Raw genomic sequence first — 72,089 nt, 5'->3', positions numbered from 1 at the left:
CCTTCTTCAGGCGCCTTCCCTTTATCTTCTTTGGGACCCAACCGATCCCTCAGATCCTTAACATACTGGTTCAAATCACCAGCCTTGACCATCCTTTCTATTAACTTCTTCAGGTGGTAGCATTCATCGGTATTATGCCCGTTGTCCCGATGATAGTCGCAATACTTATCTGAGTTTTTCTTGTAATCTGGGATTTTCATCTTCGGTGGCCGAACGAATCCTGGTTTCCCCTTAATCTCGTTCAGAATCTTGGAGACAGATGTATTTAGAGGAGTGAACACAGTGCTGTCTCTATCTCTCCTTCGTTCGGCCCCTCTATCCAGCTTCTCATCCCTTTCATCTCTTCTGCCTCGGTAGCCATCATTTCTTTTTCCCTTGCCATCCGAACGGGAACTGTACCGATCATCTTTCCGGTCGCTCTTGTGGACTCCATCTTCCTTCTGATGCTTTCTCCCTGCAAATAGATGTCATTCAGCGACTTGGGGGGTATATCGTACAAAGATGATCGGAGCTTCTTACCCTTCACCGGATCCAGACCAGCCGTCAGGAACCCTGCAGCCTTCACCTTATCCAGGTTAGTGACCATCCCAGCTTCTTCCTTGAACCTAGCCAAGTAATCGCCTAACTCCTCATTAGGTCTCTGTCGGCAATGAATAAGGGCTTCTGTATCCTTCTCTCTTCGGCACAAGTGGGAGTAGTGCCTCAAAAACTTGCGTTTCAACTGGTCATAAGAACTGACCGACCTTGGCCGCAGGGATCGGTACCACAGCGTAGCGGATCCCTTTAGGTAGGTCTTGAACATCTTGCATAGCATGATGTCGCAATGCCCCATTCCGGTCATCAAGGACTCGTACTTGTCGCAATGATCGATCGGGTCGCCCTTCCCATTAAATTCATTCATCTTCGGGAACTGTGTCCCTGGGGGCGGCCGATATTGCTCGATCTCTTCGACTATCACTGGCTCATGGGTCAACGTCTTGTCCCCAAACATGGCCTTCTCCATTCGGCGGAGTCGGTCCCTAACGTGGGGGCCTTCTTCCCCTTCGGAACCTGAGGGTGTGACATGCCTGTGACGAGGCCCTCGGGAGTGCGACTCGGAGTCCGAAGACCCGTCTTGGTCTTCCCGACCCCTCTTCTTCTTTCCTTCGCCTTCTGGCGCTCGGTCTCCTTCGGCCTCCAGGGCCTCTCGGAGGGCTCTCTCCTGGAGCTCAATTTCCTCCCTTTGTAGCTGGAGGGCCTTCAGCCGCAGTTCATCGGCTTCCCTCTTCTTGGCTAATCGGGCAGCTTCTTGCTCTTTGGTCTTGGAAGATTGGGCTTTAGCAGCCTGCTCTTCTCGCCATTTTAACAGCATCTGCTGTTGCTCTTCGGGGGTGGGCAACAGCCCTTCGGGACTGTTGCCAAAGTCAAAACCGGGGTTTGGGTTGGAGGTGTTTCCAGTGGTTTGTTCGGTTGTGTTTGTCATGGTGTTGTTTTACAAGAGATTCTACTTGCAGTTCCCACAGACGGCGCCAATGTTGGAGCCAAAGTTCTGCCGGATGCAAAAGCCTGAATACGACCTGAAACAGAGAAGAATGCGAGGGATTGTCCCCCCGATTCACCTCCGGCGTGAGAATAAGTTAGAGGCTCAAGAAGGGTTTAGAGAACTGCAAGCGTGTATGTAAAAGTGTATGTATGAATGTGAATATATTTTACCCTTGATTTACCTCCTTTATATAGGGGGGGGGGGGGAATGAACCTGAGCTTTGTAACGTTCCCGTCCGATGCGGGAGGGAGGTAATGGTGTGTTAATGAGGCGGGATCTCCGCCCTTCGACCGTTGCAGACTAGGAGCGTGGATGGAATTCAAATAGTGGGCCGGACCTGCTTTGGGCCTTAGTAAATTGGGCCAAGAGGTTTATAACCCAACAGAAGTCAAGTGATTTAAGTCTATACGATATCCGAATTACTAGTATAACATACGAATTGTATATCATACTCATCTTTTCCAACAATATCTATATATTCTTAAAATATATGTGGCACATTCTTATTATTTTCACTCATTTATTTTTAAAACAGAAAATTGTTTCTTCAAGTCTCATTACCAAAATATTAAACTCAAACATCTAATTATTATTTTATAATATTCACTCTATTACATTTTAATATAAATTATTTTAATATCAACATTTCTCAATATATATACTTATTCCGTCGTCACTCTAAACAATCCTAAATTTTTAAAAAGTCAGTACCAAAAATCTTCGGTAGAGAATTTTATATACCAGCTGGGTTGGACTCGGAGACACGCACTGGACGCATCCAATGATTAAAAGCCAGCCTAGCCTAATCTTTATGTTTCGCTTTCTTTTTTCTTCTTTAAATTTCCGTTCAACAACTCCATATAAAACTACATATATTGCCGACACATCCACAAACATTGGTCTCCCACTTCTCGTGTTCCAGACCACCTTTATTCTAAACCTTCTTTTTATTTGATCAATCTCGAAAATGAAAAAATTCCGCAGCTTCTTCACCAGGTCCTCCAAGCCTTTGCCTGTAGAGACCATCTTCAAACTCCCTCATCCACTTCCCACTTGGCCTCCAGGTAATCTTTTTCTCTAAATCTTACTGTTTTTTCATTTATTTATGTCAATTATGATGTTATGTATCGAATGTATCATTTTTAAGGCTTGATCATTGGATTGTTTTTAAAATGAAATACCAGTGTACCTTTGTTCAGTGGCCTAACCAGAATTTACTATTGCAAGACTAGTTATCATAATTCTGGAGACTAAAGGATCATGATTTGTATGCGATCATGTGTTGACCTTGAATTTTGTAAATGTTTGTATAGGTGATGGTTTTGCGAGTGGGATTATTGATCTAGGGGGATTACAAGTGTGTCAAGTTACGAGTTTTAATAAGATTTGGTGTACATTAGAAGGTGGCCCAGATGATCTTGGTGCCACATTTTATGAACCATCTTCAATCCCAGAAGGGTTTTTTATGCTTACAAGTTATAGTCAATCTAACAACAAGCCACTGTTTGGATGGGTTCTTGTAGCTAAAGATGTCAGTAGTGATGAATCTGAAAGTAGTACTAAGATTTTGGAGAAGCCAGTTGATTATACACTTGTATGGACTAGTGAGACTAAAAAGAATAAGCTAGGTGATAATGGGTATATATGGCTTCCAATGCCACCCGAGGGGTATAGATCAGTTGGCCATGTTGTTACCACTTCATCGGAGAAGCCATCTGTTGATAAAATCCGGTGTGTGAGGGCTGATTTTACGGAGGAGAGTGAGATTGACTCGTGGATTTGGGGTTTAGAGAAGGAGGTTGATCCTGATGGATTGAATTTATATGGTTCAAAACCGGCTCATAGGGGTCCTCAAGCTGTAGGTGTGCCAATAGGTTCATTTTTAGTCCAGAATAGTGGGGAAGCGAAGTTGTTGAATTGTTTGAAAAATGTTCAACCTATTTTATCAGCCATGCCTAATCTAGACCAGATTCATGCCCTGATAAAATGTTACTCTCCATTGGTGTATTTCCATCCTGATGAAGAGTACCTTCCCTCTTCACTTTGTTGGTTCTTCGAGAATGGGGCATTATTGTATACAAAGGGTGAAGAAACGACCTCATGTCGTGTTGAGCATCCCCATGGCTCGAATCTTCCTCAAGGAGGTACGAATGATGGAGTTCACTGGTTATGCCAACCAGAAGATGAAAATTTCAAGAAAGGAAATCTGGCTAGTGCTGAGTCATATGTGAATGTCAAGCCTATGTTAGGAGGAACCTTCACTGATATAGCATTGTGGATTTTTTACCCTTTCAATGGACCAGCAAGGCTTAAAATCGGGGCTCTCAACGTTTCCTTGGGTAAAATAGGACAACACGAAGGCGACTGGGAACATGTGACATTGCGGATAAGTAATTTTACTGGTGAGCTGAGAAGTGTCTACTTATCAACACATGCTAAAGGAATGTGGGTTAGTGCTTCCGAACTTGAGTATGAAAATGGCAATAAGCCCGTAGTCTATTCTTCATTGCACGGTCATGCCCTATATCCTAAGCCAGGAGTTGTTTTACAAGGGACTGGAGCAATAGGAATAAGAAACGACACTGGAAAAAGTTCCAATGTAATGGACACTGGAGAGAAATTTGTGATTGTTTCAGGTGAGCACTTGTCAATCGTCGAGCCCCCATGGCTGAACTACTGTAGAGAATGGGGTGCAAGAATCAGCTATGACTTTGCAGCTGAGGTTGAAAAAGTGAAGAAAAAGTTGCCACAGAGGCTGAGGGGATCATTTGAGAGTGTTGTTAAGAGTTTGCCTAATGAAATGCTGGGTGAAGTTGGACCAACTGGACCTAAAATGAAGGTTAGTTGGAATGGAGATGAGAGGGTTTGATAACAATGTGGTATAGATTTGTATTCTGGTTTTGCACTTGTGTGATTTATTTATTTTTATGGATTGTGCTTTCGGTTTGCAGTTCTATATCTGTGCTTCTATATTATATTATTCAGGTATGATATTTCTACCTGCAATGTATATTCCTATGCAGTTCTTGTATATACAAGTTGATTAAAATATATTTTTCTAATCATTTGGCATTGATGAAAGTTTAATATAAAGATTAAAATGTACAAGAACAACTCAACTGGCCTACTAAATAAGAAAAAGAGAGAGGCTAATTTAAAGTTTTGAAGTTGTTAAGAATGCCAAGCTTGAGCATAGAACAATGTTTCAATTATGTGACCTGGGGCTCAGGAAAAAACCAAACCGAAAGCGAACCATATAAGATCGAACCGAAGGTGAAAAACAAGAAAATAATATCAGAAAGAAATTGTAGACAAATAAGCCATATAAATGAGAAAAAGAAGGTAGAGACTTGATTTAATATTCAAGAGATAAATTAGAGTGCAAAACCTGCAAGAGCACAATGTCATTGAGGAGATGATGATCTCAAAGACAGGTGTTCCCTGCTACAACTAGTAGCTAACTGCGTTTTACATTATTAGTTCTACAGTTGTTGATGCACATCTAAAGAACTGAAACCATTTCAGTGAAATCCTCGACCTCACCTCTTCATCAGTTGTGGTGCTGTCCCCAAAATTCAAGATTTAAACCGATGGGGAAGATACGAGCATAAGCTTTATGAAGCGAAGTTCAGGCCTTGAACCAATCACCCTGTCTATGTCCAGAATCATGTCCTTGATTGGCATTTGCGAACACTTCTCAACTAATTTCACAGAGTCCTCTCTCTGTGCCCCCAAGTTCAAATCATCCCTGCTACTTCATTTAGGATCCTACATACAAGGTTATATAAGAGAGTATTCAGTAATTTCTAAGCTTTAACAAACATATAGTTGATGCAAAAATATAGTATAGCAATAAAGAGGTGTATTTATGCAATCAAATTACACTTCTCAACTAATTTCACAGTGATTCACAGTCTGTCGACCTTTTCAAACGAAACCACTGTCGAACCCAAGGTACTTTCTGCTGGTATGATGCTATCCTGATTATCTTAGGCTCAGTGTCTTCATCTAAATAATAGTATTAGACAGTAATGTAAATTGAAGAAATAAAAAAAGAATAAAAACAGAGATAACTTAATGAAGTTGGTCTGTTACAGATAAATCTAATGCCCACAAGCTAAAATATAAGGAAAGCTTATAAACTCCACTACTTAGCAGTATAGAAAAGTTTTCACTTCACCTTGAGGAAAATCATCAACAAGCAGATTACTCGTTCTAGGCATAATGCCAGCAAACTTCTCTAAATTGGCGATTTTCTCTCTGGGGTTGGTCACTCCTTTCAACGTGAGACTAACGAGATGCTCCTTTTGGGCGCATTCAAACAATTTCCAATCGATTTCTCCACTTTCAATCATCAATTTACTAAGATTGCTATGATTTTGAAAATATGCATCCCAAATGTTTGATCCCAATGCAAAGCTGCATAAACAATTGTTCGAGTTTAGGCCCCGATAATATGTCAGCAGTAATTATGACATCCATAGGCCTAAAAATTTTTAGATCGGAGAAGCCTCCAAATTTTAGAGGTGGTTTCAGAATGCAGTAAGCGAGAGAGTCAAATCATTTAACTCCCCACAGGAAAACAAATAAGTGGACATTCTGTAGAGAATGTTTTGAGTACTTAAAAGTCCGAATTCCCTAAACATTTAGCTGAAAAATTAAATGACCATAAAAGGAAATAGAATTGAATAATAAAGTAAACATCCTGTGCAATTTGTCTGAGAGAGATGATTTAGAAAGGCAAGTAACTAATTTGACTATTGCATTATTAATTTTACAGTTGTTGATGCGCATCTATTGTACTGGAGCAACTCTCGTGAAATCCGAGACCTCGCCTCTTCTTTGCAATCATCACTGTACCAAAGCCTCATGGTTTGAAGGGACGGGGAAGATACAAGCAAAAGCTTTATGAAGCGAAGCTCGGCCCTCGAACCAACAAAATCTCTTATGCCCACAGTTTCAAGTTTGTCCAGAATCATGTCCTTAATGGGCAAGTGCAAATACTTTTCAACTGATTTCACAGAGTCCTTGCTAACTGCCCCCAAGTCCAAACCATCCTTTCTTTTATCTGTTGGATCCTACATACAAGGTTATATAAGAGTATAAGCACTCATAAACATCAAAATTCTAAATAATTTTGTTGGTGCACAATGTATTGCAGCAATACAAAGGTATATCTACGCAATCAGAGTGCCAAGTAAAATACTGTAGATATTTATAGCGAAACAGCTGCCTATCAAACAAATATCTATGTGATGTAGTGCAAGCAATTTAAGCGGTCCAGTTGGTTTAATCATCTACGAATATGACTTGTGTTGAAACAATAAATTAGAATATATACAGTCAAACAGGAATGTACAACTCCTCCTGGTAATCATATTTAATTAAGCTACAGCTACTACTAGTACTGGTGCCAAATCAAGAACATATAAACTGCCAACATGGGTCATAAATATATAACATGCGTCACGTTTCTCATAATGTGGCATCTATAATTGACTTGACACGCCCCCTCCCAAAAAAAAACTATTTATTTACATAGTCCACGGTGCTGATCTTGCATATCATAAAACACAAATTTAGTATATTTTTTCTATTGATGCAATAATACCAAATGGTAACATTAAATAACGTAGTCACGCAAATCATGCAATCTACAACATACAACAAGTTCAATGATTCATGTATCCTTCCAATGAAGCAAATATAGATCTGTCGACAAACTAGTAGTACAGTGTTATTGAAATGATGCATTTTAATGTGCATTATAAGGTAGGTAGACGATACATTTTTTATGATTTATATTAATCTATTTATATACAGGAAAATGATCAAATACAAACCAATATAAGCCTAAAAACTAAAAACAATCATTAATTATTTGAATATAATCCCTAATTAATTAAAACTATTTTACCCCCTCAGCCCACGCTACCAGCACAATCCACACCCTCACTCCTCGCTGCAACCAGCTACCCACCCATACCACGTTGCAACCATCACTACTGCCACCTCGATGTCATGCTGCAACCACAACTGCGCCACACTCCAGCCCCAGCCTCCTTCCTTTCCATCACCTTCCCTTTCTTCGATCTTATCCGGCGAGTTTCTTCAAGGTCATATCTATGACAACCTCATCACTCTCCAATCATCTTCTCCGCAATTCTCTCTTCCCCACCTCTCTCTATCTATATATTTATAATATTTATTTTAACATATCAATTTATGCCCCACTATTTGCAGTATATCAGCAGCAATTGGAAGTCGAAATTAATAGTGGTAATCGGAGATGATGGCAGTGATCAAAGGAAACAGAGGGCGGGAGTTGGGGCTGAGGCTGGGATAAAACTGAATAATCACTAAATATAACTGTTACGATCATTGGTTTCTAGTTTCTAGTTCAAGTGATTTTGTAAGGGAGTAAGCCCATATATATATATATATATATATATATATATATATATATATATATATATATATATATATATATAGTCTTCTCTCTGGCCTGCATAACCCAGGTCTGAGTCTAGGTCGGGTTCGAGTCTTGTCAAAATATTCATATTTGAATTTAATTATTGAAAAACCCAATCCGATCCAACCTGTTGCCATCCCTAATTATTTAGCAGGTTTTATCGTGGATTAAACTAGGACCGGGTATGATCTAAAAAAACAACACAAGAAAATTCAGATATAATGTGAGCATTAGAGAGAAATTATATAGTAAATACTGTGAGTATAGATTAAAAGAGAATGAAGTGGAGGAAAATACCTTTAACAAAAGTCAAAATAAGACTATAAGCAGTTTAAAATAATAGATAAGAGGGAATACCAACCGTAAGGAATAGAATGTACTCCTTTGCAATAAAAATATGTACTCCTTTACTTGCAATAAAAATATCTGGAGCGCAAGTAACTCGATATTTATAGGAGCATATTATATACAATTTCAGATTCTTAGTACAAGTGAACAAAATATAAGGGTAACAAATAGAGTCACAATTAGAGTGTGCATGTATAGCTTAACGTTTTATGTTAGGGGTGATCGCGGTGCGGGCGGTGCGGTTTTTGGCTAAAACCGCAAACCAAACCGCGTGTACGGTTTTGTCAATTTCTCAAACCGCACCGCAAAGAGTTAAAACCACGTAAACCGCACCATAAAAATGCGGTGCGGTTGCGGTGCGGTTTATGCGGTTTATACATTCAAATAGTTTTTTAAAATTTATTAATAATCAAATATTTTTTGGAGAAAATGAAATATAAAAGTTAAAAATTAAAATTAAATCATGAATTAACATAATTTGAACTACTGCATATAAGCAAATTTGTAGACACCGAATAAGTACACAATCATACCAGAGGCACCAGACAACAGATCAGAGGCACTGGCCTTCTGCTTGAATGTATTGTACAATATAAACATGGTTAACAAAATGTAAAATGTCTTGGCAGAGGTAGGGTTGAGTAATGTGCGTCTGATTTAGACATGAGCTTGATAGGTAGTGTCTAGTTGAGAAATTAATACATATGTCTATAATATAAATAATTAGTATATATTTTTTTTATATAATATATTAAATGTGGTGCGGTGCATTTTAACCGCATTTTGTAAAATCAAAACCGCAATCCGCACCGCACCTTACGGTTTGAAAAAATTTTAAACCGCAATCGCACCACAAAATTTAAAAACCACGTCTCGCGGTGTGGTTTGGTGCGGTGCGGGCGGTTTTTGCGATTTTTGCGGTTTGATGATCAGCCCTATTTTATGTAAATTTACTTTATCTGTTGAGAACTATCAAAAGATAGAAGTATGGATTGAGATGTCTACTATCATATATTCTTCCAAAACAAAAAATTTATCAAGATTATTTAAAGATGGCATCATGAAAATGTTGATGAAATGACTTTTCGCATAGTTGAATTTCTGAGCTGCATAAAAAGTAAGAAAAGTAATATCTCAAATAATTCCATGCTACAATATTATAGCACAAGGCAGTCCATTTATTAAATTGTCATTTAATTAACACTGTTAGCTCTTACATGCAGGGGACTAGGGGAGTCATAGGCAGACATAGTAAGGGACACTCATCTTCTTTCCATGTAATTTCATGCGACTATTAGTCTGCACTTCCAAATTTTAGTTGCTTGCAGTAATACTTGAGTTTCAAACTTGAGTTTCAACAGTAGTCTTTCTGTAGCATAGGGCAAAAATTCAATTCCGCTTTAAGTTTCACCAATTTCGTATTGTTTTTTATGAATTACTTTTTTCTATCATAAATCAGTTCACTTGGTCTGTCATGTATTACTGCAATAATATTCTATGAACTTTTCAAAATGTTGCTAGGTCTATGTCATTAAATATATGTATATATATATATATATTCATAAATATCACAGTAGCATTTATATTCAGACAGCTTGAACTTCAGTTCTTACCGGTCCTAATAAAAGATGTTGCAGGTTGGGCGAACTTCTGATTAAGCAAAGAACATACTTAATCTGGACCAAATCATGAAATCCAACACCAGAAAAGCACAGACGTTTTATGTTCTCCATTGTTGTTGTAAGCATCTTTGGTATAGCTACACCTGGCTCCAAAGACTGTACATATACATATATGATGGATAAAAAATAAATTAAAATATGAAACACAATGGACAGGATGATATGTACTGCTGACCAAATTTGTGAATGGCAATACTAATCAAACAAAGTTGCAACTTGCAAGATTTCACTTTACCTTGAGGAAACAATCATCAACAACCAGCTTATTTATTCTAGGCATACTGGCAACAAACTTCTCTAAGTTGACAATTTTCTCTATGGGATTTGTCACTCTTTTTAACATGAGAGAGACAAGATATGACTTTTGGGTGCTTTCAAACAATTTCCAATCAATGTCTCCCCTCTCAATGATCAATCTACTAAGATTGCTATGATTTTCAAATAGGCTTCCTAGATGTTTAATCCCAATGCAACTTTCCAAGACCAATTGTTCAAGTTTAGGACCGAATGAAATATCAGCAGTAATTATGACATCCATGAGCCTAACACTTTCTAGATTGGAGAAGCCTCCAAATCTAGGAGGTGGTTCCAGAATGCAGGATGCGAGAGTCAAATGATTCAACTCAAAACAGGAAAACAAATAAGAGGGCATTGTGTAGGGAATATCTTGAGTATTACAAAGTCCGAATTCCCTAACCCCGTTATTTGATATGTTTTTAATCCAAAAATCTGTATCTAGCCATTCATGAAGAGGCAGATCTGGAGGAATTATGAGATAGAACGTCAAAATCGGGCCACCGTGCAGTAGAAGAATTTGATTAACAACTCGTACAGCTTTAAATAGTGGAGCTTCTTTATCTTCCTTGGAAACCAATTTTGAGAAAAACTTGTCATCAAAAATCAGCTTTGGGTACGTTCCCCATATATTCCTCCAATTTCTCGAAAGGATACTTGTTCTTGCTACATCGTGAACCGGCAAGTGTCTTAAAATAGCCTCTATTAAGTTTCTTGGCAAGCTGCTGATTCTGTCGGCTCCGCAATCAAGTCGCCTTATTTTAGAATCCGTAGCCATGTTTCTAGAGATGAGGGTTTAAATAAAAAGTATATCATTAACCCAGACCAAAAAAAAAGTATATTATTAACAAAAAGTATTCAGCATCATTTGTTAGCAATTATATTGCTCACATAGCACATAGTTTGAACAACACAATCAAAATGCTAGAAAACATTTAGCAACAAAAAAAAAATGCTAGAAAACCTAAGATTTTGCTACAACATCTGATTAAAGACACAACTATTACTTGCACAGTTTTAGGTTAATGTCTTCCAAACCAAATATAGTCAGAGTAACCGCTCTTAGGGAAGGGCATGGGGAGACCGGGAGATGATAACATTTATGCTAAATACAAGATAATTGAAAAATTATCACTGCAATAGCAGGCAAAAGAATCCGCAACTGGAGAAAAAAACAGTCAGTAGTCGATTGACTTAAAAGTATCAAATTTGAGACCCCAAATTTGTCGGCAAAGACTTTGCTAGTTATATAGCGGGAAACTTCAAACTACTCCTCGAAAACTATTTTTCCAAAAAATAATTTCTGAGAAAATGTTTTCTTGGACAACAACTATATAACCCCATTTGACTATCCTTAAAAAAAAATTGTAAACAAAGGTGAGGAAATGTTCAGAATTTGGACAATGTTTTCATGTCATTATAACAGGGAAGTCATTTGAGCTAAAGATCATAACATTTTTCATTTTCCTCGTCTGAAGCACACACTCCCCTAAATTAAAGTACCACAATAACAGCAAGGAAATAAAATCAAAAAGCCGGTCCGCTGAAGAAGAACAAAATTAGGAATGTAAACAAAACCCCGAAATATCATTAAAACATTTTCCCAGAAACAAAGCGAGCCTGTCAACAAGAGTAATCTTTACAAAACTAACTAACTAAGCATAGTAGGCGTATCAGCTAATCTTAATCAACAAGCACATAAACTAATCAAAATTTTAATTTTTGTAACACCCATGCACAGTAAAGATTTAGATAAGATTTTAAGATGAAATCTTGAAACAAAGCAAATATCAAAATTAATGTTGCAGATTATGTATGTATGTAAATGTATTTCATACCTGCGTTGCGATGGTTGCAGTTGTAGGTATGATTGAGTAGTGATTGAGGAGGGAATGTATTTTATGAATTGGGGCTTTAGCCTTTAGAGCTCAAGGAGAGAATTCATTTATCGAAATTCGAGAGTAAAAAAACAGGCATGAGGAACTTGCTTTAAAGCTTATGGCTTGTGCGGAAGTCATAGCCCACACAGGCTGTAAATCTGTTCGGTCTTGTATAATTTTTCATAATATGATCCTACCCGAATAACTGAATATGATCCACGGTTCATATTCGATTCAAACTCATATATATATATTATATTATAACACCATCATATTTGCAAGTAAATAGTCATCATTTTATAAAATTTTAATATCTTATTTAAGTTTATATCTCTTTAAAATATGATTTATTTAATGTGATCATGCTTATTATCTTCATATATATTTAATAAATGAAATATACCAACATATAACTATAAGTTTTAATTTAAAATTATTATACTTTATAATATTATTATGTTTACTTAGACTAAATGATAATTATTTGATCAACTAAAATAATAATGATATTTAATGTAAGTGGATCATATCTGGCTCATATTCAATGGATCATAAACTACCCAGTTAAAAAATAGAAAATACGATACTGGATCATATCCGGTTCAGATCAGAATCTCAAATACCCGGGATCGATTTATATACGAATAAAACGATCCCGAACCCAAATTTGGACAAACTAAAAATAATATAATCTAGTACTTGAGGAGAGTGGTATCCGGGGATCACCCGACAGCCCTACCCACATAGTTGGCCAAAACTTAAGAGTCCACCCAAGATTATTGATGAATTATCTGTCTCATATTTTGTACGTATCAAATTTGAATGATCATTTCAAACTTGTTTTTTTTAAAATATCATTTGAACTTAATAAGGCTATTTTGAAATTTTAGCAAAAGAGTTTTTCTAATAAGAGGATGACTATGTGTTTACGTAAAATATAAAAAATTATCCAACAATTATTCATTAAATAATATAACTTCAACAACTAAGGCCCGTTTGTTAACCGCTTAACCACGCTAAAATAGCTGAATGACAACGGATGCATCTGTTAAGACCGTTTGTCGGATAATATTAATTTTTGAACGGCACAGATTCATTGGTCCAGGTCATTTGTTAAATTATAATGCTGCTGGACGACACTGTAAATCTTCTGAATGACTGCCTCTCAAAATTCACGCTGGACCATTCAAATTTCAATTTATCGTCACGTTAGCTAATACTCCATCTGTTTTTTAATATTTGACGTTTTAATTTTAGGTACGTACTTTTAAGTGCTTTAACCGAGTAGTTAAAAATATTATTTTTAAAATTTATTTTTTGAATAAAAATATATAATCAAATTTTTAATTCACAAAAAAAATCAATCAAAAATAATAATTTTTACAATCCGGTCAACTCACCTAAAGATGTGTGCCAAAAGTCAAAACGTCAAATAATAAAAAACGGAGGGAGTATATTCTAAGCGGAAAAAGATGGTCCTATATCACTCTTTATCATTTGCATTTTATATTATAACAATAGTAATTATTATTTATATTGAAATATATTATAAGAATAAAGCGGAAGCATCACAAAATAGACATTTCTCTTTTTATTTTTTAAATTAATCATTGTTACATAATTCTTGCATAAATAAGATTTTATGTATATATTTGACAAAATAAAATATTAGAAATTTAGAAAATACTAACTATTAATTATCTATTATATTTTGATAAATTCATGAAAATAATTTTTAAATTCATTCAAATATATTAATCATTCAGAATATCCAGATTCATTAACCATTTTGATCATCCAGATTTATTAACCATTCCGATCATCCAGATTTATTAACCATTCAGATTATCAACCGTTCAGATTATTAACGGTCCAGAAATTTATGTTCAGATTTGACTAATGACCCAATTTTATCGATTATGTAAAACAAATATTTAATCAACTAATAGCAACTGATAACCACTAATTATCAAACAAAATGTACAACATTTATATTAAAATTTGTGATGCCCTAGACTGGCCTTCGGTGGATCTAGGGCGCCACACGAACTCCGGCATATATGTTTTACATTATACATACTAGCCCCACAAATCCATGTTCGAATATTCACTCACAAACTAGTTCAAAGTATTATTATATAATAAATTTATAATTACAAACTATAAGGATCATGGGTCATCCACCTTAATCACAGGTCCATTCACAAAAAACTTATCTCAAATAGATTTAGGTTTTTTTTTTTTTTTTTTATCTCCAAGCACTACTATCTCGAATAGATTTAAAATTTTTTAATCTTTTAATCTCCGGCCAAGAACTACTTATAATATGATCTTTATACTAGTAAAAGAAAAAGACTCATGGTCTCTCATATCTCACCCATTAATTCACACATAATCATTGCACTTTGGTGATTTTCCTTGTCGATTAGTCACCATAACATATCTTAATTCATGTGATAAATCATATATTCATTGGATTACTAAATTTCTTTATCAACAATAATATTCATTTTTTTTGAAAGACATGTTAAAAATCGTATGATAAATCTAAACATATATGCTCAAAAACAGCTTTTTAATTCAAATGATATTTTTAGAGGAAAAAATATATGTGGTCTCATGTATTTCAAAAGTTGGCTTTTCACTTTACGTAAGAAATTGTCACAGATTTTAATACCAACATCATTAGAAATAATATTAATTTTTATATTATATCTTAAAAGGGTTAAATATCAAAGTGGTCACTAAAGTGGAGGCCATATATCACTTTGCTCACTAATCTTATCGGGATCTCATTTCAATCATTAAAGTCACAATAAATATCAATTAAGTACCTCCAAATTTCAATTTAAAGAGTAAAAATATTATTTATAGAGTTTGACACATTATTTTTGGATACTACCACAACCATGTAAAAGGTTATGACTTCTACTATTTATGATAATATATTTAGATTTTTTAAATTTTATTTACTATTTATTTTTTATTATATTAATACATTTTTTTTGTTTTAATTAAAAATAAATACTAAATAAAATTGATAAAATCTGAATATATTGTCATAAATGCTAGAAGTCATAACCTTTTAATTGGTTGTGGTAGTATTCAAAAATAATGTGTCAAACTCTCTAAATGATATTTTTACTCCTTGAACTGAAATTTGGAGGTACTTGATTGATATTTATTGTGACTTTAATGATTGAAATGAGACCCTGATAAGATTAATGAGCAAGGTGATATATGACCTCCACTTCAGTGACGACTTTGATATTTAACCCTATCTTAAAATATGAAAATATAAAAAATAAGATACTCAGCAACAAACCATTACATCCGGGAAGAGAAGGTGAGAGAATCATTCTTATTAGCCGGAAGTCGGAACAGCGAAGTTTTGAATTAGAAAATTTTAAAGCAAATTTGGGCCAACAAAAGGCATGACTTGTTACCATATTATACTAAGTTAGCTGACTTTTTTATATATAAATAAAAAACTTAGGTAACTGACACTTGTATCATTCTCATGACAATAATACATAGTTTATAGTTTTCTTTTATCGGTTTTTCTGTGGTGTGCCCATGGGCACACACTAAGCGCTAACTTTTATGAGTATGATGCATTTTTATTGGTCCTCCAATCATAAATATGGATGGCCCCCCTGCATTTGCACCAAGTCCACCAATAAAAACCCACCAAACTCATCAAAGTTAGTGTTTATTGTATGCCCTTGGGCACACATTAGAAAGACCCTTCTTTTATATTGTTAAGTGGCCAACTGAAGTGGAATTTTAAAAGAATGAGTTGAAACTGATTTTAACTTGAGAAACGAGTAGATATTTATGAACATGAGTCTATAACATTCTTACAACTTTTTTTATTTCACGAAAAGCGAAGGATTTAATATGATATTGAAATTGAGTCGGGACAAATTTTCATCAATATAACTTGATTGTGAAATAAAAAATAAATTAAATAAATACTCCATTTGTACCAACCATTTTCACATTTCCGCTTTGGATGTCTTATCCAATCTTTTCCCTTTCAAATTCACTATTCAAGTGAATTTGACGATTTTTTTTTTCGTTGCACTGAAATGACCATTCCATCTCAATTATGAACATATGACATGGATGGCCATCCCAATTGTTTTCACTTTGAATTTTGGGACTCCTATTACTCTAAAATTGTTTAGGTCATTTGCTAAATTTTTGTAAATAACCGGGATCTAAGTGCGATGGTCAAGCCTTGACCATCGCACTCAAGTCTGGTTATATTCGAACGGCATGACACGCGTAATGGCCACCTCTAAGTGCATGTATCATACTCCAAACTTCAAATAACTCTCTAAAATCGTATGCACTTAGCTTCTAATCAACCCAAAGTCCAGTTTAAGCGGTCAAGACAAAGAAACGTGATTTGATTAGTAGAGGGTGGACTTTCATGTAATCAAGCCAAACTTGAACTTTTGCTCTTGGAGGCACACAAAGAGAATCTAGAACAACAATTCTAAGTCACTTCTACAAACCTTAAACTAAACACACCTCCAAATCAAACAATAAAGTTCCCAAGACAAGTCAAGCATATCCATCCAAACAATACCATACAAAACACCCACACAAACACCATATAAATACCCACACATTGCACTCACAAGTCACAACAACATCTCTAACAAAATGAAATCTCACACATTCCATTTTTCTCCTGTGGTATATATTTTATTTATTTTATTTCTGTCGAACCGTAATTATATCGATATAATCTCGGCAGCTGGATATCCGATTAATGTGTGGCCCAAGCCAACTACTTTCGAGTGGACCCACCCCGAGTCGGTCCCACTTGCCCCATCTTTCACTATTACTTCCCCTTACCACAAATACTTAACGGCCGCCGTTAACCGTTACGTCCGTCAAATCCTGAAAGAGCATCACACTCCACTTATCACCCCTTCCGTTGACTCTCCGTCAACTTTTCCGTTAAAATCGCTCAGAATCTCCGTGACCGACATTTCCGCTCCCCTGACCCACGGCGTGTCGGAATCCTACAACCTGACCGTCCCCGGCGCCGGCGGCGTCACCGCCGTCATGACGGCGGCGACGCCGTGGGCCGCCATGAGGGGGCTGGAGACATTCTCCCAGCTGGTGTGGGGGAATCCGGGTCGGGTCGGGTCGGGCCTGTTTATATCCGACGCGCCGTTGTTCGGGCACAGGGGAGTGCTGTTGGATACTTCGAGGAATTTTTTCAGTGTGGATGATATAATGAGGTTAATTAAGGGGTTGAGCATGAATAAAATGAATGTGTTTCATTGGCACATTACGGATTCGCATTCGTTCCCTATTGTGGTTCCGTCGGAGCCGATGTTGTCGGAGAAAGGATCGTACGGTGGTGGAATGGTTTATACGCCTGAAGATGTCAAGAGAGTGGTGGAATTTGGGTTTGAGCATGGGGTTAGGGTTTTGCCTGAAATTGACATGCCAGGTAAAAAAATAAAAATTTCGGGCTCAGAAAATAATACTGAATTGTTATTATGACTATTATTGAGTTCGAGTTTGAAATTTCTTAGAAAATGATAAATTGTGCATGTTTTAGTGTTTAGTATCTAATATAGAATTGTCTAGTAGTTTGATCATGGAATTTGGACTGTTTTATTGATTTTTATTGTGTTCGATTTCATGATCTTTATGAATTAAGACAAAGGTACATATACAAGTGTTTAGTATTTGAGAACCTGTAGAGCTTCCAATTGATTTAGTAGTTGAACTTAAGCTTATCCAGAATATGCTTTAATGTTCGGAGTTCGGACTTCTGAGTTGATGCTGGATAGATGGCCTAATGGACTAGTTTAGGGAAAAATTATAGTATACTAGAAAAAAAAATAAGCTATGTTCCAACTCCCCTGAAGAATTGATTGAAATTATCCTTTTGTTTTGGCTCAAATTTTCTTTTGCTATACACTCGTTTGAGGTCAAACTCAAGTGACGAGCTTAATTCAGTTATATGAAATTAGATGTGTAGGTGAAAGGGTTCAACAGAGTATATGCTATCTAGGATTAAGCTTAATATTGAACTGGTTGTTCTGGTGTTCGTTCTGGTTTACATATTCTGCTCATTTATTTGATAGACAAGAGGTCAGAAACATATGTGCATGTCAGCTATTTTAAGCATACATGAGGGCTCAAAAGAAGTACCTCGGTCAACTTGTAACTTCTATTCATTAGTTGGTCTGGTTCAAAAGTTGTCCAGAGACAACTAGTTGTTACTAAAACTAAGGTAGCTCCAGAGAAAATTCATTTTACAAGAAACCCTTCAATTCCTTTAACTTTATTATTTTCAATATATGATAGTTTTGCTGAGATGTAGACTTGTAGGTTCTATAGTTACTGTTTATAAGTAAAGAAGAAATTTACTTGCTACTTGAGCAGATCATATAGGATGACATTGTATACCCTTTATAACCACTTTCCTGCTTTGCAAAGTAGTCTTAGCAGAACATAAAAGCTTTAATAACGTACACATATCGTTAACAATGTCCTCCTTAACTGTAGTTGATTTGGTCTGAATTTCAAAGGTTAAATAGCTATCTGATCTGCATCTCGTAAAGAAAATGTGAGTGCAAAAGATTATGTATAAGCAATTTTAGTGAAGCTTTGCATAAAAGTGCAGAGTGAAATTCAATAGAACCCGTATTACAACTGGCATGTCGAAGTCTTAAGTAGATAGCAGAAGTCTGTTTCAAGACTATTAAAAAGCATGGGACTGGAGTAACTTCCACATATTTGTCACCCAAGCTAAAGCAAATGAACAGGACCAAGTGATGCCCCTATAGATTGGTTCAGTTAAAACACTCAACAGTGTACACTAAAGTAGTTTTACAGTACCATTTTTAATTCATTTCTCATTGTAGGTCATACAGGATCATGGGCTGAAGCTTACCCTGAAATTGTCGCTTGTGCTAAGATGTTTTGGTGGCCTGCTGGATCTGAATGGGCTGACCGTCTTGCATCAGAACCTGGAGCTGGTCAACTCAACCCTTTAAACCCCAAGACATATGAGGTCCTGAAAAATGTCATTCGTGATGTTATTGCTATGTTTCCTGAACCATTTTTCCATGCCGGCGCTGATGAAGTGATTCCCGGTTGCTGGAAGGTTGACAAAACCATTCAGACCTTTCTTGCAAACAATGGGACTCTAAGTCAGGTCCTTGAGATATTTATCAACACTACCTACCCTTACATTGTTTCCCAAAACCGAACCGTGGTTTACTGGGAAGATGTTATGTTGGATGATACAATCAAGGTCGATCCCACATTTCTTCCCAAGGAAACTACCATCCTGCAGACATGGAACAATGGTCCAAACAATACAAAAAGAATAGTCAATGCTGGCTACTGGACTATTGTGTCTTCATCAGACTTCTATTATCTGGACTGCGGACATGGAGGTTTTGTGGGGAATGACAGCCAGTATGCTCAAAAACCAGGTACGGATCAGGGTAAAGGTGGGTCGTGGTGTGCACCCTTCAAAACATGGCAGACGATATACAATTATGATATTACATACGGTTTGAGCAAAGAGCAAGCGAAACTCGTGTTAGGAGGTGAGGTAGCACTGTGGACTGAGCAAGCTGATGCAACTGTGCTTGATTCACGGGTATGGCCAAGAGCTTCAGCGATGGCTGAAGCTCTATGGTCGGGTAATGTTGATGAGTCGGGAATGAAAAGGTATGCAGAAGCAACAGATAGGTTAATTGAATGGAGGCAGAGAATGGTAAACAGGGGAATTGGAGCTGAAGCCATTCAGCCACTCTGGTGTATTAGAAATCCAACAATGTGCAACACAGTTCAAGATGTCTAGTGCTTGATTCACGTTGTGTATGATTAGTAACAACCATGTTGTCCTTCATTTTTATTTTATCATATAATTGAAGCATTTAATAAGTTTGAACACTCCCACCCTGTAGAAGAGATCCTTGACACTACATTATTTAAATTGCACTACCTGGCAGGAGTGAGAAATTGAAAAGGCTAAATAGTAATGAATTAATTTATAGATACAGAAGGTGTTCAGGAGGTTTTAGAAAAGGGAAAGGATTTAGGGGGTGTATTCGATTGGGATTTTAATGGATTGTTTTTAGTTTATGAATTTTAATAGAAAAAGAATGAAAGAATGAAGAATGAAGGAATGAAGTGATTATTATTAATAATATAATAGTTTGGTGTCATGTAAGATAAGAATAAATGTGTGTGTGTGGAAGTATGTAGTAATAATTGTAATGTAATTATGTGTGTGGAAGAGTGTGGAAGTATGTAGTAATAATTGTAAGTGGATGATCTCATCAATTATGATAGGATATCCATATACGTGTCATTATCTTATTGGTGTGTTAGATTTCACCCTATCAAGTTATCCCCTCCAGGACCATTATAAATAGGGATCTATTGTAAGTGTTTGGGGGCGCCTTGGCACATTTCCTGAGTAATAAACCACTTGTGTGATTTCTTAAATATTATCTTCCTTTCTATATTCTTTTCATATTCTAGTTCCGTATCAAGTTGTCTTAATCTTTAACTTTGTAACCCTTCTTGGTGATTTTACCTCTCTCTGTGAGTTGTAATCTTGTATGTGATTTTGATTTTATGTGGACTCTTGATCAAATGTCGCAGAGTTGCTAGGATTTAAGCACAATGTTTCAAAATCTCATTGATTTTGGTGGGATTTCGAAACACTTAAAATATACTGAAGAATGCCACAAAATCCATCATTTTATGAAATCCATAAAAATCCATCAGCATTTGAATACCATCATATTTTAATGGATTTTTAACAATCCCAATTGAATATCATCGGATTTTAAAGCATAATTTAAAATCTCAATCGAATACCACCAGATTTTGTAGCATAATTTAAAATCCCAATTGAATATTTCAAGATTTTAATGGATTTCAAACAATCTCAATCGAATACCCTCGGATTTCATAAATGCAAAAAAAAAAAAAAAATGCTTTAAAATCTCAATCCAATACACCCCTCTTAATAAATAACAATGACATATTTATAAGAGCAATGCTAGGTACCCCAAAAGATTTTCCCAAAAATTGTTACCAAATGATGTGGCAAACAAGTGGAGAGTTATGATTGGGTGATGGATGAATCTACAAGGGGGCCTCATTATTTTGGGAGTAAATGCAACCAATCAGGATTAGACACCTCATTTGGGAAAAAAATTTGGGACAATTTTTTGGGGTCCCTAGCATTTTCCTATTTATAAATGATGCTGATTATGACAATGAACTTGATCATTGCTATTTATAAAATGTGTCTATTCTAGTATTTATTAATGTAATTGCAGAATAGCATAACGTTCAATTTTACTAACAAGGTCGGTTTTACGATGCACTTGCCTTTAGGTTTCAAATATAAATCAATGATGCCGCCTGATAACAGTTTTTTTTCCTGCCTTTACTTTAAAGCCGTTCATCTTTGCATTATTGCATATTTAGCATTCATATGAGACATCCAAGTTCAATATATTTAGGTGCTCTAAAGCATTCTTTCATATACTAAATTTATCTGTTAATGTTTGACAAAAGTAATTATATGTAGCATATAAGAGCATCTCCGATAGACTCTTAAATATACTCTTAACTCAAGATATAAAGAGCATGATCAAAAATTGAGCTCCAAGAGACTCTCAGTGGCTCTTAAGAGCAAGTCCAACAGTGTCCTTGTTGGAGCCTCAAATGTAATATAAAATATGATGTCCTAGTGATTTAGGACATGTTTATCTAAGTTCAACTCCAACAATGTGCCTTATTTTTAATATATGTTTAATATTTTATTATTAAAGATTCTCTTTCATCACCAAAAACAATATAAAGTAGAGAGAGAAAGAGAATGGGTAGAAGATTTTATATTAAAATATTGGATAGGGCAAAGAGAGAGGTGCCCTATTAATAGGGCTTGAAGAGCTTGTCCTAGTGATATAAGGCATCACTAGGACACTGTTGGAGCAATATTTTTGATCAAATGCCTTAAATAATGACTTAGGACATCATTTGAGGCAGCTGTTGGACTTGCTCTAAAAAGCTTAAGAGCCTCTTCTCTCTCCTCTATTTTAGGAGCCATGTAGTGGCTCTTAACTTGTTTTTAATAATAAAAAATCGGTTTGTCTAGTGTGTGCCCATGGGCACATGCTAAGCACGGAAACTCATAAATTTGGTGTGTTTTAATTGGTGTGGTTGGTGTGAATGCAGGGGGCCCATCATTATTAAAGCGTTGTGAGCCAATCAAAACAAAGAAAAACTATCAAATTTTGTGCTTATTGTGTGCCCATGGGCACACCATAGAAAAACCGATAAAAAATTCATTCCCTCCACTACATGAATTTGAATCTTTAACATAGTGGGTTTAGATATGAATAAAATATACAATAATGAGAGGATATAGAGAGCATTGTTGGAGTTGTCACTCTTAAAATTACACTCCATTACTAAAAACCATATTTTTTATATTATATTTAGAAGCATACTAGGAGACTATCGGAGATGCTGTAAGTGTTAAAGATCCGGAACATAATTTATTTAGAGAGCAGTATTAGAGCGTTCTGGTTCTATTCCCAATTGACAGCTTACCTTATGTTATTGTGTGTTTATTTGTTAATATCATATAAACACTATATATTTTAACAATGAAAAGAATCTATTAACATGCATTTTATGCATGTTTTATTAGATCCGGCAATTTCGTACACGACACAAAAAATTCGTGTTCATGTTTACGTTTTAAGTACACGACACGAAAGTACACAAACACGAAGTACACGACTTAATTTCATGTCGGTTTTGGATTTACCCATCGAGTACACGACCCGACACGAAGTACACGATATAATTAATTAAGTATAATAATAGATGATTAATAATAAATAGTAATAACATGATTTATCATATATAAATTAATTGTAATAGTAGTTTGTATAAATAACATAGATATAATATCAAATAATATATAAAACTTAATTAAATATCAATTTTTAAAATATTAACATGTAATTTAATATTCTATTTTTTTTCATTTCGTGTTCTTTTTGTGTATCAGTGTCGTGCACTTTTCGCGTATATTTCATTTCGTGTACTTTTCGTGTTCAATTCGTGTCATGTATTTCCAAGCACAGAAAAATGTGTACTTCATGTCGTGTTATTTCATTTGTTTTTTTTTCGTGTCGTGTTCGTTTGTTTTTTTTCGTGTCGTGTTCATGTTTGGATTCCAGATACACGAATTCATTTCGTGTCATGTACCTCGTACACGTACACGACACAAATTGCCAGGTCTATGTTTTATAATACTCCCTCCGTTTCAAATTACATGTCCACTTTGAAAAAATCACACAATTTAAGAAAAGTGGATGTTCACAAATTAATTGCATTAAATGATCAAAATATGTGGAATGAGATTGATGTAGGAAATATAAATAAGAGATGTGTGGAGTATAATTGATTTTGGAAATATAATTTTGCATTGAAAGTTGAAGTGGACAAGTAATTTGAAACAAAAAAATTTCTTAAAAGTGGACATGTAAATTGAAACGGAGGGAGTATAACACATTCACGATAAATTAATAAAAACCTGACCATCTTATATTATCCATAACACAGTGAGTCACCACTCAGCTCCGAATTTCAAAATATCATTTAAAGCAGATTAACCAACGAAAAGCAGTGTTACAGAAATCGGGAATCGGACCTAATCGGTTGAGCTACCGATCCAAGGATTAATCGGAAATCGGGGATTAATCGGAAGGATTAATCGGAGTTAAAATCGGGTTTATTTTAATATTAAAATATTATTTAATATTTAGTTATTATTATATTAGCTATTTAATAACTAATGTATTTACTATATTCATAAACTCTATAATTATTCATATTTAAAGTAATATAGTATTTTAATTTTAATAATTTATCACATATACTTCGATTATGAAATATATATAAGGATTAATCGGATTTCAAAAATCGGATCGGTGGCCGACCTTGCAGGGGATTAATCGGGGATTTATCGGTTAAATCGGGGATTTTTAGAACACTGACGAAAAGTAGATTGCTGAATTAACTAGAAAAATTTTTGCAGATACCAAATTAAAAATAAAAAGTATAGTTGCAACAAGATACCTCTATTACAAATTCAACTACAGATGCATCACAAGTTGAGACTTCTTGAATATTTAGCACCAACATGATACTTTTCACCTAGAATTAGCTTCACTGATCTTGATAGCAACAACAATTTTACAGGTCCCAAAAAGAGCAAAACTAAAATTAGTCTATGACTATTACCTATCTGCTGGGAGTAAACATATACCATAATGGCTATTTTAAGTTGTATATACATAAATGTCGATACGATTTCCCACATCAGGACACCTATAACCCATGCCAATTTCTATGACTGTCTTCGTCAGCAGGACCTAATTATATATTTAAATAGCATGGTGCAACTAACCCTGCACAATCTATTTTCTGAGTTCCTATGTATCATAAGTTTCTTTCGTTCATTCTAACCTTCTGCTTTCTCTGGCAACCGAGAGACTTCCTTATCAGCAAAATGAAGAAGCCTCTGTAATCTCAAAACCATGTCGCAGTGAAAGGGCAAGGCTGTTCGCCGCTCCAAGTATGCTGGACTCACAGTCATCCATGATAAAGCATGAAGTTCTGCTGCTACAGTCTCGAGAATCAGATGAGCCTCTCGCTCAACCTCTCTGTTTTCCAGGCTTAAACCTCGCCCGCCAGTCTTCGCAACACCTTTGATGAGTTTTTCCTGGCTAATGTTGTTCCCACCATAATAATCAACTAGGTTCACAGATAGAACTGAAGGCCACTCTTCTTTTGTGCTACTAGGAGTGTCTTTCCGCATTGAAGGTACCGCTTTTGAAACAACAAATCCTGTAGATAGAGGGATTGCAGATCCCTTGCTGTGTAGGAGATGTGCTAGTGGAGGAGATTCAGAGGTGAGGCATGTAGGGAGCTGAAGAGGAGTAGGAGAAAGGAAGCGCATGCTAGGTGATGGAACCAGGATATAAGATGAAGATGTAGAACCAAGAGATTTGACTGGAGTAAATCCTTCAAGGTAGCCTGACTGACCTATTACACTGCTTCCTTGAGTTGCCCCTGCAAGATCATTACATTATATTTTTTTAAAGTGGCATTATATGTTTAGAACGATTTCATAAGAATCATGTTAAGTATTTACTTTGTTCCAAAAGAGATATATATACTGCATAAACAGTGTTTATAATGTTCAGAATTAGCAAAGCAACATTCCTGAAATGCATAAAACACTACAGGTACCATGTGGATTGGAAATCAGGTGATCAATAAAATACCCGATGATGCTGAATCTGCTTGAAGAACAAAATGTAGGGAATGATTGACTGATGCTGACACAAAACTGATGCTTTGCACCCACTGAAGCAGACCCCTAGAGTTGTCAACTGCAGTATGACCACCCATAAGCTGCTTTCTAGCAGAGGGTTGCCCCATACTGCCCTTCATGTAGCTAGAAGCCTTGGAGTGGGAACTATACAAAGGACTAGGCGAAGATGGCATCGTTCTATCTTGCATCATACTCAACTCTTGTTGTTGCATAGTATTTCCGTTACTGTTTGGAGGAATCCCGTCAGGTGTAGATCGTCGCAGCTGGACAGGCCACTTCCTCACTTCAGAACCCCCAATCGAGTATAAAGCCTTTTGCCATTCTGTTAAAAATATAAAGGTACAATTAAGTGATGGACATTTACAATTATAAGAAATAGTTTCACAAAAAAAATCATGAATGCAAAGGTAAGAAAATGCATGATCATACCATCTTACTAAGTAGCAAGGAGGAGAAAAATCTGTTTTTAATATGCTTAGATATCAACTAAAATATTACATTGTTAATAACTATAACCTCCTTACAAAAGGTAATTTGTTAGGGCAACGATTGCATTCCGAATCATAAAATTCACCCCAGAAAACTACTCGAACACAAGAAAAAGTGGGGGCTTCTGATCAATAGATAGATGAATAATTTTAGGGCAAGATATCCATAAATTTTGTATTATAAGCTGATGAAAAGAAATAATACCCTGACATTCCAGTTCAAAGAAGCATCCAATACGTGTAATCACGAAATCTCTAGGCTTGGCAATTCCAGTATCAGGAGAACATGCTTGGAGTATCTTACAACCTTGCTGAAGAATTTGGACAAAAAGGAGTTGCAGACCCTTAGTATCCTGTCTACTACTGATCCCACCAAAGGGAAAGATATAGCTGTCAAGCAATTCCCCCTTTGAATCAGTCCATATGCAAACTAGCCAACGCCAGTCCTCGGTCCACCCATAGCAACAGTGAAGGCTTGGAAGAGGCTTTTGATTGCCAGATGTGTAGCTTTCCGTCGTAGGCCCATTAAACTGCGAGCTTGGTCCAGTATCTCCACTAGTACCATCATCTGTCAACATTTTAGAGGACTCGTATGCTAAATTCCCAGATAATAGTGCTGGCACACCTCGCTCAGGAGATCCTGGTTCAGCAAGAATAAAAAGTGGCTCAAACATATAACGTACTTCATCTTGAAGAGATAAATCCCCAATTACATTAGAATCAAATCCTAGTCCTCCACTCCTTGGCATTTGCCAGGAACTATCCCAGTTACCAGCCCTCAAGGTAGCATCGAGTTCAGCCTCTCTTTGAGAAGAAGGCCCCGTCATTCGAGAACCATCACAATCTTTCCACATCCCTGGGACAGAAGTCACTTGCATCAAAGCTGAATTTGATCTACCAGAACTCGTAGATGATGGAATCGCATCGGCAGTAGAACCTCGTGAAACTCTTCGAGCTTTATTGTAAACAGTAAAAGCTATCTCCTTGAGAAGGACAAGCTCATTTAGAGTGGGAGTTGTAACCCTAAAAATAGCATCAACAGTTACAACCTGCAATACCAACTTCGGAATGCTAAACCCTGAAAGTGTAACAACATTGGCTATTGATGTTTCATCAATGGCAGTTAGGCAGCTTAGTGCCTTGCCAACATGATTGTGTATAACATTTCTCCTTTCCTTGTCTGCTGACAGAACAACTGATCCAATAGCAGCTGAAGCCTCAATAATCGTTTTTAGAACTGAAATAGGCTCAGGGAAGGGGCACACCACATAGATCACCTGATTCAGAAACCAAGAAGTGTGTGATGTGAGATAAATATGTATATATCACAAAACTGTGGTTATGCTAAAAGAATGTCAAGCAAAAAGTGAACACACCGGTAAATAATTTTAAGCTCTTTAAAGGGAAACAGATCTATTAATAAGCTTGTTATGTATCACTCAAATAATGGTATAAACTTAGAGCATGATGGAACAATCACTACAATAATAAAGATTCGGATTTTCTAGTGTCTGCCCATGGGCACACAATAACAACCACTTTTTAGTTAGGTGGTGGATTTCTATTGGCTCTAATCTCATTAATATTGATGGCCCCCTGCATGCACAAAAATCTTCACCAATAAAAATCTTTCACCTAAGTATAAGGCAGTTAGTGTGTGCCCATGGGCACACACTAAAAAAACCCATATAGGTTACATACAGCATTAATACCATAAACATATAAGAAGAAATATAGATAGGACTTAAAAACGGGAGAAAAGGTCTTCCAGAAGTTTTTGGCACCTTAAACCTCCAGAATCAAACACAGAGATAGACATATATATATATATATATATATATATATATATATATAGGCAAATGATCAAATACTCCCTCCGTCCCCCTCAATTGTTTACATTGGAGGGGGGACACGGAGACCAAGACAATGTATGAAAGATGAGTAAAGTTAGATGAAAAGTGGGTAAAGTGGTGGGACCTACCAATATTTAATAGTAGATTTGAGATAGTGGAGGAAAGTAGTGGGTGTAATAGTAGTTTTTATTGTTAAATATGAGATAGTAGAGGAAGATAGTGGGTGTAATGATGAGAAAAACTTACTATTTATAGTAACGTAAAGAAATGAGAGGGACATCTCAAAATAGTAACTGTAAAGAAATGAGAGGGACAGAGGGAGTAGAAACTAATGCTATTCTAGAAACTAAAAACCACTCCCATGATCACTGTTTATAACTACTAATATCCCTCGTTTATACGCTATTTATCACTATTTTATGTAGTTAAATTAGCAATTTTTATTATTGATAACCGAGAAAATTTACTTATGTTTGCTATTGGTTATCGATGATCAATTATAGTTGTAGGAGGTGTAAAAAAACGATGAGATGAGGTGTGTGGTGGTGGTAAATAATCACTAGTAATGACAAGTTATGATGACAAGCGGTGGTGGGTCAATCGTGGGTATAGGTGACCGCGGTAGCAGTGGAATGGGTTGATAATGATGCCCGGAGGTTCATCAACGTGGTATGAGGGAAGATGATGATGATATATGTTGTATATATGTATATTTATATATCTATATTTTTGAGATTTCTTGTATAGGAAATAGTGATTTGTGATGTACAAACGAGTGATATTTGCGCGCGCGCGCGCGCGCGTGTGTGGGCTTACTCCACTAGAAACTAAATTAGCCTAGAAACTAGAAACTAGTATCTAACCAATTTTTTATCACTATTTTTAACTGCAAATATCACTCGTTTGTACATCACCAAATCACTATTTCCTATACAAGAAATCTCAGAAATATAGATATATAAATATACATATATACAACATATATCATCATCATCTTCACTCATACCACATTGATGAACCTCCGGGCATCATTATGAACCCATTCCACTGCTACCGCGGTCACCTATACCCACGATTGACCCACCACCGCTTGTCACCATAACTTGCCATTACTAGTGATTATTTACCACCACCACACACCTCATCTCATCATTTTTTTTACCATCATAGACCTCCTACAACTATAATTGATCATCGATAACCAATAGCAAACATAAGTAAATTTTCTCAATTATCAATAATAAAAACTGCTAATTTAACTGCATAAAATAGTGATAACTAGCGTATAAACGAGTGATATTAGTAGTTATAAACAGTGATCATGGGAGTGGTTTCTAGTTTCTAGAATAACATTAGTTTCTATTTGATCACTTGCCTATATATATATATATATATATATATATATATATATATATATATATAGGGGAGGGTTCTGGTACGAACTTACAAACTTACAAACTTTTTTTGTTCAACACATATATAACTTGAGTTCAACATTTTTTAAGATATTTTGTTGAACATCGATTAAAATTGTGTTGGAGAAGTACATAAACTAATTTTTCAATGTAAGAACTAAGTTAAACGTATTATATAACCAAGATTTATCTTTCTAGACCCTACCCAAACCCCAGAAATATAGTTTAAGCATCTCTATAAATATATTCAACACAATGATAATTAATGTTCTACACCCAATGTTGAACCCCCAGTAACAAATGTGTTAAATGCACGATTTATTTATGCGTTATTTTTAAAATTGTGATGTTTTTTCAATAATTTTCAACATAAATACTTTCTATAACTAAGGATTAACAGGTTGGGAGAATAAAAAAAATTCAAAAAAAAAGTTTTTAAGTTGTAACTTAAATATCCACACCATTTTTATATGTGAAAAGTTTTAGTAATTTAAAATATAGAAGAATGGTGGGTACTTGAAATAACCAATATAAATTCATATTTTTTTACTAATAAAATCGGTTATTGTAAAATTATAGATACTAAGATTAGCTGCCATTCCAGAGAGTTTCAGCTACGGGCTTAAACTACAAACTAGGGTTTCGCTATTTTCAATTTTTTTGAGGTGTTAAACTCACATAAAAGGGTAAAGTAAAATCATCTCCTGAAATAGGTATTTAAAAGCAACAACAATTGGTAATCGCAATAATTGTAGTAGCAGACCAGCATTATAACTACTATATCAGTAGTAAAGCCAATAGTAGTTATAAAGTATAATTTAATCAGGTTAAAGGTAGCCCTTCTAGCTGATTTGTATATTCTCTTACACAGATTTGTGAGAAATATATCTGCATGCTACATTATGGCACAAATTAAGTAGACTAATATGACGAAATCAGTACCAATATAATTGTCTATAACATATTCCTAGCAAAAAAATTCCGAGACTTAAAGAAGGTAGGTTAAAGAAACAATGGCAAGAAAAACGACAGGTAAATCATAAACAAACTATGGGGTCAATGAGCATATCTTATAGATAATCATGAACATTCAAATCTAAGTTAACAATGTTGCAAAAAGAACCTACCATACAAGGCCCATTAATTCCCTCTTTGGCATTAGAGGTCAAGCAAGCACTATAGCTCAAACTCTTAAGAGCATTTGAAAGGGACTTTAGATATTTTGTTAAATCCCAGGCACTAGACAAAGATAAAAAGTAATCACTGATCGATCCCACAAGGGATGATGTATTACTTTCAATCTTCATCGACTGAGGGCAATCAAGAAGTACAAATCCAGACGATGACAATTTCCGTGAGTCTACCTCCATATGATTCCCCAAACTTTGAGGTGAATGAGTTCCCAATTTACAAGTCTCATACACTGAAAAACAAAATAAGATAAAGCTAAAGGCATGATCCACAGACATACTTCGGGATAACAAATGTACATGCAAACAAAAATGTGGTCGACAAAAAGCATACAGTCGTAACAGGCAATCATCCATGACAATCTCATTTAGCAGCATAAAAGCAAAGTAGTTAATACCATATTAGATCAATTTAGATAAACACATAGACAAGAACCAGAGGCACTGAACTACCCTGCACAATTACAAATCAAGATGATCTTGTTGAAGAGCACATCACAGCCCAATGCCTCCAGTTCCCACCCCCTAATTGTTAAAGAATAAACAAGTGTATAATGACATTTTTCCAATACAGAACCTTAAAAGTGCAAGAGCTTCTATTGTTTATATTTAAGAATGCTAACTGACCCAAGTAAACAGAGTCATAGTATTTAATTGTTATGGTTATTTATGCATTAATGTTCAAATATTTCAAAATGTTGTGGGATCGAAAGTAATACTTGTACCCTCAGTGAATGAAGATAGAAAGTAATACTTTTATCAATCCTCATGTTCTAAAATTCCCAGACAATTTGACAAATTTCACTAAAATCACAATCTGATGAAGCTCACCCGTTCCAAGTTGTTGGAAAAAATCAGCAGTGGCAGTAGCAAGTGGATCAATGTCCGGACATACAACACAATAAGCCATCTGCAAATTTAAGCAAACAGCAAGTCAGATAGGAGCAAATAATCACTCATTAACAGAGAGAACATAATACATTGTACTGTAGCAGTCTAATAATATAACAGGCCACTGTAAGAGTAAATTTGAAATCTCACGTGTTTTTGCATTGCATAAGGTTCAAGGGGTGCCTTTTCCCAGACTTGTAGAGAGTTAGCTGCTGTCTTGAGCCAATCATCTTGATACCTGTAACACAACCGGGTATAATTACTTATTCTGGACAATAAAAAGAGGTTTGAAGCTGGTCATTTGTAATCAAAATGTTACACAGCGTACTTTAACATATACTGCACAACAAATTGTAATAGGATTGTAAGGACACTTTTGATACATATTTCCAAATTGTCAATTGGGCACCGTGACCCTTTCCCAAAGGAAGCCAAATCCGAAATTAATATAGTTTCTTTTTTTCATAAGCAATGACAGTTGCACTCAAGAAGAAAAAAGTAAAGATAGTTTCTTCGCTGCTGATGGTGGCAGAATTTGTTATTAAGTTTGCTGCTGATGGCGGAGTTTGTTATTGAGTTATGAGATTCGTGAAACAAGACAGTACCTTTATGGTGGCTATTATATAGTTGAGTTGGGAAACTCTAGACTGTTCAGATGCCTACATCAACCTTGCATATATCAACTTCAAAGCTAGTAACCTACTACTGTAGTAAGGCCTCTCAAAGAATAGTTTATTGATGACATTCTGAACTGTTCATGCACTGTTATTCGAGGCGAAATTGGAGGGCAACACGACAAAGGTCTTCTATCGATTATTTGAAAGACGAGAGGCGAGGCAGTTGCCTTACTGAAGATATGCATTTAGGTTACAAGAACACGGTTATACCAAAAAATTTAGAGCCATATCGATCAATACATGACAGTAAAAATTTAATTAGAAAAAATGAAGAAGAAGAAATGACACCGCTATAAAAGTGATATTCCACTATATTAAAATAAATAAAATGGTACACAATACTTCAGCAAGGATTTGGCATTCGTGCAGTTGGATTATAAGAAAACTCATAAAATACATAATCTCAAGCTGCACTAGCAGAGAAAATTCTGTTGTGTGCTTAAGAGCAAGTCCAATAGGTTACTTATATGATGTGCTAAACTCACATTTTGGTAATGTGTCAAAAAAATGCACTCCAACAATATCCCAGTGTTATCCTAAATCACTAGCACAACTTTAATTCTCTTAGCCATTACCTATTTATAAGTAACCCCTAGCCATTACCTATTTAATATTTATGAATAAAATAATCATCTCTCTCCTTCTTTCTTTGTCTATTCTCTTCTTTTCCCCTTCTCTCTCTCAAATTTATTATTAAAATAATCTTAGGAGAACAAATATAGGGATTACTATTGGAGTTGACACTAAAAATACATTACCTAAATCATTAAGACATACTAGCACTCATTATTTTATATTATTTATAAGTAATAGATTAAGTAACCTATTGGACTTGCTCTAATAGATTATAATCCAATGTATATCATATAAGAACATATAGAAAAAATGACAAGAATAATTTAAAAATGAGGGAAGGAATATTTCATATGCAAACAAAAAAATATTAATGGAAATAGCAGCAAAATTGTTTTTCTATAAGAGATATATCAGAAAAGTTTAACATAGAAAAGAATAAGGGCAAATTGTTTAACGCCCATAAGAAAATATCAGCAAGAAGGATTGAAAACAAAAGAAGAGTATATGAGTATACGACTATAACACAAGGGACGGGAACAGAAAAGAAAGGTGGAAAAGCAGAAAGAAGGTTACGAGAGTAGAAGAGAGAGAAAAAGAAAGAAGAAAACACTTGGGTCTTCAACTATCAATGAGGAGGCCACAAATGAATTTGTATATTCATTTGAACTCTCACAATTGCTGAATTTTTATGTTTCCGCCACTTCTTTTCCCTTTCCAGTACTGGGCATAAAAAGATTTTTTCTCCCAAGTTGCGATCAATCTCAACATCTCTCACATGATCAAAGGTAAGCGGGAAAGGCAATCACCTTGCCTGGTTCATGGAGGCGGCAAAGCCTGGATTCGCTTCTCAGTATATCAATCCTTCGAAAACACTGCCTTCACAATCTTAAAATATCCAGCTAATTTAGAGAAAGTCATTGTGCTAGATGCAACTTTTAGTCCGTTATAATACTTTACATGCACCAACTTTCACAAGTAGGTGAATTCTTCAAGGAATATAATGCAGGTCCAGATATAAACTAATCTGATCATGAAATACACTACACTTAATGTATGTGGTAGTATATAATTAATTTCATTTATTTATTTTTACTGAATTCAATGATCTTTTATCACACATGCCTTATCTCATAACATCTTATACCTGATACCGTTAATTTATCTTTAACCAGTAGAAGAAGGGAAAAAGGTCGAGCATACCCAACAAGTATAGCAGGAAAAGGAAGTACAAGCAATGTTGGCCCTAGCCTTGAACCAAGTTGCTGCTCTGACTCAGAAATACTCGTATCTTGGTTTGATCTCCTTTCACTTGTTTCATCAACCTTAGAGCCGTCTGTTCCACCAGACAGTGTCAATGGCCTAAAGCTGATACACTGAGCATGTATGTAATTGTACAAGAATAAAAATACCTTTAAAAGATGATGCACCAGCAGACTGCAATGGGCTTACTGGTTCAACACCAGAAAGAGTAGTGTTACTAGCAGAATCCCTGCATTCACTTACACTTGCCGATGATTCAGCTGAGAAAGCATCGCCCAAAACTCCAGCATCACCAGACTGACTGCGGCCACAGCACCAATCAGTAACAAGCAATGGACCATCAGAATTGCCAAAGGCAGATTTTAATGCTGCTTTAATGTCTGACTGGATCAAGGTGATAGCAGATGACGCCTGGACCTGAAAATTTATATATGCATAAATATCATACAATGATTTGCAAATTTATCGTCCACATTATGGACATTCCAAATTGTTTTCTAGAAACGGCGCAAGAATGTAATTTAGACATATCAGAATTTTGGCATGTTTCATATGCTTTGACTGATAATTTTGGAGTTAAACCAAGAATGTTCTATAAACTAAAATTTTAATCAAAAACAAGAGTCGCTTCCTCGAGCAACATATGTATACGAGACCTTCAATAAACAATTACACATATTCCATCCATCCCACTTTACTAGTCTTTTTGGAAAAAACACGCATATAAGAGAAGTTAGTAGTACCATCTTAAGATTGTTAAAGGAACGTATCTGCCATGGAAATGAAGCACGAAAGAGCATTGTGCATACACTTTATCTACATAGAGACTAGAGAAAGAAGAAACACTCTGAACTATTACTCATGAAAAAGTGAATATTTAAAATCTGTTTTCTGTATATATACATCATGAAGAGTTAGTTATGATAAGCAGTTACGATAAGCAAACCACTATATAAGCTGACTACATTTAAGTGCAATAGCCCTCCCTCAGATTGAATGTCGCTGTTTAACATTCAATCTGGAGAGTAGCTGCCAATGAGCCTGCCTACAAAGACCTTTGGTGAACAAATCAGATAACTGGGAAGAGCTTGGATCGTGGGATGGTTTAATGAGATTAGACTGAACTTGCTCAAGAACAAATATTTTGGTATGGAGGGAGTAATTAACTAGAACACAACTCTTTATTCACTTCCTTTGAAGTGTAATGATTTATATACAAATATCTGGGTGCGTATGAACAAAGACATGCTATAATTAGCTTTGTGCATAGTACCAAACATCTAAAATCTTTATTGCAGTTGAACAAGATCCTAGCAAATCATTGTCAATGTTTCTTTCAATCCGTGTTCGAGATGTTTTCACATGTGAGAATAGAAAGGCCCAGTTACTATACCTCTTAGTTGTATAGCTGGATGAATGAATTCAAGTTGCAAATATGCTGTTAAGTCTAACTTTTTGAGTGGGGGCAGAAAGGACAGTAATAATAATGAGATATAGACCAAAAAGAAAGGCAGCTCGATAATAGGACTACACTCAAAACAAAGATAGACAAAATGTTAAGCACGCGCACACAGAATGATAGAGGGAAAGAGAATGAGCAAGTAGAGACGGGCTATTTATTTGATATAAAATAAAATAAAAAAATCAGATCTTTTTTCTCAATCTCTAAACTCAAAAGTAACAAGGAGGCAAGCATCAAACAGATATCAAAAGCTTACATTAGCTGCAAGTGGATCTACAAGCTCCACACCTGCAATGTCAAGTGAATGTGAAGATGCCAAAACCCCTCCACAGCCTGCATGTACCATAGATGGTCCACAGGAAAATCCACGTCTCCACTGCTCTTGTAATGCAAGCCAACCATATGGCCCGTCATTGCAATCAGCATCTAAGGCCACATCAACAAATGAAGTAGCTTGCTGGACAAGTAGTGGCATGGCATTAAGAAGCTCCTGAAGCGGTTGCCTCTGCCCATACAAAAGTAAGCTCTCCTCATTAAATGAGTTATGAGGCAGATCTGCGGAAACCTCCATACTAGTTGCCAAAGGTTTTGAACCTTTAGAAACTCCAACAGATCTCCAAACACCAACAGCATTTAGAGGGCTCTCCAGTATACCTCTATCAATGTCACCAGCTATCCTTACTGGTATAGATTCTTTCTTTTTCACCTCATATTTTCCAGAAATGTTATCCAACAAGATGCTTGGGTCATTATGCAGGTGATTTAGAACAGAACTCCCAGATTGGCGATTATATCCAACAGACTGAAAGCTGCTGGAAGATAAAAGCGTGTGCCGCATTTTGCACATATAAGCCTGGAACATGATGCATTCTACTTCATTAGCAAGAACTGTTTTTGTGGATAAGAGGTAATTGTCGGTCACCGAAGTGCTTTCAGTGACCTTATTCTCAACAGGGATGATAGAGTTTGTAGACTTAAAGCCTGAGAAAGTAGATGGTGGCACATATTCGCGTGATGAAATACTACTGCTGCAATCCAATAATCTTTTTTCGTTCTGCTCTCTCACACTTTCAACATGAGTGTAATAATTTTTTGGGTAAGAAGGGACAATTGCATCATATCTACCAGAACCGACTTTCACATTTAAAGACATAACAGCCTTCTTCTCATCAGATCCAGCTAAGAAAGGAGAAGGTGGTGTAGCAGAATAAACATAATTGTTTGATGTTGAAGTCTCACTGTTTGCTTTTCTTGATTTTGGAATGTATGGATTCCCAAAAATTGATGATGAAATCTCACTTTTAAGCGTCTCAACAGCCCCATATTCAGGAGCAAATGTCATCAATGCTTCAGCTTTTATCAAGTGATTAAACTCACCCAGAGAAGATGCGGGAGTGTAGTCCATCTGATCAGAAGATTGAGCATCATTGGAGAGTAATTGACTTTTGCTTACTGAATCCTCTATGACAAGCGGAGGTGGATTGAAGCTTTCAAAAGATGAAAACTCTACAGGCAAACTCATCTGTTCTGGAACATCCAACATGCCAGTGTATGGGCTGTTGCTAGCAATATCTCCACCATCTGGTGTAGAAACCACAATATCCTGTGAATCTGTAGTTCCTGGTGGCTATACCGTGACATGAAATATTAGTTTCACTAATTGGTAAAACTGAAGTTATAACTCTAATATATGTTGTCCAATCTTTCATGCACTGATTCATACAGATGATTATACATGTAGACCAATAAAATAGCAAGTTACTTCACCAATACTAAAGGAAAAAATGTACTAATACTGTATATAAGGGAACCAATAATGAGGCCCAATTTCTTTGAAGGAATAAGAACAGGAATGGGAAATAAGAACAATTTGCAAAACATATTCAATTAATTTACTAACGAGAAGAGTAATAACATATGATTAAAAAATGTGCAAGACTGCAATCAGTTCGGTCCAGGAAAAAACAAAAATAAAACGAGATATTACCTCTCCGAAAGGCAAATTATCATTTTCAAAGAAATCACCAAAATCTCCAAATTCTGATAGAAGAGACTGAATATCCATTACCACACCCCTGTCATCATCATCCCAATCCCATCCCAGATGTTCTTTTGCTACTCCACTGCTAACTGAAGCATTAACTTCAATAGACCCACCTTGCATGCCAACATTGCTTAGAGCTCCTGCCTGACTAAACGAGTCTGTCATCCCTGCTCGAGTTCTCTTGTTTCCCTGCATAAGTATCTTGTCATCACATATATTGATGTTGGCCTAACAGTACAAAATAAATAGTAAAGACTATCAATCTACTAAAGGACTAAAATGCAGCAACACCATATACAAAAATCATGACGTCTCAATGCTGGTTACTTTTGTATAATTTTATTCTGGCCACTACCAAAGGTGGCCTTGTATATCATTATTACGCTTACGAATCATAACACTTTCCAATACACTGTCAGAAACATTATTATAATTTATATTACATGTTAACCTTCTTTTTCTTCGTAAGCTTCTCACTTAAACCATATGCTGTCCACTAATATGAAGCAGCACAGTGAGTTAAAAGGTACAAGGAATACATCAAATGGCTGAAGAAGTGCATATCAATTCAAACAATTGAACCAAAGATATAAACAAATTAGTAAACTGGAAGTTGTAAGGACTAAAGATTACCTTATCATTGACTCACCGAAGAGATTTTTGGGTATATAAATGAAACTACATCTCTCAGAACTACGGATTTTAAGCAAAAATTAAGTTTGATAAAATCATATCGCTCTCAGAACTGCCAAGGTCTTACTTATAACTAAAATCATAAGAATGGAAATGAATATCCGATCCATCTATAAACACAAGAGGGTGCATATGGATCATATCGCTGACCTATAAAGAAAAATATGAGCACTTCAGCAGATTATACCAGCTATTAGAAGGTTGTAAGTAAGTTTATCCCATTCATCCTGGTCTAATCCAAACAGATCGCGTTACAATAATTTATCCTTTGGGGTATGAGTCCTAAATGCCTATTCAAACAAACCACATATTTGTGTGCTTTCTTTGTTTATTACACGTCTATAAATCAATACTACATAAGAACATCACTTTTTAATGCCAAGTTGTTGAAGGAAAAACATACCAATCTGCGACCATCATTGTTTACTTGATCAGCAGAAGACAAGCCAGACTGCCCACATGTTAAAGAATCAGCATCTGCTTCAAGGTCTCCAGCTCCAGTGTTCATCTTGTAATCACTATCACTGGATGTACTGCTGCTGCTAATGCTACTACTATTACTGTTGCTACTACTACGATAACTTCGTCGAGAGTGAATTCCACTAGAATTAATCCAAGACCCCTCCAGATTTTCAACAATGTCATGACTGCAGAAACTCAAACTAGTGAGATAAAATGCATTATACAGGAAGTATCTTTTACTTACAAAAAGAAGTGTGATGAAAAACACAGACCAGACCAGGAAAGATGAACCAGATAATGATGGGCCCATCCAATTTTGTAGCCAAAATCTGAAAATACAAAATTAATACTAGTTTAGTCTAAAAGATATACAGATACTGTAAAACTAATGCAGATCAATGGCAGACAATTTTCTGCATTTTTCAACAGCACGGATTTCTTTACAATCCAGGTGCTAATATTGACCTAGAAAAACAAAAAGGGATCTGGTATAACATTCAAACATGTGCGCAGAAGTAATCACAACCTCATCGGCTCCAACATATGGGACAATTGAACTTGTACAATGATATTCTTTGTAAATATATCTTCCCATCTGATCTAAATGGTAATATCAATTAACAGTTTGCTAAGTGCTTAAATAACCAGACTGCGAACTTCAATAGAAAAAAGTATTAAATATTAGCTGAGAACTCCTTCAGTGCCTAAAAAACGTCATACCATTTAAATGCCTACTACATTAAAAGAATCAACTGGTAATTGAAGTACTGGTTTTACCTTTTCAAAGAAGATTTAGCAAATGATGTTTGCACAACCGGGACTAGCACCACTTCAGCAGGATAGATGAATGTTTTTTCACAAACTGGCATATGCCGTGCTGAACCTTTTTGAGCATCTTTTGTCACTGCAGAAGATTCAGAAATGTTCTGCCCGGATATATTCTTATCTAGGTTTGCTTGCACTATCTTCTCATTTTCGGCACTCGAACAGCCAACAGTAACTTCAAGATAGCAACTTTGCCCTCTCAATTTGCAACTAGAACCTTGAGAAACTGGGTCAAGAAGGCCCAGTACCCCATTTGAAGCCTTTAACTTGCCAGCACTGCAAGAGACCAGAACAAGTTAAACAAGAAAAAAGCAGATAAGGCCATCAAAAATCGCTTCTACTCCATTAATTTTGTGCTCAGAGAATAGATGAAGGCTAGCGCAAAAGAGCATAAGTTAGAAAAGAATTAGTCCAACCTTGTATAAACTTGTTGCACAAGATCACCTGGACAACATCCAGTTAGTTTTCCATGCATTCCATGAGGTGAGACAATAACTGCAAGAAGAAAATATTAAAACTACCAAAACCTACAAAGCAGGGAAAAATTGTGTATAAGATATCCATTGAACATAGGAATTGAGGGCTCAAAATCCTCAAACCACAATTCTTTGAAGACAGAAGGCTAAGAACTATAAAATTCAACTACAAGGAAGCTGGAGGTACCAAGAACTGACACTGAAGCAATAAAAACTCAAAAAGAAAAATGCAAACATAGAAGAAGCAGTTCAACATTAGGCATCAAATACATCCAAATGAATATCAAAGATATCAACTTGCAACTGTAAAAATTTTGAATTCTACAACAACCATGCCATATAATTAGTTTTCGCCTGTGGTTTACTAGACTCAATCAGTACCTTAACCATTGGAACAGCTACACGACCCACACAAGAAGTCACCATTCCAGAGGTTTAATATCTTTATACAACAATATTTTAGAGAAATTTGTAATATCCAAGACATTAAACGTTATTTTATAGAAATATGTAATGTCTCAAGATATTATAAGATAAAAAAAAATACGATTAAATATATTAAGGGCAAGATACTAAAAGATAAAAAAAAAAATATGATTAAACAAATTAATGGATAATTTTAATTGATTTTGAATAGCAAGTATTAACACCTAGACTACATAAGAATTAGATGTGGCACCCACACCCCCATCTGAATTAGTCGTTAACCTAACATGTAAACAAATTTATCATTGAAGTGTGTTGTTTCAGCCTTTCCCTAAATTTAGCCTGCAACTTGACAAAGATATGAGAAAAAGCTTATATTTCTCCGATAATTTGTTATACAAACAAGCTCCTGTATTTATAGGTACAGCAGAGCTAATTAGCGCTAAAAATCAGCAAGCAGATCTCACTATATCTGCCTGGAAATCAGCCTACAGAATCCCCAATTATTAGCCTAAGTCAAGCCTAATACAACTGTACAAATCATTGATTTACAGCTAGTAAATAACAGCTATATACAACTACTAAATAACAGCTACATTATACTGTAATGATAATTATATTGACACAAGTGTCAATATAATTATCATTACAGTATAATGTAGCTGTTATTTAGTAGTTGTATATAGCTGTTATTTACTAGCTGTAAATCAATGATTTGTACAGTTGTATTAGGCTTGACTTAGGCTAATAATTGGGGATTCTGTAGGCTGATTTCCAGGCAGATATAGTGAGATCTGCTTGCTGATTTTTAGCGCTAATTAGCTCTGCTGTACCTATAAATACAGGAGCTTGTTTGTATAACAAATTATCGGAGAAATATAAGCTTTTTCTCATATCTTTGTCATGGTATCAGAGCTGGTTATTTGAAAATCTGCTCTTGTACTTCTTGTCCACCTTAATAATCAGTGTTTTTTTTTAGTCATCTTTCTTGGAATTCATCTCTTGGTTCTTGTTTCTTTTCGAATCATGTCATTGGAGCAATCTAACAACTTTCTTGTTCGTTTTAATGGGAAGAACTACTCTGCTTGGTCTTTCCAATTTGAGATTCTTGTCAAGGGAAAAGAATTATGGGGCTATGTTGATGGAACGGAATCTGCACCTGACTCCAAAGAAAAGGAGAAACTTGCGAAATGGAAGGTGAAGGATGCTCAGATAATGTCTTGGATTCTCGGGAGCATGGAACCGTCTATGATTCTCAATCTCAGGCCTTACAAGTCTTCTAAAGATATGTGGGGTTACTTGAAGAAAGTTTACAATCAAAGCAACGCCGCCCGACGTTTTCAATTAGAGCTTGAGTTGGGACAACTAAGTCAGGGAAGCAAGACAATTCAAGAGTTTTATTCTTCTTTTGAGAATTTGTGGAATGAATACACTGATATTGTGTATGAGAGTGTTTCTGCTGAAGGACTAGTTGCTGTCCAAAGTGTACACGAGACGAGCAAACGTGATCAGTTTTTAATGAAATTGCGGGGAGATTTTGAACCAGTCAGGTCCAACCTCATGAATAGAAATCCAGTTCCTTCAATCGATACTTGCATAGGTGAGCTTTTTCGAGAAGAACAACGGCTCATGACACAAACTTTCATCGATCAGAAATCACAGAATTCTTCTCCAATTCCTGTTGCATATGTTGCCCAAGGAAAGCATAGAGGTGGAAGAGATATGAGTAATATCCAATGCTACAGTTGCAAAGGATTTGGACATGTTGCTACTAATTGCACTAAAAAATTCTGCAATTATTGCAAGAAAGCTGGGCATACTATTAAAGATTGTCCAATCCGGCCTCCGAAGAAATCTGAGACTGCTTACAATGTCTCAGTTGGATCCTCAAATGCTCCGAACTTTGGTCAGTCCTCTGTTACTCCTGAAATGATCCAGCAGATGATAGTTAATGCATTTTCAACTTTAGGAATTTCAGGTAACAAAAATTCTGCCCATAAGCCTTGGTATTTTGATTCCGCTGCTTCAAATCACATGACTAGCACAACAGTACCCCTAAATAATGTTCAAAAGTATAAAGGGGATCTTCATATTCAAACTGCTGATGGTAACTCTTTACCTATTACTGCTGTTGGTGATATTTCAACCTCTCTGAATACAGTTTTTGTGTCCCCAAAGTTGTCTGCTAATCTTATATCTGTTGGCCAGTTAGTTGATAACAATTGCACCGTTCAATTTTCAAATTCTGGTTGTTTTGTGCAGGATCAAGTGTCAGGGAAGATGATCGCGAAGGGGCCTAAAGTGGGACGTCTCTTTCCTTTACTCCCATCACCTTCTCTAGTGTCAAATTATGTCTCTTGTAATGCCGTTGATTGTAATAATCAAGTGTGGCATAAGCGGTTAGGACATCCAAATTCTCATGTTCTTAGTATTTTACTTAAATCTGGTTTGCTTGGGAATAAAGTTTCGAATTCTTCAAATACAGACAATATTCATTGTGCATCTTGCAAACTTGGTAAAAGCAAAACACTTCCTTTTCCATCACGTAAATCTCACACCACCAAAGCTTTTGAACTTGTGCATACAGATGTATGGGGTATTTCACCAGTGGTATCTCATCAACATTACAAGTATTTTGTAACTTTTATAGACGATTTCTCTCGTTATACTTGGGTATATTTCCTTCGATATAAAAGCGAGGTCTTTAAAGCATTTCAAACTTTCCATGCTTTAATCGAGACACAATTTTCTGCAAAAATCAGAATTTTGCAATCTGATTCGGGTGGTGAATATACATCAAATGAATTTCAATCTTTCCTTCAAAATCATGGAATCATATCACAACGATCTTGTCCATCAACTCCACAACAAAATGGTGTGGCCGAGAGAAAGAATCGTCATCTTCTTGATGTCGTTCGAACTCTCCTCATCGAGTCTTGTGTTCCATCTCATTTTTGGTGTGAAGCCCTGTCTACTGCTGTTTATTTGATAAACAGATTACCATCTCCCACCTTAAACAATGAATCTCCCTACCTCCGTTTATATGAAGATGCACCAGATTATTCTGATCTTCATATTTTCGGATGTGTTTGTTTTGTTCATCTTCAGCCACATGAAAGGAACAAACTTACTGCACAATCTGTCAAGTGTGCTTTTTTAGGATATGGTGGTACCCAAAAAGGTTTTCTTTGCTATGATCCTAATACTCGTCGTATTCGTGTGTCTAGAAATGTAATTTTCTTTGAAAATCAGTCATTTTTTTGCACACAAATGACTTCACAACTCCCATCGATAGCTATATTGCCTCATTTTCCCGAGTCATCAGCCCCATCACAAAGATTTAAACCAGGTCATGTTTATCATAGACGCACATCTCCCACTATGGCTCCTGCGACTCTTTCGGACGCACCTGATCCTGTTCTACCGAGTTCCAATGATCCACCTCCTGTTCGGAGAAGTTCTAGAAATTCAAAACCTCCCGACAGGTATGGTTATACAAATCCAGTAGCCATGTCCACTACTTTATCTCCCATCTCTATTCCCACTTGTTATAAACAGGCTATGGAACATGAGTGTTGGCAACAAGCAATGGAAACAGAACTTCAAGCTCTTGCAGAAAATCATACTTGGGACGTTGTTTCCTTGCCTCCAAATGTTAAGCCAATTGGTAGCAAGTGGGTTTATAGTATGAAACTCAAGTCTGATGGCTCATTAGATCGATACAAAGCTCGGCTGGTTGCACTTGGCAATAAACAAGAATATGGTATCAACTATGAAGAGACATTTGCACCAGTTGCTAAAATGACCACTGTAAGAACCATTCTTGCTGTTGCTTCCTCTAAATCTTGGCCTTTACATCAGATGGATGTCAAAAATGCTTTTTTGAATGGGGATCTTAAAGAAGAAATTTACATGAAACTTCCACATGGCATGGCATGGATAGCTCCAAATAAAGTTTGCAGGTTAAGGCGCACTTTGTATGGGTTGAGGCAGTCTCCTAGAGAATGGTTTGATAAGTTTCGCCATACTCTCATCAACTTCTCTTTTACACAAAGCCAATATGATTCATCTCTCTTCTTTCATAAGACACAAGAAGGTATGGTCTTTCTTCTGGTCTATGTCGATGATATAATCATCACAGGCAGTGACACTGTGCTCATATCAAAACTCAAGAATATGTTGCATAGTACATTTCAAATGAAGGATCTTGGGGATCTTAAGTATTTTTTGGGTCTGGAAGTTCATTCTCGAGATCAAGGTATATTCTTAAATCAGCATAAATATGTCAGAGATCTTATTGAGTTGGCTGGTTTAAAGGAGGCTACTGCTGTTGATACACCAATGGAAGTGAATGTTAAATATCGAAAAGATGAAGGGGAGCTTTTGCCTAATCCTTATTTATATAGACAATTGGTTGGTAGCCTCATCTATCTAACAATTACTAGGCCTGATATCTCATATGCTGTCCATATAGTTAGCAGATTTATGCAATCACCTCGGCATCTTCATCTTGTTGCAGTGAAGCGTATTATTCGATATTTAATTGGGTCACCTACGCGTGGTCTATTCTTTCCAAAAAATTCTGATCTTCATTTGACAGCATATAGTGATGCTGATTGGGCTGGATGTCCGGATACTAGAAGATCTACAACTGGATGGTGTACTTTTCTTGGAGATGCATTGATCTCTTGGAAGTGTAAAAAGCAAGATCATGTCTCAAAATCTTCCACGGAGGCTGAATATAGAGCCATGTCTGCAGCTTGTGCTGAAATTGTTTGGTTACGTGGCCTTCTTTCCGAGCTTGGAGCTTCTCAAATTAATCCTACTCCACTCCATGCTGATAACAAAAGTGCCATTCAGATAGCTTCCAATCCAGTATTTCATGAACGAACAAAACACATCGAAGTTGATTGTCATTATATCAGAGATGCATTTACTCGTGGTGTTATTGAACTTCCTCATGTTAGTACTAATCTTCAAACAGCTGATGTGTTTACAAAAGCTTTGACACGTCAACGGCACAAGTTTCTTAATGGCAAATTGATGCTACTAGATTTACCAGCATCAATTTGAGGGGGGGTGTCAATATAATTATCATTACAGTATAATGTAGCTGTTATTTAGTAGTTGTATATAGCTGTTATTTACTAGCTGTAAATCAATGATTTGTACAGTTGTATTAGGCTTGACTTAGGCTAATAATTGGGGATTCTGTAGGCTGATTTCCAGGCAGATATAGTGAGATCTGCTTGCTGATTTTTAGCGCTAATTAGCTCTGCTGTACCTATAAATACAGGAGCTTGTTTGTATAACAAATTATCGGAGAAATATAAGCTTTTTCTCATATCTTTGTCACAACTAACACTACAACATGAAGTCTCCGTACTTGATCAGGTCATAGAATCATATTAGTTCTTGCCACATAAGCTCACAGTCTCATTATTCTCACAGTTGGCATTTTGCGGTATCAAATTTTTTAATGAATGTGCCATGTGCCGACCATAAGCCACATGTGTGCCTCAGGCCCTGAAGTGACAGTTATCAAGCATTAACCAGTGGACTACTATAAGAATCATAGTGTAAGCATATGAGAGATATAGTTCAGACTTCAGACCCACCAAGATAACAATGTGTTCGGTGCTCCCTAGTCCCCTAAGCACCATTCGTGGTCGATAATAGCATCTATAAAAAGCAAGAGTTCTAAACATGTAAAACAAGTTGTCTTCATAAAACCCTAGACCGAGTATGAACAGCAGCCCAAGGGCGGCGTGCCTCCAGCCATAATAACAGATCTTGAATCGACACCACTAGAACGATATTTTTTAACCAGAAAGGAAAGATTCGAGTTCATTCCACATTGCTCACATGCTGATCCCGTATTAACAAATGCCCCCCCCCCCCCCCCCCCCAAAATTTGCAGAAAAGAAAAGATTTAATGTCCGATTAAAATTTATCATCTTGACTGGTTCTAATGGTTCACAAAAACCAATGTCTGAAAGTCAAGACTCATCTTCTGATTCCAATGCGTGTGTAAGTAAGGACACCCTTTTTTTGTTTTTTGTTTGTTACAACTTACAAGGATAAGCTGGGTCACCTTGTTATAGTATCTGGAAATCAGACCTGTAAAATTGTATAGAACAAAGTTGCAGCCTTCTGTGAGATAATATGGTTAAGCTGCTTCCTAGAGGTAGGGTTATCACCATTTTCTGAAAATAGTGATGATGAAAATGCTTCCTTGGGGTATATGAGTGCTATGACTGATTTCACATTCCAGATTGTACTTCTCCTTTCAATTTCATTAGAAGTGATTAGATTCTTCCTTATGACTTGAGGATTGCTTACTTAGCTATCCTATTGTCAAGTTTGATACATAATACTTTATATGTACTGAAGTTTGACATTTTATCTACTCTTTTATGAGCTGTCTTCTAATAACAGTTATTCATCTCAAGAATATCAATCAGGCAACAGTAGAGTAACAGACGGTATGCAATGACATGTCTTTCTTAAATCAGCAAGACATCACAAGTTCAAAGACATACAGCATTTGAAGGTATAGGCCAAACCTATGAAATGTCTGCAAATAGCCAAATACAAATATTTGCATAAAATTTTCTACTACAAGATAGAACAGCACAAGTAATGATCACCTGGAAGTCCATTATGAGACAAGCTAGAAGAACGTTCTGATATTGTTTCCATATCTCCACTTGTAATGGTCCTAATATGCCTAAAACAAGAGTAGGTATGAGAAACTAAACCACTAAGTATGACAAAGAGTAATATAAGTCCAACATAATATCAAATGTGAGCTACACTGACTTGGCAGTGACTACAACATGCACAAAGACTGCCTCTTCACTGGCTGCAAAGACGAACTCAACCACAAGTTGTCCCCTCCTGTAAAAGCATTAATCATGAAATTAGAACAACAAAATATCAATGACATCATCCTGCTCCTGAAACAGTTAACAGCTACAACTAAAAGTTTAAACAGTTGACATCGTAAAAAAGACCATACAAGAAAAAGATAGAAGTTTTTAAGAGAAGTACATGTAAGGTACAGTCAACAGGTATAACACATTTACAGACCAAGATCTAAGTTTTTGGGTGAACACATAGGAGACTATTAACTCTGCAAAATAGACATTATGTTTAAATTGTCTTTAGTGAAGAAAGAATTTCAGATAGGGGTTTTAAAAAACATTGTACTATTTACACAAAAGTGATTGTTGACAGTAGCATAGACATGTTGCTAATGTTTTTGCATAATTGGCCTATAGGGGAGATACTCATCATAGTCCATCTTAATTTCAGAACCAACTGGCTACTATTATTCTAGATTGTTGTTGGTTATATATGTAATTATTTTAACATTATAACTAAATAAATAAAATCAAAATTTTCAATTTGGTGTTCATAACCAAAGTTTTATAGTTTAGTAATATAAAATGGTACTTTCTACTCTATCATGTGTTTGTGATTGTGTACACTTGTGCATCTTTCATTCTCACACTAACACAAACATCCCTTTTATATGTCTAAAGCAACCCAACTAGTAGAAAGTCGCAGATGTTTTCTAATGTCACTAAGGCATTGTCTATGCATCGATATACGAGCTTTACGGTTTAAGCACTCAGACAAGTTGTTTTTTTAACCTAGAGTTGCAGGCATCCATCACCCATTAAAGGACCAGCGGTAAAAGAATATTTCAGATCTCCTGAATCTTTCAAGTGTGCTTGCAGGATAAGCTATCTTTTCTTGCGTTCATTAATAATAACAGAATGATGTAGCACATGAATTGGGGATATAGTGATTTGAGTAAAAGTATGAGAACAGTACAAAGATAAGTCTGTGGATTAAACGCAGAAAATCCACTAGCACGAAGGTAATTCAACACAAAAAGAAAAACCAACTATAAGATTCTCAACCATATAAAAGAAGAATTGGTTTGGATTAGAACTCATAACAAGAAAACAATCTCAATCCCAATACTACAAGTCTCAATCCCTTTTGAACCAATGCTGAATCGATGACCAATAATAAAGATTACATCTCCTAACAGATGTAAAACTCTGAAACTTAACCAAGAACTAAAACCTTAAAATAAGAACACCTATCTAAAAAATATATGCTTCTTTATATTAATATACTACGATAAGTAAATAAATGAAATAATTTCATATAGTATTCTATTATCTTAACCTAATAATCTACTTATCAAAAATAATATACCGCAACACAAAATTACTCCTAAGATAACAAACCCAAATTTCGGTATGAACGGGGTGTGCAATATTGACTATTACTTTTCATGCTAATATGGACATTTAGCGACACAGTTTATTTTCTTTTTGGTCAATTGACTTCTATAATTTATCCTAATAAAGACAAAAACAATATATATATACATATATATATACATACATGTATACATATACATATATATATATATATATGTATATATATATAGGCTAGTGCTCAAATACAAACTCCTTATTGTACAAACGTACAAACAATCACTAAATGACTTAAACAGAATCACTAAATGATTGAACAGAATCACTAAATCTACCAGGGGGTCTGACCCCTGATGGAGAGATAAGGGGAGGGGAGCACTTACGGGACGGCATAGCCGAGTGGTGGTGCAGCGCGGCCGGCGGCAGCCGTGACACCGGCGCGAGGGCAGTGCTAGAAACATGATTGAGGGAGAGAGACACGATGGAGGGAGATAAGAAAAGCAGTGGTGAATGTGTGTGTGTATACCACTGGTCGGTGAGCGAACAACTAGAGAGTGAGAGAGCCGCTGGCAGTGGTGGTGGTTGGTGGTGGGTGAGAGAGAGAGAGGCGTTGGGCAGTGGTGCTGGGCGTGTTGGTTGGTGGTGGATGGTGGAGAGAGAGTGTGGCGCTGGGCAGTGGTGGTGGTGATTGGAGGTGATTGTGGTGGCGGGATGATGTATGTATGTATGTATTTGTTAAATTAAAATCTGGTAATCACTAAATATTATTGTCATAATCACTGGTTTGTACGTTTGTACAGTAAGGAGTTTGTACTGGAGTAACACCCTATATATATATATATATATATATATATATATATATATATATAGTAAAGTTCTATGGAGACCACTTTTATTGGAGACCGTAGAGACAACTTATGTTCAACAAGTGAAATATTGCATAAAAACATTGCAAAACGTATAGTTTTGCACATCATGTTGTACGAAATCATTATTTCACTTTAAAATCTTGAATATCATATAAGTTTCGCATGTAGAACATTACAAAATGTTATATTCTACGAAACATATTTAGTTTGCAGGATATTGTTCAACTTGCAGAACATACATTATATACTTATGAAACATAGATGATCTTCAACAATTTTGATGAATACATGATATTTGTTGAACATACTTCACAAAATAATATATTTTATAGTGTTTTGATTGCAGAACATAAGTGGTCTCCACGGTCTCCAATAAAAGTGGTCTCCATAGAACTTTCCTCTATATATATATATATATATATATATATAATGGCGCAAATTCACAATCACAGCAACCTAGCATTTAGAATTATAATTTAACCTGAATAATTCTTCACTCTGTGAAAAGGGATGATATCTTGAAAACACATCCCCGAATCTCACATAAGAAAGGCCTGCAAGTGCTCTGTCAATAATGCAAAAGTAAATGTCAACATTAAAGGATTCGGAGTACTTTGATCAGATAAACTATAACCACTCAAAATGCAACCTTTCAATGCAATTCCTTAAAGCTTGAGACAGCGCAGCTGCAACCTCTTCAGAGTCTCCAGGAGCCAACCAAAGTCCAGATGCCAGAACTATCAACATTACAACAATCAGATAAACAAATAGACTACCAGAGCACAAAAATTATATACCAAAAAAAGATACTGACATAAGGGCTTCAATACCTAATACCAATATGACATTTAACATTACGGCAATTGATTCACTACAAAGGAAAAAGCTCACATGACATGCAAACTATATGTACCTCTTAATCTAGATACAGCAGCCTGAGCCTTTTCAGCAACAGTTGAGTGACGTCCAGGGAGAAAAAGCCAAAGCTTAAGCTTTTCATCTGTACATGTGTAAGCAAAAGTAAGAAACTGTATATCTTATTGCCACAAGTATATTGAAAAAAATAATAATAATAATAATATTAATATAAATAGAGGAAGACCCCACAACCAAATTTATAAGAATCTTTTACCAGGGTTATGTATGCCCTGAGAAGGGTCCCAAGGTCCAACAAAACAATTGGTCCAAGCGCTAAGAAATCCTTCCTTTTGCAACTGTTGATGGGATGACAGAACCACTAGCGTGGCAGCATCTTTTTGGTCCACCTTAAAACTATCATAATGTAAATAATATTCCATGTCATAACACTTTAGAATGTATCATTTTCACTTGTATTCCTCGTAAAATCAACTTGAACATCAAAACTAAAAAATTGAGAATACTATATTACAGATTACAAATTACAAATCCAGACCTTCGATCAGGCAAGGACTTGAGACCAGATTCATGTGGAAGAAACTGGAACCATGATACCTGCTGTAGACCTCCCTGCAAAGATATTCAAATCAAAGGATACAAGTCAAGAGTATATTTAGTATATCGCATGATAGCAACAAGACAGTGAATATATGTATATTTCTATCAGGTATTTTGGGACTACAGGATTTCCTGGATACAAGTTTCTGCCCAAATTTTATTGCTGGCAACACATTAAGTGCATAGATTCAATTGATGCCACCTTAACATATGTTTATGAGGAGTATACTTACGATTCATTGCTGAGTTCTATAAACACGGCAGTCACCTATTAGTGAGTAAAAGGTAGTCCCCTTTTCGCACAGGTCATGGCTTTATATTGCACGTAGGTTATAATAACACTGGTTGATGGAGCAAACAGGACATGCTACAAATTGACTAGCCTTTTGTGATTTTTATCTTTTTCCTTCTGAATTATAGAGGTAAGAAATGTTTCACTTGTTCCGCTCATGTTAACGGTAGAAACAATTTATAATTATTATGTGTGGTTCTTCCTCTATTCTACCACTAGATTTAAATCTATTATTCTTTTAATTCCAGCCAGTTGACCACAATTACCCCCTTACATATTTTCACTTTTGCACCAAAAACCCCTTACATATTTTCACTTTTGCACCAAAAACTTTATAAGTCGCACTTAGAACTTACAGATCTCACAATTGCAGCTTCAATCCAACACTCGGTTCTACAAGAGGCATTTCTTACAGTTATATATTTCAACACCAAACATCAAGTTCACAAAATCGTATATGGAGAATCAATTAAGCTCTGTTTTGGTATTTCAAGAAAAATATACACTCCTATTCACTTTAAGGTTCTGCTTACAACTGTTTTGTTCCACTCATTTGTACTTACTCTAGTTGCTTCAGATCAAAATTTTTACAGAAACACAATCAAAGTAGGATGGTCTGCACAAATCTTATTAATATTGTCAATAAACACACCTCCTCGGATAACATTGATCCCTTCAGCACTTCAGGTACTTTAAATGTAGTAAAGCTCAAATACTTTGGAATCTATCTATCACAGCTTACAGATTCACATCCTCTCGACTTAGCTTACAGATTCACATCCTCTCTACTTCAGTCACTCATTTAATCTAGGTAGCTAAATTCTATTACTTAGAATATACTTCAAGATCATCATCCTAGATTGCAGATATTGACACTTACTAATAAATGGCATAGTTCTCATGCAGAACTTGTGAGCAGCATCTGCTCCTTGTAGAAACAAAAAATGGAAACGGATTCTTAATTCGGTTAAACAAGAGTTGAATTTAATGATGCTGAACTTTCTAACTTAAGACAGCAATACAGATTGTTCAAGGGCGGATCCGTAGCAGCAAACTGTTTTCCCCAATGAAACAAAGCCAGAGGTCCAAAAAACTTTACAGAATAGTTCCGTTCTCCCAATAAATGCAAGTCAGTTGGAAATTTTACAAAATAGTGCGTAGGCATAGAGAAACTTATCACGAATGACCGCCCAATGAGCAGGAAAAATCCATTTCTCGAAAACCAAGAATAAGAAAGATCCTATAAACTTGCTTAAATACAAATATCCTCTACTAAAACAGCTAGATTCTAAGGAGGCACATTATTCTTAGAGAGCCACACTTGGGAGAAGATAATTCACTATCAATGCGCACCTAAAAGACTTGCAAACAGGGGCTTGAAACAGTATGTTTTCAAGTTAACAAAATTCCAAAAGGAATTCTTAGTTATTTTGACAAGCTTCTGGCAATTTTTTTGAATTTGTTGGCAACAGTAAAGTCTTCTATCCTTACTAATTACGATATTCAATACAGGAGTCGCCAATTCTAGCAGATTCAAGAGGGAACAAATCATTTCAGGTGAGAACGTCGGGAAAGGGCACTGGGTAGACATTATACACCATATTTACGTACTGGTGCAGAGCATGAGGTAGTAAAGTAATGGTTACACAACTATGTTACTTAAATTTGCTTACTAGTAGGCCCCTCTAAATCATCATGTTTATATATAGATTGGAGTAGTTTACATATCTGTTTCTCTAGAGGCTACTGTTGTAGATGTCCTTTCTGAGAGAATTGCTTGATTCCATCAGTTTCCCATATATTTGTATCTCATCACAATTCCTCTAACTTATAAGTGGTCATTTATCTATTCCACCTGGTCCATATTTCTAATGTCATACTCTTTGTTCTCTTTGTAACTCTCAGAATCTCACATTATCTCTCAATTCTAGAGCTATTTCTATATATTAAATATGACTTGAAGTACTATTAATCATATAAATTAACTATGACTATGGATACTATTTTAGTTGCAATTTGATACCAACTCAATGAGGACTGTGATAATGAGCTAGTATCAGAAATTTAGGTTCCTATTATGTAGACTAAAGATGACAAATTATTTTCACAGTTTACAGATGTAAAGTTTATCTTTAGCATATATACATATATAGTTTCGAATCACGATAGAAGCCATAATTTGCAAGAGGTATATTACACTTTAGATTTAAACCTTTATTATCTCTTTATTCCACGGTGTCATCAATTCTTCCTAAATCGTCTCTTCGTAATTATTGGCAACATGAACTCAATACTAAGATATTATAAAGCGACTAAACCTCCCCACAGTCAATTTTGTCCTCCTGATTAATGGTAAGAAGCACTTACGGTGAATACTAGCTATCAAGCAGCACATAAAAGTCAATTTCTTGTGTATAAATGTTTTTTTTTTAATTTTTTTTATGCATTCATACAATGAGAGTAAAATCCGTCCGATTTGAACAACAATGAGCGAAGTTTCTCACTCAACTTTAGCAGGTTATAGTTTTAAAAGGTACTGATTTGCACGATCTACCTTTCTAGCCAAGACTCTTTAACAGGACAACTCAAAGAGTCCAAAACATTTTAATAATATGCATTAATAATATACTATGCCAGTAATGGTAGGATATAACACCTGTGCCGGGGATCATGTTCAGCAAGATTAACATAACAATGTCAATGCTACATACCAAATATATTTAAAGAAAGTACCAAATCAACAGATAGGTTCCTAAATATAAAGCAAAACTTATACAAGCTGAGCAAACGTATGCAACCAGTTATGCTTTTAGAACCTAAAATCGAAACAAAAAATCCAGAAAAAGGAAAATAACTAACAATTCTGAAAACGTTGGTCCACATAATATCGGTACTTCTACTCCCCTCGAACGAACATGTAGGTCAAAGATAATACACCCTTGCAAAGTAGCTCAACATTATCTGCATTGAATACATAAAACAAAGATTTAAACGAGTGATACAACTACACTTACGTAAGCACCAACATTAAAACCTAAAAAAAAAAGAGGGTAACTAACTCAACAAAAAAAAAAATAACTCGACAAAAAAAAACAATAACTGAAAGAAACAACTAACTATCGACATTACACTATCAACACAAACTCCGACAGCATATGCCCATTTACCTCACAATATTCCATTCAAATCACATCTCTAACAGTCTAACAGAATCCACACACAGTGCAAAATTATAGCTTCTCGTATCGGAAACTACATAATAACAAACAGATCACCGAACACATATGAACAATCATTCTAACTTCGGCTTCGAATCATTACGACGCGGACGCGAATTCAAATCAAACAAACCAAAAAACAATCTCCAAATGAAGAAATCTAACGAACGAAAACCTAATTATAGAGTCAATTACTTACAAATTACAGATTCGTACCGTAATTAAACTGCCAGTCATGTAATGTAAGCAAAAATTGATTGAAATGAAAAGAGCTGCGTCTGTGTGTAAATTTGAAGCTAACCTTGTGTATCAGTGTTAATTGTGAAGCGGCGTTGGAATTTGTGCCGGAAAAGTTAGTTAGGCCTGAGATTTACGCCGGCGCGGTGGTGGATGCTCTCGCTTGCGTGCTCGGTGGCTCTTGAATGTATCTAGAGGTTTATGCTGTGTATTTTTTTATTTTTATTCAGGGCCTTTTTTCTGTTTTTATTAAGGGGAAAATAGATTTTTTTGCCACCTAACTTATTATTTGTTTAGAAACCTACCACTGAACTATAATTTTTTTCTTTTTTGCCACTAATATTAGGTTCGGATTTTTTTTTTGTCACTGACGTTAGGTTCGGATTTGATTATTAACACTATGTTATTCTTTTAAGAGTTTATTGCATTTGGCACCCCTTTAATTTCAGCATGTTGCACATTGCACTTAATAGTTTTGGAATAAACACTATGCAGCCCCTTACTTTTAACCCGTAGACACTTTGCACACTTTCCGTTATCTTCTGCCGTTGCCGTTAACTTTTGAAGGGGCATTTTGGGAAATGTCCTAAATGTGTCCTAGGTAATTTATCTTAGAGGACGAGAGTACGAATTTTTTTACTCGGAAAGGAAATCTCAAAATTAACTTATGGAACTATATTTATAAAAAGTGGGAACCTTAAAATACGTGACAAGTAGTGGTAAAGAACTATAAAGTCAAGTGATACCATATATTTGTGGAGTCTTAAAATAATTCATAAAACTAAATTTTTTAGGTTCTTAAAATACCTGTTAAACTCTCATACTTCAAGGTAAACTAGCTAAGGGACAAATAGATGACTGTATATAATGTTATAGACACATATCATATCACCTTAATATTGCAGACTACCACTATATTTTTATAATGCTAAAAAAATGACATATTGTTAATAATCAAATTAAAACATAACGTTAGTGACAAGAAAAAATCCAACTTTTTTTTTAGGAAAAAAAACCAACATTAAATTTTATTCAGAAAAAATAAAATAAAATAATTTTTGAAATTTTTTGGAGTCTCGAAATGGGTGTCCAACTCTCGTCCTCCGAGGTAAACTACCTGGGACACAACATAAAGATATAGACACATATCAGATCGCCATTATATTGCAGACTAACATTATATTTTAATAATATTAAAAAAATAACATAGTGTTAATAATCAAATCCGAACCTAACGTTAGTGACAAAAAAAAGTCCGAAACTAACATTAGTGACAAAAAAGAAAAAAATTATAGTTCAGTGGTAGGTTTCTAAACAAATAATAAGTTGGGTGACAAAAAAATCTATTTTCCCTTTTATTAAGTGGTGTTATAAATTGTTCGCTCGCAGCGGTGTAGCGTAAAATTTTCTTCTTGCACTGGTTTACTCCCGGCCGGTTTGGCTTATTTTAATAAAATATTTGATAATTATAAATAATTGATGACTTTTAATTAGTCTAAATAAATTTACTGCAAATTATAATTTATTAAATATTTTAATTATAATATAATATTAATATATTGTAAATTAGTTATGAATTTATTTTTATATGAAATCAGTTTTAAAGATTGAGATTAGTTTGTGAAAAAAGGCTAAGATTTTTTAATTTTTAAATCAAAATTTTGCTTATAAATTTATGAGAATTTACCATGTATACTCAGCAGCGGAAGCGGAACTAGGATTAAAAATTAACCGGTGCTCAATTATATAACATCAAGAATTCATATTTTTTTATCTCTACGTACGTTTTTTTATGTGATGGTGGTGCTATCCTTGCTTGCTTGAAGTACTAATAGATGATAATTGAAGCCAATTATTTTTTTTGAAAAGGAAAAGAAAAAAATTCGGGGCTCAATAAATTATCCAGGGCTCAAAAATTTTCTTTTCTTTATTTTTATAATATATCTATAACTAAAAAAATATTGAATTTTTTAAGTCTAGCTGGGGCTCAAGCTCCCCCCCGCCCCGGCCCCTGCCCCTGAGTATACTGATTTTACGATTTTATTTGCAAATATACTGCTACCTTCTCTAAAATCTTGCTAATATACTATCTTTTATATCATATAAATTATAATCAATTAAATTGTCAAAATACTATATTCCCCTCTTTTCTAACCATTCAACTTCTCCATCACTCATTTCAAACCATTAAACTCTTCACCTTTTCTCAAACCCCCTTGAACTCTTGTGCTATGAACAAATGATCGAATTCATGAAGAAAGTCTCTGACTCCGACGAGCTCTCCGTCGATGAGCGAAATCTCCTCCCCGCCGCCTACAAAAATGTTATCGGTGCTCGCCATGCTTCGTGGCACATCATTTCATCGAGCTGAGGAGTCGTGTGGCAATACCGATCATATGGCGACAATAAAATGTGTATCGAGCGAAGATCGAGGCCAAGCTTTCCAAGATCTGTGACGGAATTTTTAAGCTTTTGTATTGGCCCCACAGGAGTTCCATCACAAATCTTGGACAAGCTTTTCCAAAATCTTCAAAATTCCATCACAGATCTTGGACAAGCTCGGCCTCGATCTTGGCTCGATACTCATTTTATTGTAGTCATATGATCGACATTGTCACAAGACTCATCCTGCTCGATGAAATGATGCGACACGAAGCATGACGAGCACTGATAACGTTCTTGTAAGTGACGGAGAGAAGGTTTCGCTCCTCGACGGAGAGCTTTTCGGAGTCAGTCTCCAAGACTTTCTTCATGAATTCGACCATATGTTCGTAGCAGAAGAGTTCAAGTGTTTGAGAAAAGATGAAGAGTTTAATGGTTTGAGATGAGTGATGGGGAAGTTGAATGGTTGGAAAAGAGTGGAAGATAGTATTTTGGGAATTTAATTGATTATATGTTATAAAAGATAATATATTTTCAAGATTTTAAAGAAAGTAGTGATATATTTGCAAATAAAATCTAAAAGGGGTTTTATATCAAATTGGCCACCTATTTCGTCAAAAAATCTCACTTGACCCACCCAAAAATTTTCGGACTCATTTAAGCCACTATAAACCAAATATATATCATTTTACCCACTTCATTATTCATACCATTTTACTTAATTATTTATAAAAAATTAACCGTTTATTTTTTTACTACAAAACCACTTCGAGTACTTTCATAATAGTCCCTAGTATTTATTAAAATAACTTGGGAATTTCTAAAGCAACATAGCCATGTTGTTAAAAAATATATATATTTATAGATATAGTTATATGATCATCCTAGTTATATTGCTTTAAAAATTCCCAAATTATTTTGATAAATATTAGAGACTATTATCAAAGTACTCGAAGTGGTTTTGTAGTAAAAAAACAAACGGTTGATTTTTTATAAATGTTTAAGTAAAGAGCTATGAATAGTGATGATACATATTTTGTTTATAGTGGCTTACATGAGTCCGTAATTTTTTGGGTGGGTCAGGTGAGATTTTTTGACGAAATGGGTGGCCAGTTTGATATAAAACTCAATCTAAAAGTGAGTGTACTTGGTGAATTCTCATATTTATATAAGAATATATTAATATCACCAATTCTTATAACAATTTCACTTTTAAACATAGAATAAAAAATAACATGGAAGGTACTTTTATTTTTTTAGAAAATATATGAATTCTACTCTGATAAATAATATCTAATTTTAGATATATTTCGAGCGAGTGAGAATCGAAATATAACAACAAATAAGAGTTAGAATGATAATTAATTAACAATTTCATGTATCTTATATTTTAACTTTTAACTTTTTATTATACACACACACACACACACATATATATATATATATATATATATTTATTTAATAAAAGTTTAGGTTTTTTAAAATTTGGGGTCAGCTAAAATTTTTGGACCCTACGTCATCTCCCCTCTGACACATGCTAAAGCCCCCTTTTTTTTTTAAATTGTGTGATTTTTAAAGAGTGGACGTTGATTTGTCATGAATAGTTTTACTCTCTCCATCTCATATTATGTGTTTTAGAGAGTCAAATTGGCTAGACTTTGATGGTAAATTATTACATATTATCTGACTTAAAAAGATTAAAAAACTCATTTTACTAGAAAATATATCTAATCCCATTCAAAATCCATTTTTCAAAATTTTAAAATAATTTAATATTTTTTAATTAATGATCAACATTTGGTCAAATTGACCATCTAATAATCAAAATTGAACAGATAATATGAGATGCAGGAGACGGACGAGTACAGATGAATGAACACCTACAGGCAATTTGGACCGACTTTGTTAAAAAAACACCTTGATTAGCACCAAGACCAAATGGGGACGTTTTTGCCGATAAAAATCGACTCATAACTGAAAACACTGAAAGATCTTCCCCGCATTCAACGCCAATGCCTTTCCTAGCAGGATATAAACAAGCCACCTGGGTCATAGTTAATGCTGCCTTTTTAGAATTTGGAAAACAAGCCTATCCCACCTCAAAAATGGTTGGAGTGTATCCACTGATAACTTTCAAATATTCACACACTCGTTCATACACTAATCCACTAATTTATCTATCTATTAATCTCTTATCGAATATCCTCTGTTTCTTGTCGACGAAATGTTGTTATCCAAATATCTAATGTTTGCACTTGTTCTCGCATTTTCTTTTGATCCACTCCATCTTGTTCATGCACAGGATGATAATTCGCCAGGTTTGAATCTTATGCTTGTTATATTTTGCACATCATCCAGGTTTGGCTAGTGGGTACTCATGGGCACGCGTATATATTTAGGTTGTTTTGATCGGTGGAGTTTTAAATATGCTGGGGTTCATCGTTATTAATAATAGTAGCCGATCAAAATGAGTTAAATACAAAAAAAATGAGTTGAATACGTGAAATTTAGTGCTTAGTATGTGCTCAGAGAAACCAAAAATCAAAGTGATTTGCATGTCTTGTTTGTAGCAGGTCTAAGCATAGACTGCGGATTATCAGAAGGTGGTGACTACGATGATGTTCCACCGGAATTCGCTACGTATCGGATGCAAACTTGATCGACGGTGGTGAGAATAGGAAGGTATCGGCTGAGGTCTCTGGAGAGAAGTACTTGTCAACACTAAGAAGCTTTCCAAAAGGGAAGAAAAATTGTTACAGTATTAAAGCTTCGCCAGGGAAAGGCTACTTGTATATGATAAGAGCGAGTTTCCTGTACGGTAACTATGATTCTTTGATGGAATTCCCGACGTTTGATCTGCGTCTGGGGGCAGAAACCTGGAGCCAGATCAGAATCCGAGGAGAGTCCATAGTTGAGAGAAAGGAGGTCATACATAATTTGTCTTCAGATTATGTACATGTTTGTCTTGTTAAGACAGGTAGTACAACACCCTTTATTTCAGCACTTGAGTTGAGGCCTCTCATCAATACCAATTATTCGACTGCTTCTGGATCGTTGCAGACGGTTCATCACAGAGATTGTGACAGTACTAGCTCCGATGCTGAAACCAGGTATCCGTAATGCCATGGTCATTCTATTGTCGTATAAGGCATGTTCTTGCACAATCAGAGAAATGTAAATTAACTGACAAATTAATTTTATTAGGTACAAGGATGATCCTTATGGTAGAGTATGGACGCGCTATAACATGAGCCACTCAAGGGTTAGTACTTCGTTGGATATTACTAATTGGGCAAATGATAACCGAGTACCACAGGATGTGTTGAGGACTGCCAGCACGCCAGACAACGTTAATGATCCTCTGCAGTACTCTTGGGAGACGACGAATGCCAGTGATCAGTTCTTTATGTACATGTACATTGCTGAAGTTGAAAAACTCACCAATCAATTTAGAGAATTCGACATCTATGTGAATGAAGAACTGTGGAGTAATGACCCGATTGCTCCACATTATCGTGGTGTGGCGCCCTATTTTCCTGATATTCCATGGACAGGAAGTAAAAAGTACATAGTCACATTCAACAAAACAGAAAATTCAACCCTTCCTCCCCTTCTCAATGCCTACGAGATTTTTACTGTTAGAAAATTTTCAACTTCAGGAACAAAAGAGACAGATGGTATGTATTGCTAGCAATTTCTTAGTCCTTTCCTATAATAAAATTTAGTCTGTAAATTTTAATTGTTAGATGTCCATCACCAGAATTCCGCTGAAAACATACACACATGACAATTTTGTCTTTATGTTTAGTTTCTGCCATCCTTAACATCAAGTCCAAGTACAGAGTGATAAGAGACAGCTGGCAAGGAGATCCATGTGAACCAGAAGAGTTTATGTGGGAAGGTCTAGAATGCAGCAACCATGGTTCTGATTCTGCCAGGATAACGACATTGCAAGTGTTTTATTTTGCATAATGAGTATCAATTAATTCTTTAACTTTCCATCTTTATTTATAATTTGTTAAATTGACCAAGACTTCACTAATTTCTTGTTTGCATTTCCGAGCTCAAGTATAACAGTAGATAAATATATCATTTTATTTCAGGAACTTGTCCGCGAGTGGACTGACTGGTGAAATAGTTTCTTCTATAACCAATCTCACGCAACTAGAAACTTTGTAAGTGTACATAACCAGCATTAGTCTGCAAAACAACTTCAGGGGGATCGATTGCTAAATTAAAATTTCTTTTCTTTGGTTCCTTATCTAGGGATTTATCTAACAATAACTTCAGTGGGCAAGTGCCAGGCTTTTTATCTCGACTGGCTTCATTAAGTGTCCTGTAAGTTACTATATCCCTCAGACAGTTTTCCCATGAGACATTATGATTGAATTATTGAATAATTGATTTTATCTTAATATTCATGTTCTTATTACACACACAGGAACTTAAAAGGAAATAACTTTACCGGACCAATTCCAGCTCAACTCCTAGAAAACCAAAAGAAGGGGACTCTTTCACTGAGGTTAGCGGTTTACTAAGTTAATAAAATTCTTTTCTTCAATTACATAGAGTATAAAGAATGTCTATAGATAACACTAACACCATGTCAGACTCAGCTTCATATGCTATATATTACTACATTACAGTTTTGATGCTCCCAGAGACGACACAAATATAGAATTATGTGGTTCTGAACCATGCAAAAAGAAAAGCGAAAACTCAACTCCTGCAATTGTTGGAATTGTACTTGGTTCAGTTCTATTCTTGGCTGCAATATTGTTTGGCATATGGAAAATGAGAAGGAAATTACGAGGTACTGAAAGAAACTAATGCTTAATAACTTAAGAAGGTTTCTTTGTTGCTAACTTAATATACTATTCTGTATATGTTAATATATATTCTTTTTTCCCAATTCAGTAGTTAAGAAATTGGGGAACCAACCCCAAGTTAATTATGGTGTAATAGAGAGACAGAACCGACAATATACATACTCCGAGGTCATCAGTATCACTAGAAACTTCCAGAGAGTGCTTGGGAAAGGAGGCTTTGGCACAGTGTACCATGGCTATGTAGGTGACAATCAAGTTGCTGTGAAGATGCTCTCCCCATCATCAACTCAAGGCTACAAAGAATTCCAAAGCGAGGTATGTTCAGAATCATAAGTTATTTGTCAATTTTTGCAAGAACGCGTACCATTAACTAGAGTGTTTCAATTGCAGGCCAATCTTCTGATGAGTGTTTCACATAAAAACTTAACCTCTATGGTTGGTTACTGCAACGAGGGCACAAACATGGGAATCATTTATGAGTACATGGCAAACGGGAGCTTACATGATCATCTCTCAGGTAAATGGTGCTCACATTCTGGCTGCATGATTTCTTAATTTTATTTATGTAGGTAATTTACAGAAGAAGCTTAGTTTTTTATAGATTGTGGTATTTTACAGTTGTTTGGAGTAAAAAAAATAAAAGGGTAATTAATTGGTGCCTACTCTACGGTTGCAGGACGAAGCAATGGCATTTTGAGTTGGGAAGTTAGACTTCAGATAGCACTGGATACAGCACAAGGTTGGTTTAATTCGTTTTTGTTCTGTGCTTTACTTGTAAGGATAATTCTAATGCTGTAAACATGAACAAAGGACTGGAGTATTTGCACCATGGATGTAAACCAGCAATCATCCACAGAGATGTGAAAACGAGTAATGTATTATTGAACGAGAAATTCCATGCAAAATTGGCGGATTTTGGGCTGTCTAGAGCATACTCTGATGAAGATGGCACTCATATCACCACAGCTGTTGCTGGCACACTTGGTTACCTTGACCCTGGGTAATTAACTTTTACTTTTGTGTTTTTGAAACTTTATTAATTTTACTTAAAACTGATTATTACATATTAGTAATATAGAAGAATTCATCAATACGTTCTTTTATTATTATGCACAATGGTGGCAAAACGAAATTAGAAGTCTAGCCATAGCTGCAATTTACGACTCTGACAATACTTTTCTTTTCTTTTTTGTATTGCAGTTATTACACTTCAAATAAGCAAACGGAAAAAGGTGATGTGTTCAGTTTTGGGGTGGTTCTACTTGCGATTATAACAGGACGACCAGCAATATCAAGAAGCGAGGACGGGACTCATATTGTTCAATGGGTTGAGTCCATTGTCCAAGATGGTGATGTGAAACAGGTTGTAGATTCGAGGTTGGAAGGAAAATTTGATGTAAACTGTGCGTGGAAAGCAGTTGAATTAGCAATGACATGTGCCTCTCGGACTTCGTCTACAAGGCCAACCATGAACGCTGTGGTGATAGAATTAAAAGAGTGCTTGGCTCTGGAGTTCGGTAGTCATGATGGAGTTTCAAACAATTCAACTGGAATAGCCTCCATGGATCTGGAGAGCTCTTTGGTTCCAAGGTAGCTCCCTAAATTAGTATTCCACTTACACTGATCATTTTGTTTTTCACAGGTCTTAATCTTGTACCCGTTCAGACTTTTTAATGATGGGCGTTAAAGTGCATATCTGTTCTCTATTTGAATGATGATGTTGTTAAGTCTTTAGTTCTATTTCTTTCAGTTGACTTAATTCGAGTTCAGTTATTAAGTTTCATTTCTTTAAATACAAAAAAAAAAAAAGGTTCATTGAGGCACACCTATTATGCACCTCTTATCACTTCTCGCCTTACAGGCGCAAACCTCTCCAGAGGATTGTCTCAGCCAAAGCAAGGCGAAGCTCCACCTCAATGGACCTCTAGCTTAGGCAAGATCCTACTGTGCCTTTAACAACACTGGCTAGCGCATTACATTTGTCATTCTGAGAAGGGCACAAGAGAGCAAATAAATCTCGTAGTCAGGATGATGGCTATTATGGTGGTACCTGATTCACTCTGAGTTTATGTATACAATGCAGAAGGGGTTCTAAAATCAATTTCCTGAAAAAACTGAGGAATAATAACATTTCCAACAACTATGTTTTTTTCTTCTTTTTCTCCCCTTGTGTTTTTGACCAAACTGATACCAGAACAGGTGGTAAAGGCTAAAAATAACATGAAGTTGTTAAGCTGCTATGGAAGAATTAAAGAACTAAGGTTTGATTTTGTTAAATAATCGATTCATGTACAGCTTTAAGGCGTTAGAGATTCAACACTAAGACAAAATCAGTCAGACAAACATACAATTAAATGAAAAGATGAGGGTGAGACCCGAGACCCATACCTAAACCGAGCTTTGATACCATTTGAAATCTTAAGGTGTCAGCTGTTACAATGGGCAGAGAAGACAATCCGTTATATACAAAATATTGAGTTAAATACTCTGTGCCTTTTAACACAACAAATTTCTGCACAAGATTTCTAGATACAGGAACTATGTTCTAAAATACCCTGATTCATTAAAGAAACTTGATTACTTTTTAGAAAATATTTTATCGATTTATCAATTACATTCCGATTTGACTAAAAATCTCCAATAAATTCTTAATCGATAGATCAATCGATTAGTTCATTAGTTGCGATTCCCAATTTCTCCAACCAGGCTCGAGGAGAACATTATTCCAACAATTCCAATAGATAGATATGTAATTTTCATATTAAGCATGTTAATAGAAGAGCAACTACAACAATGGAAATTAAAAGTTGAAAATCCCAGAACCTTGAATCACCAAAGAGCTTAAGAAAATCAAACCAAAAATTTTAAAAAAATATATTCCCACACACGATTTCCTTGACAGTTTACAGTGAGATGAAGTTGAGCTGAGTTGGTCTATTGCAAGTGAGAAGACGAAGCAGCAAATGGTCTGTATGCAGAGGTTATCAGTTTATTTAGTAGACTAACTATGGAATATTGTCTGTCTATTTGGTGCTTGCTATTTCATGTCCATCACTTGTACAAGACTTGGTTTACACGTAACTCAAAACTCAATGTATAGTTTATTAATTCATTCACTCTTTTGCATTAAATATTAGATTAATTTACACTCTACCCCGAGGAGTTTAGGCGCTTTTTCGATTTGGTCTCAAATAATTGTTCTTGTTGATACACACCCGAATGTTTAAAAAACGCTTTGATATGCACCCCTTTGACCATCTTCCATCAATGTTTAAAAAGTGCTTCGATATACACTCTTTTGACCATCTTCTGTCAAGTTGACCGTTAAAATTAACAGATGTGGGGTTTACACTTACACCCACAAGTTTAATTTTTTTTCATGAATATTTTGAACAGAGCACCTAAAAAGTATTATTGTGTGTGTTGCCTACAATGAGCTTCATGTTTGGCACAGCTGGTTTGGTGCACTAGTAAAGGGTGTAAATTATAGGACCATCCACATATCAAGTGCAAATATGGATTCACAAGCCTGTTTTTAAACCAAAATTGATGGGTGGTAAATCACAGTATTTAATATCCCGGGACATATATATAATAAGAAAGCAGTGTTTGACGTGATAGTCAAGTGTCTATTTGTTATTAGCAGGATCGCACAGTTAAGTTCCTGAAAACACTTTTTTCTCACAAAAAGTGCAATTCTTCGAATATGAGAGTATTATGCGCAGGATACGACTACAAGACTAAATATAATTAGATTAATAAGACTATCCGTAATACTCAAAAGTTGTAAAAAAAAAAAAAAAAAACCAGAGGTGAACTGCTACTAATTTTTTAACCAGTGCAGAGTATTAGCTAATAGCTACTGTTACTTTGTAATGCAAAAGCCATAATTACAAACACAATGGCCACACCAAGGAGAAGCAAAGCATTGGGGCCATAATTAAAGTTGTAATAAGGATACATATTACAACTATGCACTCTGCATCAGCTGGAGATGAACCTCCACAGAGAAATGAACATGCCCAACTGGCCAAACTGAAAATGATACAAAATTTATATCTGGGATCATTCCACTGGTGCCACATCATCATCCAACGTGGACCAACCGAAAAAGCGACAACTTACTAATAAGTGAAAGTAAATGATTGATTTCAGATAATCCTATAATTATTTACTGTAGAAGTTTCAAATTTAAGCAACTTACTGTCAATATCTAGTAAAATTCACCTAACAAGCAGCAATATACCCACTAATAAGATGGAATGATTCTATTATGTTTTGAATCAAGCAGATTAGTGTTTAGGAACTAATGCTGCGCCAAGCAGCTTTAGAACAGCGATACTTCTGTAGATGTTTACATGAACATCTTAAATCAAAGTACATATAAATTCAAAAGCATCAGCAAAAGAGCAAGCCAAAAATGATCTTATACAACTATAGTTAACTAGTTCAGGCTCGTGGGCAACATAAACAATTCGATTGGTCAGGATCCCACGGCGAAAAGCATAATTGGAGTCCTTGATATTTATGGATTTGAAAGCTTCAAGATAAACAGGTACTCTATACCAGTACTAACTGGCTTCTCACTATAATACTTTTTTCTTAACAAGAGAACCTTATAATGTGCTTATTCTCTCAGTTTTCAATGCCTGATTGCAGAAACCTGGTTGTATAATAGCTCTTCTCGACGAGGCCTGGTAAGTAAATAGCGAACTTACACTATCATAAACAACTGTATTGCTTAAACATAATGAATGGAAGTGTTTTAAGCCGCTAAGCTAATACCAGAGTTTAATATCTTACAGTATGTTTCCAAAGGCCACCCATGAGACGTTTGCACAAAAGATGTACCAGACATACAAAAACCATAAACGGTTTAGCAAGTCGAAACTTTCACGAACTGATTTTACAATAAATCATTATGCTGGAGATCTAAGTACAGGCATTAATCTATTTTCTTCACACAAAAATCATGGAAACAATTAATTAGTAACTAAAATGCTTTCGTGAAACAGGTTACCTACGTAGCTGATCAGTTTCTGGATAAGAATAAGGATTACGTAATAGCAGAGCATCAAGCTCTACTTGATGCCTCAAAGTGCAGTTTTGTTGCTAATTTTTTTCCTACATTAGCCGAGGAAACATCTAAACAGTCAAAATTCTCTTCCATTGGCACCCGTTTCAAGGTAGCCTAGTTTGTTCATAATAAAAGGCCTTCTGTGTGAGTATCCTAAGAAAACTGAAAGCGATATAACTTTATCCTTCTGATCCACCAACAGGTACAAAGTTTAATAGAAACTCTCAGCACAACAGAACCACATTACATCAGATGTGTAAAGCCTAATTTAGTTCTGAAGCCAGGAATATTTGAGAACTTCAATGTCATTAACCAATTAACCGCATAGGCACACATATCTATTTAAACATGTCCTCTCTCAGATTACTTGGTATCATCACAAAAAAGACAAAATCTCCATCAAGTAAATATAACTTTAATGAAACATGAAACCTTAGAAACTGCAGTAACAGTTTTTGAATCTTGAAGGCAACTTTTAAGTCAAAAAATTTATCCCAACTAACCAATTATCTCAACCGCATGAATTAAGAAAGAAAATTATACCTTAAGATACTTCTCAAAAAAAAACCTCTCTCAGTTTTCTACTAAGGGTAAAACCAAGGGGACCGGCTAACTACGAATCTGGTATAACAAACTACATCTTTCCCTCTACCTCCTAGGTGTGGTTTTTGTTTAGCGTTGTACTTTCATTTGGTAACCCTTTCTGGGTTTACTTGTACGCTTGGAATCAACAGGTCTGCTGGTTGGATACTCAGGTGCCCCCACAATATCCAGAAAGTTTTTTGCACGGCCAAGAACGCTAAGCTCCTCACTGTCTATTGCTTTTACAGTTGAAACTGCTTCGGAGCACTCATTAATGGCATCACAGTGTCCTTGACTCTCAGCCTCTTGGGACAGGACCAAGGTCTCATGGTCCTCTGAGATGGCCTCCTTCCATCCTACATTGTGTATAATGTCATCAGATACAGTACTACATTAAAGCAATAATGTGTAGTAACAAGTATGCAGTGTAAGAGATATAAACAAGATGTGTGAACTTACTATGGGCCAGAAAAGCTCTTGCAGAATGACTTGAGAGGGCCACTTTTGCTGGCTGTATGAAGTCATTTTGTTTGCTATCACTGTCAACTTCAGAGGATGCATGAGAGCATTTGTCTGGCATTGTACCCACTCCTGTAACTCCAGTCTGAACAACGAACTCCGATTCCACCTCATGTCTGTCATTGGAGATTAGTGTGTTATTCATAGTGGACTCCGGTTTTATCTGCTTGTAATGAGCACCAACATTTTCGCAGGTAACATGATCTATGCTGCAATTTTCATGTAGGGATTCAGACTGACTATCATCATGTTGTTTCTGTGTTGTGCAGTTTCTCAGAGTTACGGTTATGGATCCAATCATCACCTCACAACTCGTGTGATCTGTCTGGCTAATTTCCCTTTCATGCAATAAAGCTGAAACACATTCCCGGCCATTTTCTACTGTACCTTTCCCAGTGCTAATATCGCTGCCATTAACAGGGGCAACCATTAGATCATTTGGGGGAGCTTGTGCTTGTATAGGATCTGGTTTCACTACATCAAGACTGTGACTAGGATGACAAGCATTCTGTTCGCTTTTTGATTCCAACACCTGTAATTTACTGTCAACTATCTGCTGATTATTGCTATCCTGACTTTCTGGCAATTCAACATTTTTAGCCCTGCCTATATCCACAAGTTCACTGTTGTATCCACCTTCAATATTAATATGTCCATTTACTTCATTGTTGAAGATGTGGACGGGCTCAATAACTGAGGAATGATCTTCTAATTCATGTAAATCACCTTCAGAATGAGGTAGACTGGATGAAGTATGTAAATCGCCTTCAGATTGGGGTGGACTGGATGAAGAATGTAAATCAACTTCAGATTGGGGAGGACTGGATACAGCATGTAAATCAGCTTCAGATTGGGGTGGAGTGGATGATTCAGCAGAAGGCACAGTCTCAAGTATATCAGCAGCACTAGTTAATACAGTCGTCTCCTTGCAGGACCTTCCCTTTGTTTTTTGTTCCTTCTGCCGAAGTTTTCTTAGTCTTTTCCTTTCCAAAAGCTCAGCTTGCCTATATAGGAAGTTGGGGGAAGCAATCATAAAAACAGCACATTTGACCTTATTCTCCATTTTAATTCACACACAGCACAACTTAGTTGTCTCATTTTTCTAGTCTAATATACACACGTAAACACACAAAACGAATTTGGCATTGTAACAATATCGGGGGTATGTGAACTGAGGCTGAATCCAATAAAAGAAAATGATGAATAATATAAGACCAATTTAGATAAAAGAACTATACATCCAAACATCAAAAGTTCACATAGTGATGAAAGATAACAGAACTTTGCAACAATTTGCTAAGTAAATCAAAAATAAGTTACCGAATTAAAGAAAGCAACTGATGTCTACTTGAGTATCAAAACCATTTAGGGGGATAGTCCAGGGCTGATTTCTTTATTACCAATAGTTACCACTAGAGTTCTTTATTAAATTCCTAGTAGCCCATGGTGAGAACAAAGTCTGGAAAATTTCTTAAAGAAAGAAACTTGGAACTTAGCAGAGAAAGAGGGAGTGGGGCCTAGCTTACCTTCTCTGAGCAGCTTCTTCCTCCTCCACAAGTAACTTTTGGCACCTCAAGGCTTCAGCATCTTTGTCAGCAATCCATGCTTTAACCTTAACAGAATATAACAATATTAAGTTTTAAGTTATGGTTTAATAAGAGCAAATAAAAACCAATATGCATCTCAGAGCAGCATAAGATCAACACAGGAAGTCCCGTTAAAAAAAGACAAAGATCTTGTTTATTGCTGTTGGTGGAAATGGCATCAGGCTGGCACAACAGGCTTTGGTATCTTATATTAGTAACATATGTCGGGAGGGAGGTAATGGGTAGTAATTAGACAAAAATATACAAGATATATACCAGGCTTTGTTCAATCAGGAAGCTGGTGCAAGCAACAAGGTTCTTAATCTCAAGGCCAACTTTTCTGGCCTCCCCATCAAAGATAAACTTTTGCACCGACCCTTCTGTGCTACCACTTAAGAATGTTCTTTCACTAGCATCATCAAGTACAGTAAACAACTCCTGGGAGGATATTGGGAGCCTGGAAGGTGTAGCTTCTATTGCATCCTACAAAAAGAATTATTTTCATAAATAAAAAATTAATATAACATAAGAAACTAAAGGTTCTATTTGGTTTGGCTGGAGGGAGGTTGAAAGAAGTGAAGGACCTCGAACACAGTCTCTTACCAAGAGTACAAGGCCAGCCTTTACATAAACTTGCGGAAGAGTACAAAACCCAGGAGCGCGAATAAATGAGGCCAATGCTTTAATTATTGAGGAGCCAGGAAGTCCCTATAATAGAGTCAAGCTAAAACAATTACAAAAAATTCATATGGGAAATATTACACAAATAGGCATAGTAATAAATGTCAAAATATTTTTAGCAAAAAAAAAATAATTTCAAAATACATAATTAAATTCCAAATATAGAACAATATAACTGAACTTATCAAAGGACATTTGGGTAAGTTTATTTCACAGGATAAACAGTCCCTATACTACAGGTCTATTTGATCCTTCAATTATTCCATGAAAACTTCTTCGAAAAAGATTCTTTATCATTACTTGCGAATTAGATAAAAAAAACAAGTGCAAGTTGAGACGGTCCAGGGATTATAATCCTTGCATCTCAGCTCTAACTTTTACATGAGAGATTATGATTAATATGTGAGATCAAAAGGGGAAAAAGAAGGCTTAAGGAACTACCTCTAGGGTCACATCCTTAAATGATAATATGTTTTTCGCCTCATCCAGGGAGACCTGCACAGAACAAAAAAAATATAGAAGGTTGCAACCAGAGGAAAGCCCTTGCTCCTTCTAGCAAGTATTACCTTGTCCCAGAATGCTCCCAATGAATCCCTGCTCTTGTAAGAATCCTGCAATATGTAATCATATTACATCAGAAACTAGATTTTTATAATTGCAACAGGTTTATTAGATTCACCTATCATAATTAGAAACATGATGATGTAGCCACAATTCTTTACAAAGGTACATTTTTTTGGCAAGGCACTATATTTGCATTCAAATGGTTAGCATTTCTGCCAGAAATATTAAGTAGCAATCATGTACATTTGTATTGACAAATATTATGTCACTTAAAAGAAGTAGAAAAACCTTATCAACTTTCAAACGTCTGTGCACACGTATATGCCTGCGGTAGTTAACAGTAGAACAGAATTCCAAGGAACATTTGTCACACTTCTGCATCTGAATCTTCAATGGAGTTAGCATGGGCCACCCATATAGCTCTGGAAAAGAAAAGACAAATTTGCTCAAGATAAATGCCTTACACAATAGACACACAAACTGTAATCTACTAATTTATAATATGCCTGTATGTGAGCATAATAAGATCACATCAGTCCTCTAAATTTATTAAATAGGGGAATTGCCATCCACGTGATCAGTAGCAACTATACTTTTGAGGAACTGCTTGGGCAAATGTAAGTACAGTTCTTGCGCCTAAAAGTACGTCAGATCACCTACTTACGATACGTTGGAGATTGCCAATAATCTAAACTTTGTAGTAAAACCGAACTTCTAAGTTTTAACTTCATTTAAAATGTAAATATTGCTAATAGTACCTTGTTGGTCAAAACCATTAAGCAACTGGACCCACTGCATTGGGACATCATTTACCCTTGGAAAAGAAAGATAAGGCCCTATTCCAATCGTCTGTCTGACTAGAGCATCCTGCACATCATTCCCCACTCCCACAATCATTGCATCAAGATTTCTACCCGCCCTGCTTCTGCAATGACATCCAGGCATATAAATACAGTAATAAAATATGGCAGTGCAAAATCTTATGGAAGTATGTTAAGTTAGTACAACTGGACTAGTTCATCCAACACCAGAAAGTCCCGGAAAATTTAATTTTCACACTGCCGCTCAAAAACCAGTTGAATGGCAAGGGCACTGCAAAGAACCCCATCCTGTTTGACCCAAACAAACTCATAGAAGAATGACGACGTTCACTTATCACCCAGAAAGTAGCA

General features: G+C 35.7%; 6 protein-coding genes across 10 annotated transcripts in view; 3 read left to right on the top strand and 3 right to left on the bottom strand.

Annotated features, from left to right (window-relative positions):
* Positions 1-2,290: 2,290 nt before the first annotated feature.
* Positions 2,291-4,532, top strand: LOC108192557 (hypothetical protein At1g04090). Its single transcript, XM_017372770.2, has 2 exons — positions 2,291-2,586; positions 2,836-4,532. The coding sequence occupies exons 1-2, from the start codon at positions 2,490-2,492 to the stop codon at positions 4,389-4,391; spliced, it is 1,653 nt and encodes a 550-aa protein (XP_017228259.1). The 5' UTR covers positions 2,291-2,489; the 3' UTR covers positions 4,392-4,532.
* A 1,653-nt stretch (positions 4,533-6,185) lies between these two features.
* Positions 6,186-12,329, bottom strand: LOC108201882 (F-box/FBD/LRR-repeat protein At1g13570). The gene is made up of 4 exons (XM_064084237.1): positions 12,157-12,329; positions 10,260-11,100; positions 9,956-10,120; positions 6,186-6,600 (listed from the first exon to the last, which is right to left on the bottom strand). Exons 2-4 carry the CDS (start codon positions 11,094-11,096, stop codon positions 6,280-6,282), a joined length of 1,323 nt encoding a protein of 440 aa, XP_063940307.1. The 5' UTR covers positions 11,097-11,100; positions 12,157-12,329; the 3' UTR covers positions 6,186-6,279.
* Positions 12,330-16,842: 4,513 nt separating this feature from the next.
* LOC108200616 (beta-hexosaminidase 2) lies at positions 16,843-20,142 on the top strand. The gene is made up of 2 exons (XM_017368833.2): positions 16,843-17,674; positions 19,101-20,142. Exons 1-2 carry the CDS (start codon positions 16,873-16,875, stop codon positions 20,048-20,050), a joined length of 1,752 nt encoding a protein of 583 aa, XP_017224322.1. The 5' UTR covers positions 16,843-16,872; the 3' UTR covers positions 20,051-20,142.
* Positions 20,143-24,303: 4,161 nt separating this feature from the next.
* Positions 24,304-54,903, bottom strand: LOC108202424 (mediator of RNA polymerase II transcription subunit 13). The gene is made up of 23 exons (XM_017370797.2): positions 54,762-54,903; positions 54,102-54,203; positions 50,889-50,962; positions 50,607-50,746; positions 50,388-50,474; positions 50,124-50,211; positions 49,956-50,039; positions 47,188-47,265; positions 47,016-47,095; positions 39,880-39,958; positions 39,416-39,739; positions 38,911-38,967; positions 38,580-38,823; positions 37,427-37,672; positions 35,696-37,066; positions 34,127-34,394; positions 33,918-34,050; positions 31,615-31,702; positions 31,405-31,483; positions 30,511-30,806; positions 26,321-27,392; positions 25,578-25,949; positions 24,304-25,362 (listed from the first exon to the last, which is right to left on the bottom strand). Exons 2-23 carry the CDS (start codon positions 54,123-54,125, stop codon positions 24,752-24,754), a joined length of 5,895 nt encoding a protein of 1,964 aa, XP_017226286.1. The 5' UTR covers positions 54,126-54,203; positions 54,762-54,903; the 3' UTR covers positions 24,304-24,751.
* Positions 54,904-59,147: 4,244 nt separating this feature from the next.
* Positions 59,148-64,051, top strand: LOC108200966 (LRR receptor-like serine/threonine-protein kinase IOS1). 5 transcript variants are annotated; one of them, XM_064084009.1, is made up of 14 exons: positions 59,148-59,397; positions 59,653-60,189; positions 60,284-60,756; positions 60,888-61,029; positions 61,183-61,254; positions 61,346-61,417; positions 61,521-61,601; positions 61,726-61,892; positions 62,000-62,223; positions 62,299-62,425; positions 62,585-62,647; positions 62,719-62,908; positions 63,109-63,498; positions 63,770-64,051. In XM_064084009.1, exons 2-14 carry the CDS (start codon positions 59,873-59,875, stop codon positions 63,834-63,836), a joined length of 2,385 nt encoding a protein of 794 aa, XP_063940079.1. In that variant the 5' UTR covers positions 59,148-59,397; positions 59,653-59,872; the 3' UTR covers positions 63,837-64,051. The 5 variants fall into 5 exon arrangements, with proteins under 5 accessions (XP_063940079.1, XP_017224737.1, XP_017224738.1 ...); XM_017369248.2 differs by having other exon boundaries at positions 59,149-59,397; positions 61,997-62,223; positions 63,770-64,046; XM_017369249.2 differs by having other exon boundaries at positions 59,149-59,397; positions 59,650-60,189; positions 61,997-62,223; positions 63,770-64,046.
* A 3,333-nt stretch (positions 64,052-67,384) lies between these two features.
* Positions 67,385-72,089, bottom strand: part of LOC108200310 (uncharacterized) — a 5,572-nt gene continuing 867 nt past the window's right edge. The window contains exons 2-10 of the mRNA XM_017368419.2: positions 71,676-71,842; positions 71,206-71,339; positions 70,920-70,964; positions 70,795-70,848; positions 70,276-70,380; positions 69,949-70,155; positions 69,613-69,698; positions 68,027-69,090; positions 67,385-67,923 (exon numbers count right to left, since the gene is read on the bottom strand). Of these exons, the coding sequence (XP_017223908.1) occupies positions 67,658-67,923; positions 68,027-69,090; positions 69,613-69,698; positions 69,949-70,155; positions 70,276-70,380; positions 70,795-70,848; positions 70,920-70,964; positions 71,206-71,339; positions 71,676-71,814 (2,100 nt within the window). The 5' untranslated portion in view covers positions 71,815-71,842 and the 3' untranslated portion in view covers positions 67,385-67,657. The remainder of the gene's footprint in view (positions 67,924-68,026; positions 69,091-69,612; positions 69,699-69,948; positions 70,156-70,275; positions 70,381-70,794; positions 70,849-70,919; positions 70,965-71,205; positions 71,340-71,675; positions 71,843-72,089) is intronic.

The sequence above is a fragment of the Daucus carota genome, chromosome 9, assembly GCF_001625215.2.
Source record: "Daucus carota subsp. sativus chromosome 9, DH1 v3.0, whole genome shotgun sequence".
In the NCBI taxonomy this organism is placed as follows: domain Eukaryota; kingdom Viridiplantae; phylum Streptophyta; class Magnoliopsida; order Apiales; family Apiaceae; genus Daucus; species Daucus carota.
This window is presented reverse-complemented; position numbering and strand designations above follow the sequence as displayed.

Excerpts from the sequence above, each read along its gene's own strand:
- LOC108192557 (XM_017372770.2), top strand. The coding sequence starts at position 2,490 with ATGAAAAAATTCCGCAGCTTCTTCACCAGGTCCTCCAAGCCTTTGCCT. Across the intron at positions 2,587-2,835 it reads ACTTCCCACTTGGCCTCCAG|GTGATGGTTTTGCGAGTGGG; the intron begins GTAATCTTTTTC and ends ATGTTTGTATAG.
- LOC108201882 (XM_064084237.1), bottom strand. The coding sequence starts at position 11,096 with ATGGCTACGGATTCTAAAATAAGGCGACTTGATTGCGGAGCCGACAGA. Across the intron at positions 10,121-10,259 it reads TTGATGATTGTTTCCTCAAG|TCTTTGGAGCCAGGTGTAGC; the intron begins GTAAAGTGAAAT and ends GTATATGTACAG. Across the intron at positions 6,601-9,955 it reads AACATCTTTTATTAGGACCG|GATCCAACAGATAAAAGAAA; the intron begins GTAAGAACTGAA and ends CCTTGTATGTAG.
- LOC108200616 (XM_017368833.2), top strand. The coding sequence starts at position 16,873 with ATGAAATCTCACACATTCCATTTTTCTCCTGTGGTATATATTTTATTT. Across the intron at positions 17,675-19,100 it reads GCCTGAAATTGACATGCCAG|GTCATACAGGATCATGGGCT; the intron begins GTAAAAAAATAA and ends TTCTCATTGTAG.
- LOC108202424 (XM_017370797.2), bottom strand. The coding sequence starts at position 54,125 with ATGTGGACCAACGTTTTCAGAATT. Across the intron at positions 31,484-31,614 it reads CTTATGCAATGCAAAAACAC|ATGGCTTATTGTGTTGTATG; the intron begins GTGAGATTTCAA and ends TTAAATTTGCAG. Across the intron at positions 27,393-30,510 it reads GAATTAATGGGCCTTGTATG|GTGATCTATGTGGTGTGCCC; the intron begins GTAGGTTCTTTT and ends TTTCTGAATCAG.
- LOC108200966 (XM_017369248.2), top strand. The coding sequence starts at position 59,873 with ATGATAAGAGCGAGTTTCCTGTACGGTAACTATGATTCTTTGATGGAA. Across the intron at positions 61,030-61,182 it reads TCTGCCAGGATAACGACATT|GAACTTGTCCGCGAGTGGAC; the intron begins GCAAGTGTTTTA and ends ATTTTATTTCAG. Across the intron at positions 62,224-62,298 it reads ACAAAGAATTCCAAAGCGAG|GCCAATCTTCTGATGAGTGT; the intron begins GTATGTTCAGAA and ends TTTCAATTGCAG.